The 65,860-nt window shown below is 46.5% G+C and overlaps 2 protein-coding genes across 3 annotated transcripts; one reads left to right on the top strand and one right to left on the bottom strand.

Moving 5' to 3' along the window:
• Positions 1-5,323: 5,323 nt before the first annotated feature.
• Positions 5,324-42,937, top strand: FGD1 (FYVE, RhoGEF and PH domain containing 1). The gene is made up of 18 exons (XM_040266052.1): positions 5,324-5,791; positions 22,839-23,012; positions 23,319-23,496; positions 23,622-24,060; positions 25,338-25,427; positions 26,097-26,245; positions 28,154-28,310; positions 28,416-28,554; positions 33,756-33,814; positions 33,948-34,094; positions 34,495-34,587; positions 34,762-34,841; positions 38,761-38,791; positions 39,294-39,395; positions 39,755-39,880; positions 40,058-40,219; positions 41,346-41,489; positions 42,001-42,937. Exons 1-18 carry the CDS (start codon positions 5,485-5,487, stop codon positions 42,304-42,306), a joined length of 2,883 nt encoding a protein of 960 aa, XP_040121986.1. The 5' UTR covers positions 5,324-5,484; the 3' UTR covers positions 42,307-42,937.
• Positions 42,892-48,180, bottom strand: TSR2 (TSR2 ribosome maturation factor). 2 transcript variants are annotated; one of them, XM_040266053.1, is made up of 5 exons: positions 48,052-48,180; positions 47,799-47,889; positions 44,852-44,943; positions 44,122-44,295; positions 42,892-43,893 (listed from the first exon to the last, which is right to left on the bottom strand). In XM_040266053.1, the coding sequence occupies exons 1-5, from the start codon at positions 48,133-48,135 to the stop codon at positions 43,741-43,743; spliced, it is 594 nt and encodes a 197-aa protein (XP_040121987.1). In that variant the 5' UTR covers positions 48,136-48,180; the 3' UTR covers positions 42,892-43,740. The 2 variants fall into 2 exon arrangements, with proteins under 2 accessions (XP_040121987.1, XP_040121988.1); XM_040266054.1 differs by having other exon boundaries at positions 42,897-43,873; positions 44,120-44,295; positions 48,052-48,170.
• Between the last annotated feature and the right edge of the window lie 17,680 nt (positions 48,181-65,860).

Genomic DNA, 65,860 nt, shown 5'->3' with positions numbered 1-65,860 from the left:
TCTGGACTTCCCTGGTGGCTCAGCAGTAAAGAATCTGCCTGCAAATGCAGGAGTCACAGGTTCAATCCCTGGTCCAGGAAGATCCCACATGCCATTGAGCAACTAAGCCTGTGTATCACAGCTACTGAGCCTGTGCTCTAGAGCCCAGGAACCACAACTACTGAGCCCACATGCTGAAACTTCTGAAGCCCACATGCCGTAGAGCCTGTGTTCTGCAACGAGAAGCCACCACAATGAGCAGCCTGCACACTGCAACGAAGAGTAGCCCCCACTCACCACAACTAGGGGAAAATCCCGAACAGCAACAAAGGCCCAGCACAGCCAAAGATAAATACATAAACATTTTAAAAAATCATTTCTGAATGACAAAACCCACCGTGTAGCCCTCCCCAATCACATCTCCTTCCCCTCCCTGAGACAACCACTGTCATTTTTCATGCCTTGCTTTTCCGTATGGTTTGACAACATATGACTGCATCCATATATTGTATAATTTTGCATGTTGTTCAAATTTATAAAAACATTCTTCCATAACTTTTTGGAATGAGTATTAGGTTTCCTGAGTTTCACCCATGTTGATACATGTGGCTGGAGTTCATTCATTTATTTCATTGTGGTCTTCCACTGTATAAACGTGTCTCAATTCATTAATCTTATGCTCTTGTTTCTGCTTCATATTGTCAAACAGGCTTTGGTGAACACTTGTAGTGTCTCCCAGTACACACGTGCAAGGATTTCTCTAGGGGAGAAATTCTCAAACTTTCTGGTCTCAAGACTTCCTTTGCATTCTTAAAAACTATTGCATACCCCAAAGAGCTTTGATGTATTGGCTTATACCAATTGATACTTGCTGTATTAGAAATTAAAACTGAGAAAACATAAATATATTAATTTTAAATAAGCCCATTATGTTTAACAAAAGTAACATTTTTAAGAAAAATAACTATATTTTCCAAACGAAAAAGAATGTAGTGAGAAGAGTGGCATTGTTTTACATTTTTGCAAATCTCTTTACTGTATGGCTTAATAGAAGACAGCTGGATTCTCATATCTGCTTCTGCATTCAATCTGTTATGATATCACATTCACATGTTTGCCTCTGGAAAACTCCATGCTTGAGAGAATGAGAGTAAAGAAGCAAATAACATCTTTCTAGAGTTATGGTTTTGGCCCCCCCCACTCCCCATCCCTGCCCTCAGGATCCCCAGACCACACTATGGGAACTACTGCTCTGGGATAGAAACCTAAAAGTGCTAGTCCTAGAGTTTGTGCATCATTCAGCTTTACTAGAAAACACCCAACATTTTCTAGAGTGATAGTATCAGTTTACACTCCCACCAATGGTGTATCCATTCTTTATCCATCCTGGTTTTCCTAACCCTAGTTATGTCCCTCTTTACCTGTTTTCAGTCTCTTTGCCGCCTCCTACTTCATCAAACCTCTAAAGCTGAAATTCCTCAGAGCTTGGTCATGAGTCCTCTTCCTTTCTCTTTGTTCTGTCCCAGACTGACTTCTCTCATGGCTCTTAATGCTGTCTCTATACTGCCAACTCTCATTTATATCTGAAACCATACTTCTCCTCTGTACACTATATACCACTATCTGCCTGACTTCTTCATTTGGCTATCTCAAGGGCAGGTAAAACTGAACTCTTGATCATCCCCTGAAAACCTGTTCCTCTTTTCATCTTCCTCATCTCAATGAATGACCTGGCTTCACATCACTAGATCCCTGGGAGGCATCCTTGATTCCTCCCTCTCCCTCCCACCCCCAAGCCACCACACCAAGCCCTTTCAGTTCTAAGTATCTTTCAAATCTATCTACCTCTCTTCATCTCACAGTCTACCACCTTAGTCACACTCACCATCATCTCTGATTGCAGTAGACTCCTAATCTTGTCTATCTCCAATTCAATTCACAGCAGCCAAAGTAATCTTTTTAAATATTAACTATACCATGTAAATCCCAAGCTTAAAACCCTTCAATATAGTGTATTTCAGCATTTGGGGGGTGTGAAGTATCTACAAAAGAGATACTACTTTATGACGATTATAAATGATACAAACTGAAACAAAAGTTTCATGAGACATGCTTACCCTTCCTTCATGATCCTATAATACATCCTGATATTTTCTTTTATCAAATTGATTTCAATACCTTCTTCAGTGTGACCAACATTTAAAAGCACTGCTTCAGTACCTTTTCATGGCCTATAAAGCTCAACATAAGCTGGTTTCTGCCAGCCTACTTCTTCAACCTCACATCCCATCTTCTTGCCCTCAGCTCTCTATGCTCCAGCCACTGGTCTTCCTACATTTCCTGAGTATATCCTTTCCCTTTCTTCCCAGGGCTTTCTTACTTGCCATGGCGTCTGCCTAGGACACTTTTGCCTCCACTCTTCATAAGCTAACTCCCACTTCACTCAGCTTAAATATCAGGATCTGCCTGACTCTCAGGCTAAATTGCCCCCATATTCTCTTTCCTATCACCCTGTCCTGGCTCTTTATAGCCTTATCAAAATTCATAATTTTGTGTGTTTGTAAGTTGTCATTATGTATTTGTTTACTTCAAGTCCTCTTTAGCACCAGACTGAAATTCTGAGGGCCAAGTTTGTTCACCACGATCTTGTTTATATCTGTATTATTCACCACTACATAAATAGTGCCTCACAGCGCGCCTGGCCCTAAGTGTGTGCCCAAAAGGCATTCATCAAATGAGCAGAGATCTGAAGAACAGATGAAATGGAATTGGGGAGATGTGGAGAAAATTTCTTGCAGATGCAATAGCATATGCAAAGCCTTCAAAGCTAGTCAGACTAAGGAGCAGTCTAAGAATTTCAGCTTTGACTCAAGCATGGAGTCTGGAAAGGTTGGTGGGAGTCAAATCATGAAGGGCCCAGTTTAATTTTGCCTGTTGAGGAAGGCAGCTTTCCTTTTGAGCCAGTAGGGACTCACTAAAGGGTTCTAAACATGAGAGTAATATAATTTGGTTTACCTTTTCAAAAGTCACATTGCCTACAGTGAAGAGACTAGATGCCAGGGAACAAGAATGAAACAAGCTATGACAGTATTCAGGTTAGAAGTAGTGCTGGCCTAGATTAGAGTAGTGGCAGCAGAAATAAAGAGACTACATAAATTTGGGAGATATTCAGGAGATAACAATGACAGGACTTGGTGGTTGCATTGGGGGTGGAGGAGAGAAAAGAGTCAGGGTATAGCTCAGGTTTCTGTCTTAACTAGAGTCATTCACTAAGGTAAGGTACAAAGATGGACAAAAAGGCGGCAGGGAGGATGCCATGAGTTGGAGAGAAGCTGAAGCTTTAGGTGTCTCCAGGGTTTCAGGTAGAGCTGTTTATTAACCTATTGAATGCATAGGTCAGAAGAAATATCTGAACTTGAGGTATTAATTTGGGGGTCTCAGCAAATAAATGATAGTTGAAACTATGGGAATGACTGTAATAATTGTAGGAAAGAGCAGAGAGAGAGAAGAGAGCTCAGGGCAAACTCTAAAGAGCACCAGCTTTAAGAGTCGGACAAGAAGACTGGAAAGTAAAAAGGAGTTACCAAGGAAGTAGGAGAAAACAAGAGTGTGGTGTCACAGAAGTGGTTTAAAGAGGAGGGAATGTTCACTAGTGCCAAATGCTACCAAGAAGTCAAGTAGGAAAAAAAAGGATAACCTTTGGAAAGATTCTACTGGATTTAGTGACATGGGCCATGGTAGACCTTCATAAGAGAGCAGTATCAGGCAAATAGAGATAGATTGGAGTGGGTTTTAAATTAAGTGGGAAGTGGGAAAATTAAGACAGTGAAGTGCAGGTGACTCTTTTGAGACATTTATAGAGAGAAGAGAGGGAGGTGATCAGAGAGGAAGATGTTTTGGTAATTATTTTTAGAAGGAAGAGACCTGAGTATGTTTAAATGCTAAAAGAAAGGAGCAAAGGACAGACTGTAGGTTTGGTAGCAAGAAGTCCAGAACTTCCTTTTTTGGTGACTTCTGTTTACTTTATGAAGTAGGAGGTGGGGTCATCTGCTGAGGGTCAGGGATTAGATGAAGAAGGGGGATTGAGGAGAAGGGACGTTAGAAATGGCTGTTGTGGAGCATGGGAGAGGGGGCTGTCGGGAAGGCATACAAGGGTTGTGGATCAGAACGGAAGGCCTGGTGGAAGCTGGGAACCATGAGTTTTTAGTGGCACAAATCTGTGAGGTTGAACAGTTTTCTCCCACAGTGTTTAGTTGCCTGGGCACAGGCATAGAAAAGATGGACAGTTGGGCTGATTCAAAGTTGGGATGTTGCCAGGCAGATGCGACAATCCTGGGAATTGAGGCTATTGGTCAAAGGTGGCAAAATGACCATGAGATCTGATCTGAGCTGAGTGAAGAGTATGAAAGGCAAGTCCCCTATGAGCCAAGCTCTAGAGAAACTCTGGAACATTTGGAAAGGTTGATAGAAAAGAGACTGAGGATGAGCAGAGAGAGACAGACCTGAGACCGGACAGAAAGGCAGATTTGGGAAGGTTGAGCCCTTTGACTTGCCTATGCTGGACCAGGGGTGATGCGGTTGGCAGGCTGAGGAGGAATTTTTAAGGAGGAGGGCCTGGAGGGCGGTCGTAGCGAGAATAGAGGCCGGCCCTAGTTAGGGGGCGTGGCCAGGCGCAAATTCTGAGCGAGGGGGCGGGACCCAGGCAACTGGGTCCCTGCGCCGCTGTGGCTGTGGCTGCTTCAGCGACGACTCCCGCCTCTCCACCCCCCTTCTCCAGGCTCCTTCCCGCCCGCCACCGCGGAGACCCAGGCCGAGGCTGGGGAGGACGGTGAAGCCGGGCCTAGACTGTTCCCCTGCCCCCGCTGCTGGAGCATCGTCTGGAGGCATTGGCTAAGGGAGAGCCCCGCAGCCCGAGCGCGCGGCACACAGGCGCGCCCCCCGCCACCGCCATCCTCTCCTCCCTCCCTCCCCTTCCCTCTCCTTTCCTCCCCTCCGCCCCCTAGCCTCCGCTGCGGCGGGAGGAAGAACCCTTTCCGAACAGCCAGGAGAGCCTAGATCGATTCCCATTTGGGGAGAGAGAAGAGACCCTGAACTCGGAACAGACCGGCCACTCGCCCCTGGGCCACGGAAGTGGCTCACTGCTCGCGAGAGGGCCCACGCCAAGCGCAACCCCCCGACCCTCACTCAGCCGCTGCCGCATAGACAGCGCTCCCCAGAGGGCCCCCGGCCCCGCCGAACCCACTCCCTGCGCGGGGCCGGCGCCGGCGATGCCTGGCACCGCCGCGGCGGTGGCCGCGGCTACTGCTGGTACTGCCACCGCTGCCACGGCTGCTGGCCCGGGCCCGGGCTGGGGGCTAGAGTCTCCGCAGTGGGGCTGAGCCCGCAGCCCCGCCCCCCGAGCCTGAGGCCGCTGCTCCGCCGGGCGCCGGGCCTCCTCCGCCCGTGCCTCCGCCCCAGGAGCTGGAGCCGAGCGGGGAGCCCGGGACCCGCGCCCAGGCCCGGACTATGCACGGCCACCGAGCCCCGGGGGGCGCCGGGCCTTCAGAGCCCGAACACCCAACCGCGAACTCCCCCGGCGCCGCGTCACCGGCCTATGCTGACTCGGACCCTGGAGCCTCGGAACCCGGACTGCCGGTGCCCAGGGGCTCAGGCTCGGCTCTCGGCAGCCTCTTGGATCCCCAGTTTGCCGGACCCTCGGACACCAGCCTGGGCGTCGCTCCAGGCCCCCGGGTCTTGCCCTGCGGCCCCAGTCCACAACACCACCGGGCCCTACGCTTCTCCTACCACCTGGAGGGCTCGCAGCCCCGGCCTGGTGAGTGATTGAGAGAGAATGGGAGCCCAAGCCGTGGGCCTGGGAGCGAGTTCTTGTTCTCAGGGCCGGCTCGCTCACCACAGCCCTTTGACTCTTCTCAACCTCCAACCCCTTCCCTTGCTCCTCGGCCTTCTTTCAACCCCAGTCCCACCCCCACCCTCAACTCCCGCCTCCTGTCTGTCCGCTGTGCCCTCTCAACCATTGCGACCCGCTTCTCTTCTATCTGCTGAGGCTAATGGGAGAGGGAGCACTCTAAGAGAAGGGGGTAGGATTGCAAGGCAGGAAGGGGGATTTGGTTGGAGGAACTGGGGCTTGTTTGGGGGAATGGGAGAAAAGGAGTCTTCCAGTTGCCAAGCACCTACGTTGTGGCAGGCACCGGGCTGGGTGCTTTACATGGGTTTTTATTTCATCTTCAGGAGCCTCCTGTGAAGTAGATATCCATTTTGTAGGTGAGGGAACTGAGGCTCAGAGAAGTTAAGTAACCTGTCCAAGCTCACACAGCTAGTATGGAGACAGGATTCCAAAACAGATCTGTTTGAGTCCAAAGTCTATGGTCTTTCTGCTTCCCCAAACTGAGCTTGGAGACCATGAAAGTAATGCCAAGCTTTCTGCTTATGTGATTTTCTCCTGTACTATTCAGCAGCTCTGGAGTATGAGTGGAAAAAAAAAAAAAAAGAGGGATGCTGGATTGATCCAAGGTTGGGGTTTTGCCAGTGTGTGTGGCAGGAGGACAAGGGAAGGAGGGAGTGAAAGGTGCTGATGAGAGAGAAAGGTGGTCTTAAGAGGTGGACCTTGGAGATTAAGTTGGAGGGAAGGGCTGGAGGTGGTGATAGGTAGGAAGATAGCAGAAAGCTGGTGATGGTTGGAGGGGGTGGTGCAAAAGCCAGTTGTAGCAGAGCTGGAGAGGTACAGGACTACAAGGTTGGTTATGAGAAGTCAGGATGCTTGAACTTGGATTTGCAGAGTGGAGTGGCTCTAGGTCAGGCTGGGACCACTGACCACTGCCTGGAGAGGCCTTCGTGCTGCAAAGACCTGAGTGTCTGAGGAGTCCAGCAGGGCCTCCTCTATCTGGGAACATCCCATGTGGACCTGAGCCCATAGAGGAAGAACAGTGCCTTCCACTAGGCAACAGTGAAGGAGCTGTTGAGCCTCTGGGACCTCCCAGGGCCCACATCCCAGGCTCCTCAGATTTAGGGGACTGTGGACCAGCACCAGGTAGCATTAGCAAAGCATATAAGTATGAGCAACTTGTGTCCCTTGCTCTTCTTGTGACCTTGAGCTAGTCATGGAACCTCAGGGGCTCTCTCCAAATGGGCTGGAGATAAATCAGCTAACAATAGGCCTTTTAACACCCTGCCTGCATGTTGCTCCTGCTGACTTTCCAAACTCCCCTTGACAGACACTGTGTGGAGCAAGTTACTCACCCACTTCATTGCAGCACCTTCTTTCAGATCCCAAAACATGCCACGAGCACTCCCACCTCGGGGCTTTTGCATCTGCTTTTCCCTCTGCCTGGCAGCTCTTCCCCCAGCTCTCCACCTGGCTTGTTTCTTACCCTTCAGGTCTCAGCTCAAATGTCATCTCCTCTGAGAGACCTTCCTTGATCACTTTAGGTAGGGGCCCTTGTGGGTGTCCATCGAAGTTGCCAGTGCACTTCCATCCTTGCGCTTAGTACATATGCAGTTATCTTATTCTATGTGTCTACTTATTTATTGCCTGTCTTCCTCAACTAGAATGTGAGCTCCATGAGGGCAAGGGGATTGTATCTGTTTTGTTAATCATCGGATCCCCAGCAACTAGCATAGTGGCTAGCATACAATAGATGCTTAATAAATCCTTGTTGAACAGATGCAAAGGGGCCACATAGTAGGACCTCAGTAACTATTTGTCTAAGAGAAGGACAACTGAACTCTTGCCCTCCAGATACTCTTGGTATGGGAGTCAGTAGCTGGGCAGCATCTGGGCCCCTGGTCTCTGATCAATACACAGCAGTGATTCTTCCCACTCCACCAGTACTTCCAAATTACAATCACAATACCCATCATGAATCACTCCCCTCCTCCCCGCAAAAAGCGGCACAAATTTCCGACACTCAATTTTCTCAATGAAGTCCCTGCCTTAGTAGTTTAGTTCAGTTCAGTTCAGTTGCTCAGTCATGTCCAACTCTTTGCAACCCCATGGACTGCAGCATGTCAGGCTTCCCTGTTCATCACCAACTCCTGGAGCTTGCTCAAACTCATGTCCGTCGAGTCTGTGATGCCATCCAACCATCTCATCCTCTCATCCCCTTCTCCTCCTGCCTTCAGTCTTTCCCAGCATTAGGGTCTTTTCTAATGATTCAGTTCTTTGCATTAGGTGGCCAATAATTGGAGCTTCAGCATCAGTCCTTCCAATGAATATTCAGGGCTGATTTCTTTTAGGACTGACAAACAGTCAGGGTGTCTTTTTCTATTTTTTCACTTCAAGATGAGAAGTGGGAATAAGAAAGGTGTCAGGGAAGGACCTGACCTCTCATTCAACCATTCCTCACTAACTCACTGTAGGACCCTGGGTGAGTGACTTTCCTTCTTTGAGCCTCAAATTTCCTCATCTATAGAATGCCATGAGGAATCTATGAGATAGTGGTTGCAAAGCCTGCAGAATGAAATAAAATTTAAAAAAAGAAAAACCTTCTGAAGTGGAGGCGGAGGAATTACTCAGGCCCTGGCAAGACGAGCACTGAGCCATGTGATTCACAGCAGCATGGGGCGTGAGAGCCCGCCTCCCCCACTGCCTGGCCAACCCAGGAGTAGGCACAAGTGACTTGCTTCTTTCTCTACAGGACTCGCCTATAATTGGCCCAAAGAGGGCAGGGTTGGTGATTGTAGGGTGTATATGTGTGTGTGTGTGTGTGTGTGTGTGTGTGTGTGAGAGAGAGAGAGAGAGAGAGTCTTAAGTTTCAATTAAAGGGTTGAAACATTTTTAGTCCATATGTTAACATTTCTGTGTGCCTCCTGGCTTCCTCCCTCAGACTGCTGAAGCCTTTATAGAATCACTATCCTTAGGAGCCAGCGGTCCATCCTGGTGGTATATGTGTGGGGCAGTGCTTTTTAAAATAATATATTAATATCTTATCTATGGGAAAGCTTTGAATTGCTTCAAAGTGCTTTGTCTTTTAGTTACCCTGATTCCTATCCAGGGGTTGGATGATTGTTTTATGCCCATTTCCCAGGTTAATAAAATGTGAGGCCGTATTGGGTTACTGAGATAACTCAACCTCTCTGAGATACAAGAGAGTGCTTTGAGAGAGTCGGAAAGGAGTTCCCAGGTATAGGTTTGTTCATAGAGATTTGGGAAGAACCCTACCCTCTTCCTCAGCTTTGGGAATATCTTTCTAGATGCTGGTTGGGAGATAGCTTGGGACTTGACCTTAGCTCAGTTGAAAGAGTTGTAAAGCCTTAAAGCCTGGTGTTAAAGTGGGTAGTGGAAGGACTGAGTTGAGGGAGGCAGCAAGAGGGGCTGGCTTCTCCTGATTTGGAGCCTAGGGCATCATCTGTCAAGCTAAGAGTTAGAATTGGAGCTGGAAAGGTCCCTTGTCACCATCTGGTCCCGGATTTCCTAAACTAGATGAAAATTAGAATCCCTTGTTGACTTTGAAAAAGTAAATGTGATTCCCAGACTCTACCTTAGAGCTCCAGAATCTTGGGGTTGCAACCCGGGAATCAATTATGAAAACTCCCCAGGTGATTCTGATATATAGCCTAGAATGGGCACCATTCTTGAGCTGGGACCATGGAGACTCTGAGAGGCAGTTTAGCTGTGATCCTACAGTAAGTCAGTATCATTAGGATACCACATCAGCCTCTACTCTGATGTTGTTTTCCCAGGGCCCTTTTTTGGCCACCTCACCATAACTTCCAACCCTGAAGGGAGGCATGGGATCTAAGCTAAAGGGAATGAGTCAACCTCTCACCCATGTAAGCACAGACACTGGGAGCCTCAGTTTACCCTTTATGCCCAGGTCTTATGAATGGCTGCCACTTGGCCATTCAAGTTGGAAGGCAGTTACAGTTCTGGGACTCTGGGACAGAGGAAACCTTGGTATCAGCAGCATCTAGCACAAGGCCTGGCCCAAAGGAAGGGCTCTAGAAGGGTGTCAGCAAGGTTTTCGGAGCTAGGAGGAACATGGAGGCAGTTCAGGTAGGACGTTCAGTATGAGCAAAGGCACTGAGACATGAGGCATCCTGGGACAGGGGCTGACATTGGGAGAAGCAGAAAGATAAGGCTGGTGAAGGACCTTTATCCTGAGGGCAAAGGGAAATTTTGACAGGGAATGATGTGCTCAGATATGGCTGTTTGAGAATTCCCCATGGCTGTATGTGGAAGAGTGGATGGTAGGGGCACAAGAGTGGGGTTGGAGACAAGCAGGTAGGGATTGCAGTCATCCAAGCAAGAGGTGATGGTAGTTTGGATTATAGAAATGGTAGGTGCAGAAGGTAAGATTTGAGAGGTATTTTGGTGCTAACATGGACAGATCTTGGATGTAGAGGCTGAGGAAGAGCAAAAAGTCCAGGATGTTTCTGAGTTGTTTTTTGAAATCAACTACAGTGACCTGGTGGATAGTGGTGGGGCCACCTACTTGCAAGAGAAGGAACAGGTTTGAGGGAAGATACTGAGGTACATTTGAAAGCTGTTGCATTTGAGAGTCCTGGAGGGACACCTGGGTTGGAAAGCTCTGAAGAGAGGTCTAGGCCAGAGATGTTTGGGCATTTTTCCACTGTCAGTGAGTACCACCAGCCACACAGCAGCTCATGGGGAAAGTGTACATGGTTCTGGGGGCCAGTCCCATCCTTGAAGACATAGATAGTCAGGTCAGCAGAGTCACCTTCAGGTGAATCATTCATTACTTGCCCAAAATTTGCCTTAGAAATGCCATTTGGGATGGGGGGAGGAGCAGTTTTTAAAGAATATTTGCATAAAGCTGAGATCCATTTCACATATACCCAGGGTATTGGCTGTTGCACAGAATGAAGGGAGTACTCCTGAAAAGCAAACCAAACATTAGTAAATTCCTGTGACTCCCTCCATGTTTTCCCTGCTGAGGGCATCCTGAGAGGCCTTAAAGGAAGGTTGCTCATGGAAAGGAGAAGAGAGAACTCCTGAAAGGAGGGGGCGGTAGGCTCTGCTGGTGGTTTTTGGAGAGCAGCAGTTTGAGATTCCAGAGGAGTGTCTGAGAAAGGACCCAGATTTGGTTCCTAGTCACCTGGGACCTCCCAAACAAATACAACAAAGGTAGCTACAAAAAAGACTAAAAGAATTGAAGTCTCCAATTGCAGATGGTTGGCGCCCCCATTCCTCCACCCTTTCAGGTTCCTCTGCCTCTAGGGGATGGCCTCGCTGGGGCTACTTGGTCCTTCAAGGGTGAGTGGTAGCTAACAGTGCCCCAGACAGATGCCAGCCATGGCTTTCTAGAGGCCAGTTAGCTAAATGCCTTAGGCAGATGTGGAGCTGGCCAGACACTGTCTGAGTGTGGCTAGGACCTGTCTGGAAAGAGGACAGGAAGTGTAGTCTCCTGATGCCCAGCCCGGAAGAATTAACTGCCCTCAACTGTAGAGAGCAGTCTTCCCTGGAGCAGTGAGTTCAGCCTTTTCAGGGTCCAATACCCAGTTCCTTGGACCTGGAAGGCATGACGTCTCCAAAAGATACCTCAACACAGAAGACTGGAGACAGGGATGAGGCTAGCAGCAGAAGGAACTCAGCACTCCTGATTCACTGTGCCCTCAGGCTTCCCTTCCCACCACAACACCTTCATTTCCCCATTTGTAACGTCGAGGACCTGTTCATCACATTTGTCTGGTATATAATAGGGCATCAATAAGTTATTGCTGAGCAGATGGGGCAGAGTGAAAGAGAGGAGGGAGGAGGACATTTCTTTATTTAACAAACATGTATTGAGTACCTACTTTTTGCTTGGCCCTCTGAGTTGCTGGCTGGACAACAAGGCAGGCTCAGTCCCTGTCCTCGTGGAGCTCCTTTCTAGCAGGGAAGATATGACAGGTAATTCCAAGCACAGATGCTGCAGGAACAGATGAAGAGGGGCCAGGCAGGTAAAAGAGAGGACACTTGATCTGAGATATGAAGGATAAATAGGAATCCAGAGGTAAGGAGAAGCAGAAAAGCTGTTCAGGCCCACGAGAATGACATGTGCCAAAGCCCCAGGCAGAGGAGAGCACTTTCGAGGAACAGACAAGAGGCCTTTGTGCCTGGAGGGTGGGGGTGGGGAAGTATTCTCTAGCTGGGCCTTACTTGTCCCTGCACTCAGGAGTTTTGGAGTTCACTCCAGAGGCAATGGGAGACCATCACCAGGCTGCAAAAATTGAAGGGGATTGTGTTTTCATAAGCTGGTTGTGGTGTGGAGAATACCTCAGGAGGACCCTGAGGACGGGAGGGAAACCAGTTAGGAGGCTGGCCTGGGAAAAATAGCCTATGGATTCCTACCCTCCGAAGAAGTTGAGTCTACAGGACTTGGGGGCTGGCTGGACTCAAGTGAGTTGAAGGAGCAGGAGGAGTCTCAAAGAAAGCTTAGGGACTGGCTTAGGGAACTGGGTGGCTGGAGGTGCAGTTCCTGGGGTGGGGAAGCAGGAGGAGGAGCCACTAGGAGCTGGGGTAGAGCTGGGGTTTAGAATGCACTGAGTCTGAGGAGCCTGGAAAAGGGGCATCTGTGTGGCAGTGCCCAGTCAGTGTCAACTGTGTCCATCTGGGCCCCAGACTAAGGATGGGAGGGTGAAGGGCACAGGTGTGTGGCTGAGGCCCAGAGAGGGAACTGAAGGCTTTTCCCATTGCTGTTGCTGGCAGCTTTCAGCCCTCAGCGGCACTTCCACTGAGAAGGGGTTAAGTCAGGGAGGGAGGGCTCCTGGAGAAAGCAGGAAGGGTGGGACTGGCAGTACGGCCCCAAGAAGCTCAAGCTGGCATAGAAGCTCTTCTGCCTGGGCCTTCTACGCCCTTGCCACCTCCCACGCTGCTGCCTTCAACTTCACCTTCACCTTCCCTTGCCCCCCCTTCTGCAGCTTCCCTACTCGCCTAGACTGGGCCTCCCTGCCTAATGCGTTCCAGGTGTAGCCACGGCCCCTCCCCCACCGGGACACAGGGGAGGGGGGCAGGGAAGGTGCTGGGCTCTTTCACACTGCATCTCTTCAGGACTTCAGGACTTTGAGTCTCCAGACAGCTTCTGTCTCCGGAGAACCCCTTTCTCTCGTGTCCCTGGCAGGGGCAGGCAGTGGTGAGAGCCCCCCCCACCAGCTCTGCCACTTTCTACTTTCATGTGATCCTGAGCAAATCACCTCATCCCTCTGAACTTCGGCTTTCTCATCTACAAAATGGAGTTAGCATCCTCACCTCCTAGGGTTGTTAGGATTAAATGCCACAAGTAGAGCACATTGTAGCCATGTTCAACAAGTGGCCCTGGTCTGCCCTTTTTGTCCCCTTTGCCTCTCCGGGCCTGCATCTCTCAGTGTCACTGTCTCTCTTCTGACTCGCCCCACCCCTTTTTTCCTGACTCCCTCTCTAGCTGTCCAGATTTCTGGGTCTCTGTAGTCTTCCTGTCTTTGTCCCGGTCTCTCTCTGTCTTTTTCCCCTCATGATTTCTCTGTGTCACCAAATCTCAATTTTGACCAGGCCTCAGGGAAGTAGGGAGGAGGGATGGGTAAGTGTTGGGGGCTCTGGGGTCACACACAGCAGGGGTCAGAAGGGCCATTCCCCAGTGGCTTTGTCCTCAAGGGGAGGGAAATCCCAGCCAGCGTGGCAGCCCCAGCACTGGGTAATTACTGCCCCCAGTGCTCCCAGCTGCAGCTCCACTCCCTTCCCTTCCTGTCCTCTTAAGTCCCCAGCCCCTCCCTGGGGGTGGAGCTACCACTCCCAGCCTTCTCTGGCCTCAGGTCCAGAGACTCTGGGAGGAGTGGTTAGGCCTTCACAGTAATCCAGAAACTGGAAGAGGGATAGGCTGTCTGTGCTCCCTTGCGGCTGTTGTGTGTGTGTGTGTGTGTGTGTGTGTGTGTGTGTGTATGTATGTATGCACATGAGGGCACATGTGCCTGGCTGCCTGTTTTTGTCTCCATGGGTCTGTTTTGTGTATATCCTAATGTTCTTATTATTATGTATTTCCACGTGTATGTTATTATATATCCATGTGTTTCTGTGTGTGTCTCTAGGTCTGCATATGTTAAGTGTTCCTGTATTCCTGTTTTGTGTCACCTTGGCTCTGTCTGAGCCCTTGAGCCTTTTCCAGTTGTTTCTGTATGTGGGTCTCTGTATGTAGACTGTGTATATGTGTTTCTGTGCTAGTGCCTATCTCTGCGTGGCCCCTATGGGTCTGTATCTTGGTGGCAGTGGTTGGTGGAGGACGAGAGTGCCTGCCTGTCTTTTGGCCTTTTTGGCCCCTTCCTTCTATTCTTTCCTATTCTTACAAACCCAGGATTCTATTCACTGTGCCCTTCAAACACATGCTTCACCGCCCCACCTCTAGTATCCAAACCTTTACTCAGTTTTCTTCCCTTGCCTGCAGGACTGTACCCAGTCCATCTATATGTGAAAAAACACTTCCTGGACGACTGAACTCAAAACCTGTTTCCTTTAGAAAGTTCTCTTCCCTCCCCCTCTCTTCAATGTGATTTCTTTCCCAATTCAGCAGACATTGAGTGAGGATGTGCTCTGTGACTCTGGACACAAACACACTTGGGATCCAATCTCAGTTCAACCACTTCCTCAGGCAAGTTATTTTGTTTCTCTGTGCCTCAGTTTCCTCATCTATAAAATGGAGCTAATAGCATACAGAGTTGTTAGGATGGTGCCATATAGGAAACAATGCCTGGAACAGAGTAGGAGCTCAACAAACAGTTGAATCCTCATACCTTATATCCTCCACAAAAAAAGTAAGCACCTTGAGTTCCAGAGAGTTCTAAAAGTTCTTGCAATCTCCTGCTTTTTTTCACCAGGCATCCTAAATAGGGCAGAAGACAAGACAGAACAAAAGGCAGATTCCAGTTCAGGGAACTGCTGACAAGTATTGCATGAGCCAGCACTCTGAAACTGCTCAGGTCCCTAGGAGACTGGGCCCTTCCAGAGGGTGGAGGAGAGACTCCAAAGCTCCCACCCCAGGGCCATAGCATGTCAGATAGAGCAGGAAGTAAACAGCAGACGTGGAAGGGGCCTTAAGGACCATCCAACTCAGGTATTGCAAAGTGGTGGCCCACAAGTTGAATCTGACTCACAAATTTCATTTGACCTACTCAGTGTTTTTAAAATTAGGAAATTTCACGCAAAAATCTGGATTTCTGATTTTCTTGAAATATTGGAAGACCTGAAAATGCAGGGGCCCTGTTACTGCAAGGTGACAATTAGAAAAAGGGGAGAAGCTGCTGTCCCTGCTTTAAGTGAGGCATGGTGCTGCTGCTAAGTCGCTTTAGTCGTGTCCGACTCTGTGCGACCCCATAGACGGCAGCCCACCAGGCTCCCCCGTCCCTGGGATTCTCCAGGCAAGAACACTGGAGTGGGTTGCCATTTCCTTCTCCAATGCATGAAGGTGAAAAGAGAAAGTGAAGTCGTTCAGTCGTGTCTGACTCTTAGCGACCCCATGGACTGTAGCCTACCAGGCTCCTCTGTCCATGGGATTTTCCAGGCAAGAGTACTGGAGTGGGGTGCCATTGCCTTCTCCGTGAGGCATATGCTCTCTAGTTTACCCCCACCCTCACCATCCTCTATTGTTGTCCCGTTTTACAGAAAGGTTCTCACTTTACACAAGGGTCCACACTTTACAGAAATGTTTTTCACTTTACAAAAGGAACCTTATTTTACAAAAGAGTTCCTCCATTTTACAGAACAGTATTGTATTTCATCAGATTCCATTTACAGATGTCATGCATTTCACAAAAGGGTCTTTATAGAATGCTCCTCACTTTATAGAAAGTCACTCCACTTTGAGGAAACCTTCTCCACATTGCAGAAATTGAATATTGCAAAGAAATTGAAGAAATTTTTTCCATTTTTATCAGAGACCTCTGTTTTACAGAATGTTTCTCCAGTTTTCAAAAGGGAACACTCTAGGAAGCTCCTTACTTTCCAGAATGGCTCCCACTTTCCTAAAATGCCTTCACTCTGCAGAAGATGCCTCCATTTTTCTGCAGAGTCCTTATGTTCACAAGACCAGTCCACTTCAAGGAAGGACTCTGAGCTAGCCAGAGGGTTCCTATAGACAGCTCCCCCTGCACTTCTCATACTTGACAGAGCTTTGTGTTGAAACTTTCAGAGAGAACATCTGCCAGGCCAAACAAGTTTGGCTGCAAAAGCAGAGCAGTGCAGCTGGGCTGGACCTCACATTCAAGGGGCTGGTGGAAAGAGGTGGGGCAGCTACCCCACCTTTATCCTCTGCTTTTTTCTCAAGCTGAGGGGCTCCCCTTCCCCACCCCCAACAGAGCTGGCTTCCCAAAGGACACTTTCTTATTTGCTGTTCTTTTCCACTCCCTCTTCTTTCCCCTCCCCACCCCACCCCCAGGAATTCAGCTGTCTCAGGGGCCTATCTCACACCCTGGAGAGGCAGGAATCTGGGGGTTGCTGAGAGAAGCATGCACTGGGGGTCAAGAGGCCTGAGTGCCAGGGCTGGCTTCTGCCCACAGTAGCATCTCACCAGTTCCTACAATGAGAAGCACACAATACTCTCCCCATTTTTCAGATGGGGAAATTGGGGTCCAGAGTTGTGAAGCAATCCCCCAGGTCACCAGGGAGTTAATGGCTGAGTTCCAGTCTGCGGCCCTATTAGCTGTCTTGAGATTAAGCCAAGGCTACAGCTGGGAGAAGGGAGAGGGGGTGCTGCTGGCCAGGGAAGGGGAGAACTGGGAGCTGAAATTCCCAGAAAGAGGTGAGGGTCCAGTTCCAGTGGAAAAGTCCTTGTCCTCAAACTCAGCTATGGGGTAGACCTACTCTGCCAGTAAGCCCAGAAGCACATGCTCAGAGCACCTGCCAATCAGTGCCATGAAGGTACCAAAACAATTTCTGGAATGATTTTGCTATTTCAGTACCAATAAGTTGTCATGAGAAAATTCCAAACTCTGTTATACTTCTTGAAACTTATGATTGCATTTGGTTTCTATATTTTAATTGAATTTGAATGGAGGATGAGGTACCATTGTCTTTTCTCTGCCATTCTGTCTCTAGTAGAAATCCCGCCCTGATCTGAGGAACTGTCAGAGAGTGGGGCTGGATTCTGTGTTCATCTGTGACTGGGTTTGCATGTGTTTCTCGGTATGTTGATAGCTTTGTGTTGGGTTGCAGCCTGTGGCACGTGGGTTTATATATCTGTGTGCATAGTTTTGTTTCTTTGTGGATGTGCAGTTGTATTGGCTTTCAAGTTCAAGCCACATTGCTGGGGGGCTGGGGGCACTATGTGCTGTCCCTTCTTTGTTTCATGGACTCCTCAAAACCAGGGGGCTGTGATTGTTATCCTATTTTCCACACAAGGAAACTGAGGCTCAGATAGATGGAGAGACTTGCCCAGGGTCACACAGTTAGTAAGTGAGGGTGTTGGGATTTAACTGAGGTCTGTGTTACTCCTGAGCCAGATAGTCCTAGTGAAGGCTTCACAACATCTTAATCCATGCAGTTTGGTCAGCAAGTGTGATCAAGCCACCCTTCTTTGGAATAGTCAAGTACCACAGGTTTTTAAATTGTTGACTTTTTTTTTTTTTTTTAGTAAATAAGACCAGATTCAAGCTTATACCTGAAATAATGTCACTGTCGTGAGCACTCAGGCACCCACTGAAGGGAAGTTGGGTAGAACCCACAGCTTGCCTCGTGCCACCTCAGAGACCTGGCTCCACTTCATTTATTAGAATCCCTTCTCAACTAGAGCTTTTGGAATTCACCCCAAAAAAGTAGATTTGAATTTCAAATGTACAACAAAAAATTTTTAGTATAGCATAATACATTTGGGGGCTTCCTTGGTGGCTCAGTGGTAAAGAACCCACCTGCCAATGCAGGAGATGCAAGTTCTATCCCTGGGTTGGGAAGATCCCCTGGAGAAGGAAATGAGAACCCACTCCAGTATTCTTGCCTGGAAAATCCCATGGACAGAGGACCCTGGTGGGCTACAGTCCATGGTGGTCACTAAAAGTCAGACACGACTTAGCGACTAAAACAATAAACAACAGCAACAAATACGTTTTTACTTTAAGTATGCATGACATATGCTTATACTAAGACATTATTCATTGCTTATCTGAAAGTCAGACGTAACTAAGCATCCTGTATTTTATCTGGCCATCCTGTCCCTGGCCTCTCCCTCCCTTGAGCTTCCCCAGTCCCGACAGGCTGACCCCTTTGCACTTCCTGAGCCGCACTTAGATTTTCCTGAATGAGAGTCTCTTGTCTTTGAGATTGGGAGCTCCCTGAGGGTCAGGATCAAGATTGCCCTTCGGCCTGCTGAGGGCCTGTTGGAGGGTTTGCCCCACCTCACAGCAGAGCAGGGGCTGTACCTAGGCATCCTAGTGTGCCCAGGGTGTGTTTCCCATTAGCAACAAGAGATATCTGAGTGTTAGTATGTGTGTACACCCTGTGCTGCACACGTTGCATGTGGACCTGTGAGCAGCTCTGTGGTTCTCACTGGGTCTTTGCAGTTTTCCTCACTGCCCCCCCAACTCAGACCATGGACCAAACCTGTGCCCCCTGCAGTGAAAGCCTTTGGTCAAGTGACTTTCTATGGGGGAGGGTGCCCTTTGTGGCCTCTATTCTGATTGGTACTGGGGGCTCTGGTAAACCCAGTGGTCAAGGGACAGTGCTGGTGGAAGACCTTATCAGGTGTGTGGGTGTGGGTGCAAGTGTGAGAGAGAATATTATGGATTATCAACCATAAAAAATGGACTGGAAGATTTCCCTGGCAGTCCAGTGGTTAAAATTCCACTTCCACTGTAAAGTGTGCAGGTGTTTTTTTTTTTTATTAATTTAATTTTAATTGGAGGATAATTGCTTTACAATATTGTGTTGGTTTCTGCCACACATCAACATGAATCAGCCACAGGTATATATATGTCCCTTTCCTCTTAAACCTCCCTCCCACCTCCCACCCCATCCCACCCTTGGTTGTCACAGAGCACTGGGTTGAGTTTGCTGCATCATACAGCAAATTCCCACTGGTTATCTATTTTACATATGGTAATACATATGTTTCAATGCTACTCTCTCAATAAAGGGGTGCAGGTCTGAACCCTGGTCAGGGAAGTAAGATCCCATATGTCAAGCAGCTTGGCCCCAAAAAATTAATTTAAAAAATGGACTGGAGAAAATCAATGCAGGACTTAAGGAGGTGGAGATGGGGTGGGGCAGTGGGAAGAGCTCTGGTATCTAGGGCAGGGGAAGAACCCCCCTGGGAGCTCCCTAAAGGCAGACATAGAATTTTCACCTTCTCCAGCACCTAGTCTACTGGGCTCAGAGCAGGGCTCAGAAGTATTCAGGGGACTAAACTAAGCCAAGGAAAGCCAGAGAGTTCAGCATGGTCATGAGGGGCCATAGAGAACTAGCTGGGAAGCTTCTATTTTCCCCATGGGCAATGGGGAGTTCATGGCAGGTTCTTTTTTTTTTTTTTTTAATTTTTACTTTACAATTTTGTATTGGTTTTGCCATACATTGACATGAATCCACCACAGGTATACATGCATTCCCAAACATGAACCCCCCTCCCACCCCCCTCCCCACAACTCTCTGGGTCATCCCCGTGCATCAGCCCCAAGCGTGTCATATCCTGCATCAGACATAGACTGGCAATTCGATTCTTACATGATATTATACATGTTTCAATGACATGGCAGGTTCTTGTGCAGTAAGTGGTATGACTTGAGCTGGAGGTCCATTAGCCACTTAGAGGGAGCGACACATGGAGCCATGGGGGACACTAAGGGGAAACATAGGAGAAGACAGGAAAATGTAGGCAGAGGAACATGGAGTGAACACTGCAATAGGAAAGAGAGGGATCTTCTATCTTCTTCCCTCAGTGGAGCCCTCCCTGGTTCTCGGCCAGGCTCAGGCTCCTGAATTGAAGCCCTGTTGTCATAATCTGTGGGCAGGCTTGGGGGTGTTGTTCTCACCAGCTGCACTGGCTGCTGACTTTCTGAAGCACTGGGGCACACCTCTGCCCCTGTAGTTTCCCCTCTTTCCCAGCTTCCTCTTGGAAAGCAGAGTTAAGAAGTCTGGTCTCAGATCAGTCTGCTGCAAGTCTGTCACTGACTTGCTATGTGACCTTGGGCAAGTCACTGCCCCTCTCACTGCCTTCATCTCTTCGCTAGAATCTGCCCCTCTCACCTAGGAATCCACGGTGTCCCTGAATATATCAGTCCCATTCTCCAGGGCTGCCTGCAAGGAGGCAGAGAGAAAGGAGAGGCAAGCCCACCTGTGAGCTCCCAGGTGAAGTGGGTGGGAAGGGAGCAGAGAGTGAACCAGAGCAGGGCCACAGAGTGTGGCATGGTTACCCTATCCCCAGGACAAACAATGGAGAAAGAGAGAGGGGTCCTAACTAGAGAGGGGCTTGACCGCCCTGGATGGACTGGGTAGGGAGGGCTTACCCAGGGAGGCCTACCTGCTTTGAGGTATGGAGACAGGGCCAGGTGCGTGCCTCCAGGCTCAAGGAGGCAGACAAAAGGTACCTGCTGGGACTCTGGCACCCGTGTGTGTTACCCTGAGAGGGGTCTGCATGGTGGGTGTCTGGCTTTGCTCTGTGGATCTCTGGCCCTGTCAGCTGTTCCCTCTCTGTCTCTCACTTTCTCTGGCCATGTGGTCTCTGTATGTCTCTGTATGTGCCGCCCTCAAGGTGATTCATCCTCATCAACCCCACACCCAGGGGAAGGGCAGGGCACGACCAGGCCAGGATATGCTGAGCAGGGCAGGGTAAGCAGCCCAGCTGAGCTGAGAGGAGCACCTCCTCCCTCCCAACCAGGGCCCTGCCTGCTGTGGGAAAGGAAGTGAGGAAACTGCACCCAAAGCCAGGTACTGAGTTGGGGAGGGGGGCTCAGCCCAGGGCCTAGGGCACCTTGTTCCTTCAGGGCTGGGAGGGGACCATGGCCTGAGACCCCGGGGCCTTTGTGACTGGACTGTGGCCTGATGGAGTCAGAGACCCTGGGAAGCTGTTGGAACCCTATGGGTTGGGCTACTCCCTCCCTCCAGGACTAGAAGACCTGAAATTTCCTGCTGCTCTTTTTGCCTGTGACCCAGTGGAGTATTTCTGTGTTGTAGCTGTATGTTTTTGCAACAGAGGCTGCATGTGACACCATGACTATGTAGACCAGGAGGCAAATGTCGTGTGTATACCTGAGCCCCTAAGACCCAGGGGCTCCACGGACATGTTTGTTTCATGAGTATGACATAGTAAGTTACGCCATGTGTGATTGTATGTCTGTGATTTGGGGTACATGGTGGCAGGTGACTTTGTATTGTTTAGTCATTGTGCAAGGTTGTATATGACATGGTATAATAACCCCCGATGGCTATAGTCTTGTGACTGTGTGAACCATTTGCAGGTGTAAACCTGTAACACCATATCCTGGTGTGTATGACACTGTGGCCCTGAGATTGTGAGATACAGTGTAAATGGCACTGTATATCTTTATGACTCAGTGGAACCATATTTGAGGAGTATGTAAGTGGGTTTATGATGGTAAGTGGTTAGGTGATTGTTATATGAGGCTATGTGTGAAATTGTAGATTTGCCACTATGTGACTTGTGTCTTTGTGACTGTGCATGGCCATGTTTGCCAGTGCATGTAATACTGTGAGGCTGTATGATAATATGTAAAGCTGTGACTATGGGTCTTTGTGACTGTGTGTGACCAGGCTTTCAGAAGCGTGATAGCATGATTGGATGTTTGAATTTTGTGTCCCCAAAGTTAAGTGAAACAGTGTGAATAACACCTGTGTCTCTGTGACTGAGTGAACCCATTTGTGACTGGTCACATATGAAACTGTGACACAGGGTAACAGACTCTCGGTGGCTATGAGAGGTCATGTGACTGTGGCATAGCAAAATTGGCACCATGTGTGGGTGGGAGTTCTGGGGGCTCTTGGTTGCCACTCCCTCTCTTGTCCTGACACCTTTTTGCTGCATCCTTCCCTACACGATGGTCTTTCATAGCTCTCTTCTACCCACAGGCTGGTCACCCAGCTCGTCAAACTGCCATCCGGGGCTTGCCCTCTCTACTCTGCTCTGCTTCCTCCCTGACTTCTCTGTCATCTGAGACCTGCCACACACAGATCCCTGCCCAGGCAGGCCACACTCCTTCCCTTAGAATGTGTCGTCCCTGGGTGCAGAGGTCCCCTCACACCTCCCAGACTGAATCTTCTCACTTCAGGGTGACCATCATCTCCCCCAGGACCAAAGACAGAGGTGCGTTTAGGGACCCCAGGTGAAGGAAGAGGGACAATGCAGAAAGGCCTCACTTTCGTGAATTTTTTTGCCTGGTGTCTAAAGCTGTTCCTGTAACCTGAACTCTACATGCTGGCTGTGTGTGGGGTGTGTAGGTGTGGAAATAGAGGAGGATAGTACAGATTAGTGAGAAGCTGGGATTTTAAGAAGCAAAACTTTTATTCATGAAATATAATTTCATTATTTTCAGCTATATAAAACTGTAGAAAAGGAAGTCCAGATATCCTCAGGAACTGAAGAGAAAATGTGAAGAACAGTCTAGGCTCAGCATCTCATTATGGCTATATAAACAATGGTGCAACCATGTACACAAACCGTAGGCTTCTCGTGCCTGCCCCCAGCCTGGTTAAACTCCCTAGTAATGATGCCTGCTGACATACAAGAAATCAATGTACTAACCACAAAGAACTCTTGTCTGTTAATGAAAACAGCTAGCCACAACCCTGGGCCTGGCTCCCCATCTGACTGCTGGAGTAAAGGTTTCCCAGAAAGACAGTGTAGCCAGGAGAGGGGTTCAGGGGAACTCAATACCACAGGTACCTGCTAAGACATACAACTTTCCAGTCTCCTTTGGGATAATCAGTTGCTTAACACCCAGTTTCTCCCTTTCTGCAGGGATGCACCAGGGAAACCGGATCTTGGTTAAAAGTTTGTCCCTTGACCCTGGCCAGGGCCTTGAGCCTCATCCAGAAGGTCCCCAGCGACTTCGCTCAGACCCAGGCCCCCCCACTGAAACCCCCAGCCAGCGTCCTTCGCCACTGAAGCGGGCACCGGGTCCAAAGCCACAGGGTAAGTGGTTCCAGAGAGGGGATAAAGAAATGGCCCAGGAGAGGGGACAGAGGAGGGGAAAGGTTTGCCAGTGGCCGAGGAGAAGGCTTGTTAGAAGGACAGGAAGCACCACAGTCTAGGAGCAGAGGGCTGTGACCTGAAGCTAATGAGCACATAACTGGCATCTCACCTTGGGCCAGTTCTGTGCCTGTCTCAGGCAAAGGTGCAGACCGGGGGTTTGTGGAGGGGCTTGTGGCCTAGCTGCAACAGCCAACTTCAAACTCAGCCTACTGGGATCTCCCCTCTTTATCCCATCCATCTCTCTAGTCCCCCCGAAGCCCAGCTACCTGCAGATGCCCCGGATGCCCCCACCACCTGAGCCCATCCCACCCCCACCATCACGCCCACTACCTGCAGACCCCCGAGTAGCCAAGGGCCTGGCCTCCAGGGCAGAGGCCAGCCCCAGTTCTGCAGCAGTATCCTCACTGATTGAGAAATTTGAAAGGTGAGTCCAGCTCCTGGGGGACCCTGTGGCGGGAGGGTGGGCCTGGAATAGAAAGGACAGTTGTAAGACAGGCCTCTCAGTCAAGCTCATGCCCTGCCTCCATGTGTGTCTACCACCCACCTCAGAGAGCCTGTGATTGTTGCCTCGGATAGGCCAGCCCCTGGCCCCAGCCCAAGTCCCACAGAGCCAGCCATGTTGCCACAGCCACCCCCACAGCCACCAGTGCCCCAGCTCCCTGAGGGCGAGGCATCCCGCTGCCTGTTCCTGCTGGCTCCCGGGCCCCGGGATGGCGAAAAGGTACCCAATCGGGACAGCGGCATTGACAGCATCAGCTCACCATCCAACAGCGAGGAGACCTGCTTCATCAGTGATGACGGGCCCCCTAGCCACGGCCTCTGCCCTGGGCCCCCTGCCCTGGCCAGTGTCCCTGTTGCCTTGGCCGACCCCCACCGGCCGAGCTCCCAGGAGGTTGATAGTGACCTGGAGGAGGAGGACGACGAGGAGGAGGATGAGAAGGACAGAGAAGTCCCAGCACCCCTGATGGAGAGACAGGAGTCCGTGGAGGTACTGACCCACATTCACCGAGAGGCAGGACTGTGTGGAGAAACCAGAAGCCTGGCTTTTACACTTGGTTCTTTCCCCAGCTCAGTATTTCTCAAAACAGGGCATTTTTTCCACTTGGAATGTTTGGTTTCCCTGGTCCCCTGGTACTAAATATCAGTAGCAGACCTGTACCTTGTCCCTGCATCACTGTAACTACAAAAATGACCATTCATAGTTCCAAGTGCCCATGAGGAAAACTGTTATACCCTCATCTGAGAACCACCAGCTGGGCCTCAGTTTTTCCATCTTAAAGATGGGCATTCTGGTTGGGGATCTTTAGTGTCCTGCTCCAGCTGAAGAATCCCCAGATTCAGTAGCTATGTTAGGTTGGGCGAGTTTCTGCTGTCCCACCATAACCTTAGTTTCCTTATTTGTAAAATGGAAAGTCTCACATCCAGAGAGACTTTCAGACAGCCAGCCTCTGGAAGGGCACAAGAACTTAGAGCCCCCTAGGAGCCTGAGGCTGTGGGACAAAAGCTCTCTGCAGCAGGAATCCCTTTCTGTGCCCCAGCAGCCTAACACTGCTTCTGAGGCATCCTTGCACTTAATTAGGTCGTAGCCAGAATACCTGTGTCACCAGAACCCAGCTCAGATGTGGGGGCCAAGGTCTGGGACTCAGCAAATATGTGTCCAGTAAACAGGCAAGAAGGCCAACAGGCAATGAGTTTTATACATTTTTATTCTTTTGGGTTTTCCTCACGCCCCAGGTACTCAGCAAGCCTTCACTGACAATGAACTGAGTGGGTGAATAATTTATTAATCCATAGTCTGCTATGTTTCACTTACATTAAATCATTTAGTTGACTAAATTACAAATGGACTTAGGTCCTGTTATTACCTGTATATGTAGATGAAAGAGACTTAAATACAGAGCATTTATACAACTTATTCAAGCTAGTAAATGGCAGAGCTACAATTTGAACCTAGCTAGGAAGTCTGACTTTCTAGCCCACACCTTACCCACTACACTATGCAGAATGAATAGAGGGAGCAGGTGGCCTGGTGAATGAGTGGCTGAATGAGAAGTACACAGTATCAGAATTGAGGGGTGGCCTTTATGACACGCAGGGGAGTTGGAGTGAAACTGTGGAGCTTATGGCTTCAGGGATGGGAGGTATAGTTATCTTTAAGTGGCATTAGGTATAGAGCAGCATTTATGGTATTCTGAGAATTCTAGGGGTTTGGGTGAAGGTTAGGGTACAGGATGATAGACCAGCAGTTGCCTCTTCTCTCTTCAGTTGACTGTGCAGCAGAAGGTGTTCCACATTGCCAATGAACTCCTGCAAACTGAGAAGGCTTACGTTTCCAGGCTCCATCTCCTGGATCAGGTGATTGGTCCTGCAGGGGCACCAGGGCACCAGGATCTGGTAGGTGGGTGCCAAAGAGGAAGTGAGAGGGCCTGAGCCTAACTCTATCAGTGAGGCCAGAATCTAGAGGTGGTAAGGCTCCTCTCTGACCTTGACCCCCATCCTGTCCCCCTGAAGCCAACTCTGATTCATTACCCCAAGCTTGATCTTTGTATCAACCCTCATTCCTAAGCCCTAACTACAACTCTAATCCAGAGCCTGAATTAACCTGGATCTGACTCTGACCCTCATTCTAAACCTGGCCCTATTCCTGACCCCCAAATCCACTAGAATCCCTAGTGGTAGGAATTTTTGTCTGTTCACTGCCTGACATACAGTAGGCACTCAAAAATATTTGTTAAATGAATGGATCTAATTCCAACCTTGTCTCTGACCCTGAGTCTAATTCTGACCTTGACCTTGATCCTGACTTTTTGTTCCAATGTCTACCTCCAGATCCTAACCTTGACAACCTGAAATCAACCCCACACACGAGCCTCACTCCATTCCCTCACTCCTCAGTATCAAGATCAGTGCTGATCCCAAAGCTCCATAGAGCTGCCCACAAACACTGCCCTCATCTGCAAGCTGCTCCTTTCCCAGCCAAGCCCCAGGCCCCACTGGGCTGAGCACACATGCCCTGCCCCACAGGTGTTCTGCGCTCGGCTGCTAGAAGAAGCTCGGAACCGCAGTTCCTTCCCAGCTGACGTCGTCCACGGCATCTTCTCTAACATCTGCTCCATCTATTGCTTCCACCAGCAGTTCCTGCTGCCTGAGCTAGAGAAGCGCATGGAGGAATGGTGAGGGCCCCCAGATCTAGACTGCCCACCTTCCTGTCCACTTGCCTGCTGAGCCCAGGCCTGGTGTGTGCACTAGAGTTTGTTCCTACCTGCCCTCTCCCCTCATCGCCTTTCACAAAAAGAATCAGGCCTGAACTCTGCTTTCCAGGCCCTCTCAATCTAGAATGAAACAAGATCAGGACTCAGAAAATTACAACAGAATAGCAAAGCCCTAAAAAGTATAAGGTTAGGAGCCAAATTGGTTGGGATCAAATTCCAATTCTGCCACTTGCTAAATTTGTAATGTTAAGCAAGTTTCTTAAGTTACTGTGCTTTAGTTTCCTCAGTTGTGAAATGAGGGTAATAATAATGGCCTACCTTGTAGGGTTATTTTAAGGACTGAATGAGTTGATACATGTAGAGAGCTTAAAATAGTACCCAGTATATAGTTAAGTGCTAAGTTTTGAACTGTAGTGTTAGAGAAGACTCTTGAGAGTCCCTTGGACTGCAAGGAGATCCGACCAGTCCATCCTAAAGGAGATCAGTCCTGAGTGTTCATTGGAGGGACTGATGTTGAAGGTGAAACTCCAATACTTTGGCTACCTGATGCAAAGAACTGACTCATTTGAAAAGACCCTGATGCTGGGAAAGATTGAAGGCAGAGGAGAAGGGGATGACAAAGGATAAGATGGTTGGATGGCATCACCAACTCAATGGACATGAGTTTGGGTAAACTCCGGGAGTTGGTGATGGACAGGGAGGCCTGGCGTGCTGCGATTCATGGGGTCGCAAAGAGTCAGACACGACTGAGCGACTGGACTGAACTGAAGTGAATGTGAGCCATTTTTAAATCAGTGCTATGATTGTTGTTGTTGTTATTCCCTGGTGGCTCAGATGGTAAAGAATCTGCCTGCAATTCAGGATACCTGGGTTCGATCCCTGTGTCAGGAAGATCCCCTGGAGAAGGGAATGGCTACCCACTCCAGTATTCTTGCCTGAACAATTCAATGGACAGAGGACTGATGGGCTATAGTTCATGGGGTCACAAACATTTGGACACAACTGAGCAGCCAATACTTTCACTTTCACATCAGTACTATGACAGAGCTGAGGATGGGAGGCTGTGGGAATCAAAGGGACCAAAACTAGCCTAGGGGTTAACAAAGGATTCAGGGAAGAGATGAGATCTGAGCTGAGTCCTGGGGTAGAAAGGCAAGGTTCATAGGCAGTCTCCTGGCTTCCAGGCTCTCCTCTTCCAGTTCATCCTTTAATGTCTATATCACCTTCCACAATGGTCTTTCTGAACAACAGTCAGACCAGACCATTTTACTTTCTGATTAAATCATCTCCATGCTCCCCACACCCACAGGATAAAGTGCGTCTTCACGCTACATGAAGTCACTTCCTACATCTCCCCAACTACTATGACCACTGATGGCTGAACCAAGGCCACTTCTTGTTGTCTCCCCCAGCAGACTGTGACCAATGAAGGTTTGGTCCTATGTGTCCTCCAATAGACTGTGACTCTTGAGGAGTGCAACCAGGTCTGGTTACTTTGACTCCCCTACCAGACCATGACCCTCTCGGGGATCAGTTAAGTGTGGCTTATTTGTGTCACCAGAATAACTCAGTACAAGTCTGGGCACAGAATCAATAGGCAGTGTATGAAGTGGCCCTTTCAGGTATCCCAGGACATGTCATCCCTTGTGCTCAGGGCAGGGCAGAGTTGGGGTGGGTGGGCCCAGGCTGTGGTCTTAGGTCACACTGAGCCTTTCAGCCTACTTATTCTATAATATAAGCAGCATTTCCAAAGGAACAGACTGGTTGAGAAGTAGATTTCCAGGACTGGGATAAGAATAGTCTGTAGAGTGGGGGCACTGTGTGGGACAAGGATCAGCAGGACCAGGTCAGCCCCTGTTTCCACCCCAGGGACCGCTACCCACGCATCGGAGACATCCTGCAGAAGCTGGCACCCTTCCTCAAAATGTATGGCGAGTATGTGAAGAACTTTGACCGGGCTGTGGAGCTAGTCAACACCTGGACAGAGCGTTCCACCCAGTTTAAAGTGATCATCCATGAGGTGCAGGTAAGCAGTGAAGCTGGATGGGACCAGCTGAGATGGACAGGTCTGTGGGGACCTGGTCAGGGGTTTTTGGCCAGACCTGAACCTTCCTGCTTCTGCCTGTCACAGAAGGAGGAAGCCTGTGGCAACCTGACATTGCAGCACCACATGCTGGAGCCCGTGCAGCGCATCCCCCGTTATGAGCTGCTTCTCAAGGACTATCTGTTAAAGCTGCCCCATGGCTCCCCGGACAGCAAGGACGCCCAAAGTGAGTGCATACAACTGGGCCCTCCTCCCCCCCAACCCCTGCCAAAGACAACTAACAGGGTCAGCCTTCCATTGCCATGTAATTGAGATCTCAAGAGTAGGACCTCCAAACTGAAAGGCCCACCTTGAGTGTCTGGAATGAGACCCCAGGATGAACCTCCAGGTTGAGGTCTCTGCCTGAGCACCTAGACAGGACATTCACAAGTCCCCCAGCCTGAAGTTTCCAACTGGAACTCCAGAGTTTGATGGGTGTACTCAGAAAGATCCCCTAAAGAGATCTCTTCCCTAAGTTAAGACCCCAAGGCTGACCCCTTGACTGGTTCTCAAATGAAGTTGTCCCCAGTGCAAAATGAAGCTGAGCTTAAACCCTTAGGGACTGAGCCAACAGGCTAAGAGCCCAGACTGACCCTCTCAGGCCAAGTTTTCTTTACTGAATCTCCACTGCTGAGCTCCCCAGAAAAAGACTTGTCTCATCAAGCCCCTGACTTTCCATTCTCCACATTTAGAGCTTCATTCCATACCCACCAGTCACTACCCAGAATGACCCTCCCAAAAGAGCCTCCAAGTCTGATCAGAACCCCATAAAATCACCTCCCTAGAACTGAGTACCCAAGACTGGACTCTGTATTTTCTGCCTCCCAGATTTGGATCTCTAGGCTAAAATACCACCTCCCTAGACAAGTACTCACACACTGAACCACTAGCAAGGGTTTCATTCTGATTCTTTCAATATGAGACCCACTTCTCAGGGTTACACCCCAAGAGTGCTCCCCAGAGTCTCCCCAGCTTTCTCTCCCCAGACTGTTATTTCCATTTATTCCTTCATTAACATAATAGATCATTCCTTCGTCTATTTACTGAGTACCTTGGTGCTCTGTGCATTGTCCTAAGCACAGTGGATACGGAAGGTGAACAAGACAGACAAGGCCCTTGATCTCAACGAGTGTGTATTCTAGTCGGGGAGAGAGACAGTAGACAAAAGTCATAAATACACAGGAGATCATTAGATAGGTGCTATGTGTGATTTGGAGAATGAGAGGGTGATGTGACAGTGACTGGGGGGGCCAACTTTAGACTGGGTGACCTCTCAGAAGAGAGGATATTTGAATCAAATATGAATAATAAGAAAAGGAGAGCCATGTGCTGAGTAGGGAGGAGCATGTCGCAGGCAGAAGCAATAGCAGGTACCTAAAATCAGCCCTCAGATTGAGTTCACCTAACTTAGTTTCCTGTTTTATACCAATCTCAGCCCTATATGAGTCCCTAGAATAAACTTCAGAGCTTGAGTTTGGCCAGCTGAACTCCCCACACTGAGCCCAAAGATGAGCCTCTCAGAAAGAACTTCCCAGTCCAGTATTCTGAGCTGCTCAGAATGAGAATCTCTGAAGGACAGCCAGCCTGAGATGTGCTCATTAGGCTCCCCAGCCCAAGATCTTAAGTTGACCTCCCTATTTTTTTTTAACCCCTCAAACTAAAATCCCCAGGTTCAGTTCAGTTTAGTTCAGTCGCTCAGTCGTATCCGACTCTTTGCGACCCCATGAATCACAGCACGCCAGGCCTCCCTGTCCATCACCAACTCCCGGAGTTCACTCAGACTCACGCCCGAGTCAGTGATGCCATCCAGCCATCTCATCTTCTGTCGTCCCCTTCTCCTCCTGCCCCCAATCCCTCCCAGCATCAGAGTCTTTTCCAGTGAGTCAACTCTTCGCATGAGGTGGCCAAAGTACTGGAGTTTCAGCTTTAGCATCATTCCTTCCAAAGAAATCCCAGGGCTGATCTCCTTCAGAATGGACTGGTTGGATCTCCTTGCAGTCCAAGGGACTCTCAAGAGTCTCCTCCTACACCACAGTTCAAAAGCATCAATTCTTTGGCGCTCAGCCTTCTTCACAGTCCAACTCTCACATCCATACATGACCACTGGAAGAACCATAGCCTTGACTAGATGGACCTTAGTCGGCAAAGTAATGTCTCTGCTTTTGAATATGCTATCTAGGTTGCTCATAACTTTTCTTCCAAGGAGTAAGTGGCTTTTAATTTCATGGCTGCAGTCACCATCTGCAGTGATTTTGGAGCCCCCAAAAATAAAGTCTGACACTGTTTCCACTGTTTCCCCATCTATTTCCCATGAAGTGATGGGACTGGATGCCATGATCTTTGTTTTCTGAATGTTGAGCTTTAAGCCAACTTTTTCACTCTCCTCTTTTACTTTCATCAAGAGGCTTTTTAGTTGCTCTTCACTTTCTGCCATAAGGTAGAGCCCCAGAAAGTACCTCCAGATCTGAGCCCCACTGAGTCGTATCTCTGGTTCCACAGTAACTCTCCTACTTTATATTTCCCAGACTGAACTCTGGAGCCTGGACCCTAGACTGAGTTCCCCAAACCAGGCCAGCTGGAACTCCTGGCCTGAGCAGCACCCCCTGAGCCCAAGACTGAACTCTAACCAAGATCTTAGACTGCCCAGCCCAGACCAGGCCCCATCAGAGCTTCCAGATCAAACTACCAAGCTCCTAGACAAAGCTCCCCAAACCACACTCCCTAGCCTGAACCCCCAAAAGAAATCCTGGACTGAAATCCCCACACTGAATCACCAGACAGAGCCTGTACCCACTGGACCCCTGGAAAAGTCCATCTATACCCCTACACAGGACACCTCCAGATGGAGATCCTGATAGCAAAGTAGTCTGAGCCCAGTGGCCTCTACAGGCCTGAGCTTATATGACCACAGTTTGCTAGAGTCTTCTTCCTGCCCCCTTTCCTGGGCACTGCCCACCTCCATGACCCAGCATACACCATGCAGAATTTGTGGAAGAAAGGGCAGTCTGATGTCAGCTCTGCTGCCTCCTGGGGCACACAGCCTAGGGTTGCACCTCTTCTTTCTGATTCAGTTTCCTCATTGGACAAACAAGGCACATAAGGTTGTTATGAGGGTTGAAGAATGCTAGGCAAAGCATCTATTCTGGAGCCAGGGAAAGGTGGTAGAACCTTTTCCCCATCCTAGGGAGCTCCTAGTCTGCTGAGGGATGCAGATAGGTAAATACACGATGAATACATAGTGTGACTAGTGGGACAGAAGGGAGCAAAGGGGAAGGTGGGAACCCAGACAGTGTCCTAACCCAGCCTGGGTACTCAGGGAAGGCTTTTTGGAGGAGATGAACTGAATCCAGAAGACTGAGTTGGCCAGATGAAGCAAGACAGGACATGTTTAGCAAGGTGCAAGTGGAGAAGGCTGGAGAGGTCAACAGATGACCCTGTTGACCAAGGGCTTAAAATGCCAGGCTAAAGGACTGGGTCTTTACCCTGCAGGCATAGGAGAACAACTGACAGATTTGAACAGAGGAGTGACAGCAAGCTGTGTGTAAAAACGCGCCCTCTGACAGCTAGGGTGGAAAAGGGCTGGGAGCTTGGAGACTGGCATCTGAAAGGCCTGAACTGGGTTAGGGATCACAGATCTTGAGCACCAAGACTTGGTCATTGAGAGATAGCCTCCTGGGAAAATAACACTTGCTTGGCCAACCATGTGGACTCTCTTCAGAAGCACCTGTGCATATTTTCTGAATGGGAAAATCCAGCACCATGCAAACAAGAGTGGGGTACAGTGCAGCTGGGCCTCAAGCATGGACAAGATTCATTAGTGTGTGGAGATGCATAGGGATTTATTTCATATTTTTTCTGATACCTAGTCACGATAGGAAGTATGGAAATACAGGAAAGCTGAAAGAGGCAAGGAAGAAAATCATCTATGATACAAAACTCCAGAGAATAAGAGTGAGGAACACTTTGACATAATTTCTTACTGGTATTTTTTATACACATATATTTGTGGCATTGAAATCATGTGGTATACACAAGTTTGTATCCTTTCCTTTTCCTAAAATATCCTGAGAATTTCACAGATCATGAAAAATCCTACAAAAGCATCATTTGCAAAGGTTGTTTAGTATTGTGTTATATGAATGCACATTACTCTGTTTAACTGAACCCCTACAGTTGTATTATTTCTGGTTTGACATTGTAAACACCACTGCAACAAAAGTGTATTTGTACACAGAACACATATTTTCTTAGTATAGATTCTTATCATCAGAATTATTGAGACAAAGAATAGAACTGTCTCTGTTTCTTTATATGACTTGTTTTCTGATTATAAAAGGTAATACGTATTCTTTGTCAAAAAATTGGAAAAAGAAGACAGTGGAATCACCCATAGTCCCATCATCCAGAGACAACTTTTTTAAAATTTATTTATTTTAATTGGAGGCTAATTACAATATTGTAGTGGTTTGTGCCATACATTGACATGAATCAGCCATGGGTGTATATGTGTTCCCTATCCTGAACCCCCCTCCCACCTCCCTCCCCATCCCATCCCTCTGGGTCATCCCAGTGCACCAGCCCTGAGCAGCCCGTCTCATGCATCGAACCTGGACTGGAGATCTGTTTCACATATGATAATATACATGTTTCAATGTTATTCTCTCAAATCATCCCACCCTCGCCTTCTCCCACAGAGTCCAAAAGACTGTTCTATACATCTGTGTCTCTTTTGCTGCAGAGACAACTTTTTTTAAAAAATTATTTATTTTTGGCTGCACTGCGTCTTCCTTGCTGCAGGAGGACTTTATCTAGTGGTGAACAGGAGCTACTCTCTAGCTGCAGTGCTCAGGCTTCTAGTTACAGTGGTTTTTCTTGTTGCATAGCATGGGCTCTAGGTGCTTGGGCTTTAGTAGTTGCAGCTAACCACTCTAGAGCACAAGCTCTATAGCTATGGCACACGGACTTAGTTGTCCTGTGACATGAGATCTTCTCGGAACAGGGATCAAACCCATAAAACCCTGCATTGGCAGGCAGATTCTTTACCATTGAGCCACCAGAGAAGCTCCTGAGACAATTTGTTAAACATGGGTATATGTCCTTCCAGTTACAGGTGTAACTATTACTGTTATTTTCTTAGTGGTAATAATAATCTTAAGCTTGCATTTTATTGGCTGCCAGCTATTTCATGTCCTGTGGTTCTGCTACTACTGTGGCATTAATCGAGTCATTTTCTGATTTTAAGTGATGTTGCTATGGACATCTTTGAGGCTGGCACTTTCTGGAATGGGGAGGGTGTGGCCAGACCAGGAGGAGGTATTCAGGGAGTAGAGAAGCTCCCAAAGCCTTTTTTCTGCTAGCCCCTATCTGACCTCCCCACTCTGTCTGCAGAGTCTCTGGAGCTGATAGCCACAGCAGCAGAGCACTCTAATGCTGCCATCCGCAAAATGGTGAGTGGCCCCTCTAGCCCCTGCCTTTCCTTGGCCAGCCACCTATCTCCATCCTGGGGAGTGGGAGGCTTGCAACCTGTGGACATCTGAGGGGAGGCCGGAACCTCAAACCTTGCCTTTTACTCACTACCAGGAGCGAATGCACAAGCTGCTGAAGGTATACGAGTTGCTAGGAGGTGAGGAAGACATTGTCAGCCCCACCAAAGAGCTCATAAAAGAAGGCCACATCCTTAAGCTGTCAGCAAAGAATGGGACCACTCAAGACCGATACCTCATACTAGTAAGTGCCAGGGGTAGGGGTGCAAGTGGGCCACACCACCCCCACCCCGCCATGCCACATTGACCCGGTACTTACTCAAGGCTGTACTTCCTGCTCTCCATTCCTTCCTCTACTAATGCATTACACTTTTACTACCTATACTGGACTTTTTTTTCTCAACTTTACAGATTATGTAACTAAGACTTAGAGAGAACTGACTTGCCCAAGGCCACCCAACTAGGAAGTGACTCCCATGCCTAGGCTCTTTCCTTGCAACCTTTGTACCCAATCTGGTCTGTTTTTTCTATCTATTGCTTTGAGTCCCCAGCAGTAAAGCTTCAGGAGTCCTATAAGGGAAGGGAGCTGAGCCATAGCCCTTGTGGGGCCTCCACACATACATCCAAAACCTTTTCCTTCCTAGTTCAACGACCGCCTCCTTTACTGTGTGCCCAGGCTGCGGCTCCTTGGCCAGAAGTTTAGCGTGCGGGCACGCATTGATGTAGACGGCATGGAGGTGAGCACCAGGAGGTGGGAAGGGGGCACCTGGAGTGGGACCTTGGTGCTGAGAGGAACAAAGATGTTCTGACTCTGACCCCCAAGTGTGTGCATGTGTGCAGAGGGCAAGGGCCCTGTGGAGCTCAGTAGGTGAGCTCAGTAGTTCACCAAGCCCTTTTCTCTCTCCATTCAGCTGAAGGAAAGTTCCAACCTCAATCTGCCTCGGACCTTCCTGGTGTCAGGAAAGCAGCGCTCCCTGGAGCTCCAGGCCAGGTACTTGCCCTTGCCTGTATCTTCTCTCCATCCTCCTGTTGCCCTCAGATATGCTGAGGCATTCTAGACCTTGTGCCAGGGGACTGGCTACTCCCTAGAGGAGAGAGTATTCCAGAGAAAGGATGGGTCCCTTTCCCCAAAGACGCTTGCTCTTCTGATGGGTTTTGTTAGAGGAGAGGGAAGAATGAGATAGTAATCCAAACATGAGTAACAGTAGCACAAATAGTTTATTGTGGATTCAGAGATTTAAGAGAAATAACAACCAAATGCAGTGCCTGGTCCATGACAGGAGTCTTGTTTGAGAAAAACAGCCCTAAGAGAGATTTTCAAGACAGTAGGGAAAATCCTAAACATGAACTGGGCATTAGCTACCAGGGCATTATTGCTAACTTTCTCAAGTATGATAATGGTATATGAGGATATAGGGGAATGGCCTTTTTTTTGGTGATGCATGATGATGATTTAGTATCATGATATCTGTAACTTACTTTTAAATGATTTATATCAGCTAAGATATAGCAAAATATTTTTTAAATTTGCATCTATGTAGTGAATATATATTTAATGTACTTGTGTTATCCTATCTACTTTTCTGTATGCTTGAAATTTTTCATAATAAATAATCTTTACAGAACAGATTTTAAAATAATGTCCAGCCATTTAACAAAGGGGCCTTCATATCCATTCTCTACTTGAATGATTATAATAATAGTTCACATTTAATGAAGACTTGCTCTTGTGCCAGAGGCACAGTTAATTTTAACTTAAGTTTAAATTTAATAGTTGAACTCTCAAAACCCTTGAAGTAGCCTCTGTTACTATCAACCCCATTTTACAGATGAGGAAACTGAGGCACAGAAGAGTTATACACCTTTCCCAAGATCCCACAGCTAGAAAGAAGCAGAGCTGGAATTGGTGATAGGGTATCGAGGCCATGGTCAGGGCCAGAGAGTGAATGCATGTGGGTAGATGATCTACTTCTGAGAGGCTGCAAAGAATTAAGAAATCAGAGTCAGAACTCTCTTTGCTGGGACTGCATGGAGGCAGGATAGAGAGATGAATGTGGGCTAGAGGGTGTCCTGAAGATGAGAGAAGGGAGTTGGGTTTGATGCTCTGAGAGACTAAGCATCTCAGAGGCCTGAAGCCAGGATAGTGAGAACAAAAGTGACAACAGGCACAGCCGGAGAGGGTAGATGTGGGGCCCAGTCAGGGTTCAGCAGAGCCTAAGTGACTGGGACAGGTCATCAGCTAGGATGGGAAGGAGGGGGCTGCAGAGGGATGCTGGGCCCAGAAGGGGTCACCGAGCAGTGTAGGGTTTTCTCCTAGTAGCAGAGGGAAGGCATGGAAAGTTTGCTTTGCAGTTGCTTTTTTGCCCTTTAAAAAGTTGTTTTTAATGAAAATTTTCAAATAACTAGAAAAGTAGAAATGCAAACACTCATATGCCCACCACTTAGCTGATTCTCAACTTTGGTGACATTGGAATCAACTGAGGAGCTTTAAAAAATACTGATGTCTGGGACCCACCCCTGGAAACTGGTTTAATTTGTCTGGGGTATAGCCTGAAGATGGGGAGTTTCAAAAGCTCCCCAAGTGATTTTAATATTATGTGCACCAGGGCCTGGAAAATTCATGGACTACAGTCCATGGGGTTGCAAAGAGTTAGATACCACTGAGAGACTTTCACTTTCACTTTGCTCTGCCAGCAGAAACAAAAAAGGTAATGTTGCTTGTATGATTCAACCTGGCACCAGGGTTTAGAACCACTGACTTAGGAATCAGTATATATTTTTGCCATATAAATATTTTGCTGAACCATTTTAAAGTAAATTACAGACATGACTCTTCACCCCTATATACTTAAGTATGCACTGCCAAAAACACTACTGTGGCTCTTAAACATCAAAAGCAATATTGTTTAGTGCAAAGAAGTTAGAAAATATAGAAAATTAAAAAGAATTTGTAAAAAAAGAGTACAATCAGAATAAAGTAAAATCCCTTAGAACCGTACCACCCAGAGACAGTCAGTGCTGATGTGTTGGCAGAAACTCTTTCTGACTTCTCTATTTGCATATGTATACACACACAGAAACACACAATGTTTCCTTTCCATATTTTATTATGAGTATTTTCCAAAATACAGGAAAGCTTAAATACAGTGAACACCCAAGCTCACCATGTAGATTCAAGTGTTAATATTGTGCTATATTTACTTTATCATAAATCTATCATTTCATCCACCTACCAATCCATCTGATTTTTTTCATGCATTTCACCAAGTAAGTTGCAGATATCATACACCTCACCCCTAAAGACTTTGGCATTCATATCATTAACTAGCATTCAATATTTGTTTAAGGTCTCCTCCTTTTTCTTGAGGCAGATTTTCAGAATGAAATGCACAGGTCTTAAGTGTACCACTGATGAGTTCTGACAAATGTAAGCACTCATGGCACATGTGTTTTTAAACAAAAAGGTTTATTTTGTATATGTTGTTTTGAGTTAACATATTATAAACAGCTTTATCACTTATGTTGTGTGGAAGTAGTGATATATACCATCATTTCTTTTTTAAAACCTGAGCCCCTGTTGTTGGACACATAGATTGCTTCTAATTTTTCATGACAATAAAACAGCATTGCAGTGGATATTCTTGTAGCTAAATATTGACTCACATCCTTGATTTTTCATGAAATGATCCTAAGGATACAGTCGTATTTTCACATTAGAAAAATACTTTTGATGTCTGGAGTCATCAACAAAGGCTTCCTTTGTGGCTCAACAGGTAAAGAATCCGTCTGCAATGCGGGAGACCTGGGTTCAATCCCTGGGTTGGGAAGATCCCCTGGAGAAGGGAAAGGCTACCCATTCTAGTATTCTGGCCTGGAGAATTCCATGGACTGTATAGTCCATGAGGTCACAAAGAGTCTGACATGATTGAGTGGCTTTCACTGGAGTGTAACTGTGGAAGGAGATTAGAGGAGGCCAGGCGGGAGTCAGCCAAGAGGCTGGCTCCTACTCCTAGTGAGCTGTTGATGGGCCTGCACCAGGGCAGACAGGAGAGTTGAGGAAGGAAGGCAAAGGGAAGGGACAACAAACTGATTGGGCACCTAGTGTATCAGGGATTGTGCTGGGCACTTTACACATCACCTCAGTTACTGCTTTGATAGCTCAGTTGGTAAAGAATCTGCCTGCAATGCAGCAGACCCCAGTTCAATTCCTGGGTCAGGAAGATCCCCTAGAGAAGGGAAATTCTCCAGTATTCTGGCCTGGAGAATTCCATGGACTGTATAGTCCATGGGGGTCACAAAGAGTCGGACACGACTGAGCAACTTTCACTTTCCAGTTACTGCTCAGAACAACCCAGGCCGATAATTATCATCCATTCTTACAAGTGAAGAAAAATAAACTGCCCTCCTTTCTCAAACTTGACATTCTAGCACAAACAGGGAACTATTCATGGTTTCCTGTACATTCTATATGCTAATTCACACACTTCAACCTAACCCCCTCCAGGGGTTAGCACCTGCTTGAGGAAACCATCTTTAGCAGCCCCCACCCAAACTCCAGGATAGGACAGGTTTCCTGGGCTCCTCAGCCCCATTTTCCCTCTGTCACAGCACTGATTCCCCTGTATTGTCCATGTCTGCCCCCGTGAGCTCCTTCCTTGATGGTAGGGTCTGCTCTGAGGCCCAGGCTCCTAGCACAGGGTCTGGAAAGTATTAATAACTGTTCAATAAGTAAACTCAGGTTATATGACTTGCCTAAGGTCACATAAGTGGTAAGTGAAGGAGCAAGAAGGTCAAACTCAGATCTTTCCAACTCCAAAACATCTGCTCTTTACCACTCCAATTGCTTTTGGTTGGCCTGCCTAACCCAACATCTTTCTTTCCCCCTGCCCCCACCACCTTCCCTACCCAAGGACTGAGGAAGAGAAGAAAGACTGGGTCCAGGTAACATCTAAGAAGGCTTTGTGGTAGGGGGCTGGAAGAGTATTAACAGGTCTTCTGGGGGTGGGGGGCTCAACCCTAATATTCACATCTGACCATAATTGGCCTGGACATCTGCCTTCCAATAAATTTTACCATCCCCATTTTACAAATAAACAAACTGAGGTCCAGAGGTTAAGCAGAAACTACCCAGTTCTTTAGAAAGCTGGCTCCTCTGAAGGTGTAACCTCAGTGAGTTAAGCCCTGTAAAACATTTAATCCCAGACATTTGTCAGGAAGGCCTTCTGTGGTTTTTCAGCCACTGATCCCCTTTCCCCATTTCACAAATATAAGAACTGAGACCTAGATTTTGGGAAGGGACTTACCCAAGATCATACATCTAGCAAGGTATAGAGCTGAGTCTAGAATCCAACTTTTCTGACTCCGAGCTAGTTTATAGGAAAGTGAGGTAAGGATGGAAACAGATAGTTGGGTTTTGACCTCTTATTTCTTACACCTCTCCCAGGCCATCAACTCTACCCTCCTGAAGCATGAACAGACGCTGGAGACCTTCAAGCTGTTAAACTCCACAAACAGGGAAGATGAAGACACACCCCCCAACTCTCCGGTAAGAGTCCACATCCCCTCCTTCTGCACCAGGATCCCCTCCAGGCCTCCAGGTGCCCACCTTACCTTGAGACACTCCTCTCCTCTTCCCAGAGAGGCAGTAGATGACTACAGAAGCACAGGCTTCTGTTGGTAGGGTCATAGAGAAATTACTGGGGAAACCAATACCCAGAAAGTATTGGTACAAGTGACAGGTCTTCAATAGCACAGTGAAGTAGAGCAGAGCCAGGACTCAAAGGCAGGTCTTCTGAATCTGTCTGCTGCCTACCAATGATGATCCAAGCCTGGGCAAGGGCTGGATGGACTGGGCTGGGGAGTCTGAGTTTGACTCTCTGACTGGAGACCTGGCCCTCTCTCCAGAATGTGGATCTTGGAAAGCGGGCACCTACGCCCATCCGAGAAAAGGAAGTCACCATGTGCATGCGCTGCCAGGAGCCCTTCAATTCCATCACGAAACGCAGGCACCACTGCAAGGCCTGTGGACATGTAAGTGTTGAGAGGCAGGGGCAGAGCTATGGAGCAGACAGGCTGGCAACCCAAAGGCCCGCTTCTAAGAGGGCACCCTCTAAGTGGGGGGAGGCTGTGAAGTCCACTGTGGGAGTTAGTACACTGAAGGGGAAGACCCACTGGAATCAGGTTGTTCTTACCCACTTGCCACCCCAGGTGGTTTGTGGGAAGTGCTCCGAGTTCCGGGCTCGCCTTGTCTATGACAACAACCGTTCCAACCGTGTGTGCACTGACTGCTACGTGGCCTTGCATGGGGTACCCGGGAGCAGCCCAGCCTGCAGCCAGCATACACCCCAGCGCCGGAGGTCTATCCTGGAGGTAAGAGCCAGGCCCCTCAACTAACCCTCAACTGACCACAGGGGCCCCAGCCACTCACACAGTGGTGACTAAGGCCTGGGCATCTCTGAAATTGTAATACCATGTACATGCGCTGAACAAGTGACCCAGGCTTCGAGTGAGTAAAATGAATACAAAGGTGAATCAAAGAGTAATTTTTATTTAAGTTCTTTAGACGTTTAATCTTCACAGTAACTTATCTATCAATGCTTTTCCTATTCTTGTTTTACAAAGGAGGTATATTTGCCCAAGTTACACAGTGAGTGGCAGAGCTGGGATTTTCTTTTAACTAACAAAATACCTTTTCTTATTACAATGGATATGTGCATTGAAGAAAGTTAGACACCATAAACCAAAAATAATAAAAATACCATATTCCTTTAACCCAGGGCTTCCCTGGTAACTCAGTGGTAAAGAATCCTCCTGCCAATGCAGGAGACACGGGTTCAATCCCTGAGTTGGGAAGATTCCCTGGAGAAGGAAATGGCAAACCACTCCAGTATTTTCACCTGGGAAATCCCATGGACAGAGGAGCATGGTGGGCTATAGTCCATGGGGTCGCAAGAGTCGGACATCACTTAGTGACTAAACTACTACTACAAATTCCTTCAACCCAGAGATTACCACCATTAATGCTTATGCTTCCTATCTTTCTAGATATATGCACATATATAAACTTATGCTTTGTAACTAAATTGAGGTATTTATTCAGTCATGTCCGACTCTGTGAGACCCCATAGACAGCAGCCCACCAGGCTCCCCCATCCCAGGGATTCTCCAGGCAAGAACACTAGAGTGGGTTGCCATTTCCTTCTCCAATGCATGAAAGGAAAAGTGAAAGTGAAGTCGCTCAGTCATGTCCGACCCTTAGTGACCCCATGGACTGTAGCCTACCAGGCTCCTCCGTCCATGGGATTTTCCAGGTGAGTACTGGAGTGGGTTGCCATTGCCTTCTCCCTCACTGGGTTGACAGTGGGCAAATCACTCCTGCCACCTGAGCTTCAATATTCTCCTGGGACATATGAATAGCAATCCCTATGCTGAGGGGGTGCTGGAGCCAAGGTAGGCCTCCTATCAATATTGATGCCCTTCATGTCTCTGGTCACAGAAACAGGCCTCAGTGGCTGCGGAGAACAGTGTCATCTGCAGCTTCCTACACTACATGGAGAAGGGTGGAAAAGGCTGGCACAAGGCATGGTTTGTGGTCCCTGAGAACGAACCCTTGGTGCTGTACATCTACGGAGCCCCTCAGGTATGCATCCTACTCCTGGTCAAAGGAGGCTAGCAAAGCCAGGCTACTCTCCTTTCCTCTCAGTCCTTCACCTCTCCTTGGCCTTGGAGGATAGTGTGAACCTAGGGGGAAATCAGAAGCCCCCACCCTTATGAGACAAAGACAGGCTCGAGACAAGGAGTGATTATGGATCAACATATGTAAGGATAAGTGGGGTGAGTTGGGGGGAGGAAGCTGAAGTGGAGACGAGATACTGCTTAATCCAATTTGGAGCGGGCAAGATGGAGAAGAGGGCAACAGCGCAAAGGCCTGAAAACATTATATGCTCTAAACTAGCCTAGCTGGCTTGGGGTGTGGAAGCAAAGAGGTATTTGAATCAGCCTGCAGTTCTAGCCCCAGTTCAGACATTTTCCTGTTGCTCAGTTAAACCATGTAAGGTTCTTGAGCAGGGAAAGAAAAAGAGGGGTTTAGAAGATGCAAAACCAGTGAGAACCCCAACCCCAAGGTGACCCTAGCTCTGTCTGTTCCCCAGGATGTGAAAGCGCAGCGCAGCCTGCCCCTCATTGGCTTTGAGGTGGGGCCTCCTGAGGCTGGGGAGCGGCCTGACAGACGGCATGTCTTCAAGATCACCCAGAGCCATCTGAGCTGGTACTTCAGTCCTGAGACAGAGGAGCTACAGCGGCGCTGGATGGCTGTGCTTGGTCGGGCAGGCCGTGGGGACACGTTCTGCCCAGGGCCCACACTGTCTGAGGACAGGGAGATGGAAGAGGTGCCAGTGGCAGCTTCAGGAGCCACTGCTGAACCCTCCGAAGCCCCCCAGACCCGAGATAAAACCTAGAGGGTTTGTGGGTAACTGGGACCCCCTGCCCCACACTCTAGCTGCCCATGTCCAATTCAGGGCCCCAGCCCTCACCCTCCCAGCTCAGTCAATACTTGAACTCCCATCATGGGCACTTTCAATCCTGAATGCTGGGTCTCGGGTTTTTTTAATTCATCTTTTCACAAAACCTGGGCTTTTAAAAAAATATTCGTACAGTGTGGTTAATTTTTTTTAAACCCTGTTCCCCCAGGGAGGGTGGGGGCTATTGCTAGACCTGCCTGAATTAGGCCATTTTCCCCCAACCCCTCAATACCCTACAGATCCTGCCTCCACCCAAATCCCTCCAAAGCACCAGAGGCAGGAGATCTGGATTCAAGTGCCAGCTCTGCCACAGACCCCATGGCCCTGGCCCACCCCTGCCCCTTCAACTAGTGTCTTCATATGTATGATGCTATGTGGGGTGGTGACCAGACCCCTCCTGCCTCTCTCATGGCTTACAGCTTCTACCTGGCCCCCAGGGCTACCCAGTATTTTATCGTCTAGACCCATGGCAGGGCCACTGGGCAGGACAGGGGAACACGGGGGAGGACAAAGAAAACTCTGTTTTGTTTTTTAAAGAAAAATACAGTTTATTTCAAGCTTACGGAAACTTTCAGAGCGCGGCTGTGCTCCATTTGTCCATCTGTTTGTTTGTCCAAAGTAGCAGGTTGTTGGGGTAGGCCCAGAAACTGCTCCCTTGTTGAGCTCTGAAGCTCAGCTCCCAGAAGGATGCTTCCAAGACTACTTACAGGTCAAGCCACAAATTAAACAATAAGGTATTATTTATTGAGGTGACTTTGATGGGATGAGGTGTTTGGAAAAAGGTTGGAGGAGACAGAAAACAAAGCCCAGGTCCCCTGAGCTCACTGTCTAGACAAGGTCTTAGACAACCTGAAGGAACCTAGGGCCGGACCCTGGGCTGCAGGAAGGAAACATCCCTGGGAGGTTCAGGAGCACAGAGCTGCTCTGTGTGGGGGTGGGGAAGGGGCAGGTACCATAGCTACTTTCATATCTTCAACTAATCTCCCTTCTATTTGCAAGCTCATTTCACCACTCCTTACCCAGCAGGAATATTGCTTCTCCTTCTGGCTCTCTCCCTTCACACATTCACCTGCCTACTATCAACCAGCATTTGGCTTCTCCTGCAGTCATTCCCACACCCACTCATCCCTCCCTCTTCACACTGGTTGCACCCAAGAGGCACTTTGCTGGGAAATCAGGCCTCATCACTCAGGCCACCCCAAGTCCAAGGACCCTTGGGCTCTTCTTCCCCTGGAAGAAGCTGGACAAGGGAATGGGGGAGAAGGTGGATATGGGGTAACTAGTCCACAGGTCTGCAACCCTCCAACAAAAACCCTACAAACAAATCCCAAACAACTAGCACACAAGGACACAGACCATTTCCAGCCCCATTCACTTCTTTCTCCGGACAATGGTCCAGCCATCCTCCACTATATCCTCCTCCTTAATAGTCTGGGAGTCTGGACCAGAGGGTTCAGGCTGGGGGCAGACCCCATCTGTAGCTGCCCCATCATTCGTAGCTGCCCCATCATTCGTAGCTGCAACCTAGAGGAGAAATACAAGAGAGAGCTAAATAAACCCCCAGCTATGGCCAATGGAGACCCAGGCTCTCCTAACTTTGCCAGGACTGGCCATGTGACCTTGGGAAAATTTCCTGCCCTTTATGGATAATACAACAACCACCACCCCCATCACTTCCCTGTGAAATTAGCTGATCTCCCATAAGACTGAAAATATCTACATCTCCACACCCAAGAGTTGCACCCCTTTCACCTCCATCTCTTCCACGCTGTTTGCATCATCATCCTCATCGGTCTCTCTGGCTGTTGGCTGTGCAGTGGCTCTGACCTTGCACTTTCTTTGGGTGATGAGAGAGGCCATCTCCTTCAGAGCAGCCCTATCACCCCTCTGGAAGTGATGGAACATGGTCTGCAGCTGCTGGCTCACCTACCAAGAAAACATTCAACCAGCTTCGATTTTCTAGAGAACCTACAATACAACCAGCTTGTGTCTGCAACAAGAGTGGGGAGGGGTCTGGAATTTTCCAGAAGAGAATGGGGGTCTTTCCTCCCCCAAGGAGTTCACTAATGAAGCAACCACATCTGAAGGGCTCATTAAGGGCCTGAAGTGTTGAAGGAGGCCCTTCTAGCACAGAAGGCACTAGAACTGGGTTTGAAAGACAGAAGACGTAAAAAGGGAAGGCAATCCTAGCAGGAGTAGTGACGTTAACCAGAACATTTAGAAATGTACCTGCCTGGTGTGCCCCTGAGATGGAGGTGACAAACAGACCTGACGGAGAATGATACATGGAGAGAAATAATACAGGAAGGATTTGAAAGGCCCGGGAAGACTAGACTTTCCTTTAGGCAACAGGGGGTCATAGCAAGTTCTTGCACAGGACTCAAGAAAATGGTTACAGCCAAAAGTGTTAATCTAAAACAGACAGCTAGCGAGAAGAAGGCTACAGGCAGGAAGATGGTAGTTGTATCCATGACATGCTCACCTGGGGCAGACTCCCATCCTCCACAACCGTATCAAACTCGTTCATCATTAGCTCCCCGAGGAAGTCCTCCACCTCATCTAGCTCCAAGTCAGCTGAGTATGAAAGGATAAAGTCCTCTGGTCAAAGACCAGCCAACTTCATCACCCTTGCCCACTACTCTTAAGTACCTACTTGGTAGATCCACATCTGATTGGTGGGTAAAGATTTAATGAGACTTTTATTTGCTAAAGTGTTCTATATTCCAGGTTTTAACATGATTAAAAAAAAACATTAAATACCTAATTTCCAACCTTCTGCATTCTACCAAGTGCTCTATTCCTACAGCATTCCATCCACACTCACCCTCTTGTTAGCTGGCCTATTTTAACCAGCCTCCTCTCCACGTGACCTTGAACATGTGAGTTACTCATCTCCAAGACTGTTTTCTCTTCTGCAAAGTGAGGTTAATGGTAACCTTGAAGGTCTGTTATGAAAAGTCACCCAAACAATGCTTAGCACAGGCATTGTTTGTTTGGAACAATGGAAATCCATGTTCATTTCCATTACTCGAGGGCTGAAGTTATTGAAATGTAAAGACTTCACAACTGTGGTTCCACTGACACAAGAGGCCACAGACCAATGGGATAGGTAAAAAGAAACAGATGTTCAGTACTTGCCATGATGCAATCATCACAGCCTTGACCTCAATGTCCTATTGTATGACTTTAGCTGAGACTTCCTCTCTCAGCTTCAGTTACCTTATGGGCCCATGCTCTACTTTTTCTGAATTAGAAAAAACTCAAGAAAGTCTTCCACAAAGCTCCTTGCTCTCTATTGCCTCTGGGAGAGCTCATTCACCCTCTTCACTTTCCCTACCATTCTGCTGCTGCTGCTGCTGCTACTAAGTCACTTCAGTGTGTCCAACTCTGTGCGACCCCATAGACGGCAGCCCATCAGGCTCCCCCGGGATCCTCCAGGCAAGAACACTGGACTGGGTTGCCATTTCTTTCTCCAATGCATGAAAGTGAAAAGTGAAAGTGAAGTCACTCAGTCGTGTCCAACTCCTAGCGACCCCATGGACTGCAGCCTCCCAGGCTCCTCCATCCATGGGATTTTCCAGGCAAGAGTACTGGAGTGGGGTGCCATTGCCTTCTCCCCCTACCATTCTAATACCCCCCAAATCAGTCTCCAACCCAGGCTACGCTCCACCTGTTCCACAGGTGCTTCAGACCCTCCATACCCAAAGCCAGATTCATCATCTTACCCTCCAAACCTAATTTTCATTCTCCAGTGTTCTTCTAGTCCGTGAAAGGTACCTAAGCCACCCAGTGACTCAAACTAGAAACCTGCCCCATTTTTCCTCCCCCTCTACAGTCAAACAATTTCCTTTGAGCCATCCCTTCTTTCCCATGACTAATGCCCTAATTCAGGCCTCATCATTTTCTAGACAGACACAGCCCTCTCCTTACTCTTTCCCTCTAAACTCCATGCTCCACACTGACTACTTTCTGAAATTTCTAGCCAGAAAACCCCATCCTATTAGATCCTGCTCATGAATTTTTAATCACCTAACTGCAGTGTTTCATATTCTGCTTTTGAAAAATAACTGGCCTCCTGGATTTTAAGAGAAGTTATTCAAAGAAAACTAAAGGGAAACAAAGGTAAACAGGTTTTTTTCGGTGGTTCTTGTCCTTATCCAAGCCTTTAATATGTTAATAATTACTGTGACTCTTAAGAGCTGAAGAAAAGAGCTTTCCTTATATAATTTGACTGGAGAAGCTTTTTCTTCACCGAACATCTAATAGAACTAGTCTTCCAAAGCATGCATTCTGGTAAACGCTGGCCTAAAGGACAAAAGTCAAAGGCACATAAGTCCTTCCATGTCTCACTCATTTTCCAGTGGCTTCCCCATCTCCCATCTTCATTCTCCACCACTCCTCCCTTCCACATACCCACAAGCACACACACACATCCCTACTCTAACACTGAACTCTCTGCCACTTTCCAAACATAACACATAATCTCCTCATACCACAGGACTTATTTCCGAATGTTGCTCTCTCTGCCTCCCCTCCTTGTTAACTCCTTCTCATCCCTTAAGATTCAGCCCAATCACCACCACTCCCTAAAGATCTCCGAAAGACGCCTTCTCCCCCAGCTCACATTACCCAAGCATCCTGAGCTCCTCATTATTGGAACACCTATCACCCTGTCTGCAAATGCCTATTTACTTATCTGGATCTCTCACTAGATGGTAAATTTCCTTGAGAGAAAGGACTCCGCCTAATGTCACCTCCAAGACTAAAAAACTAAATGAAGAATTCTGTAAAAAACCTTATTTCATGAAAGACTCCCTGTAGGACCCTTTGTTCTTATATGACTCTCAAGACGCATCAAAGATGTAGATCTCTGCTGTCCAAATAGTCAAATGTGGTTACTGAGCACTTAAAATGTGGCTAGGCAAAAAAACAATGAGACGTGCTAAAAGTGCAAAATACCCACCAGATTTTGAAAATTTAATACTAAAAAAGGTTGTAAAACATCTCATTAACAGCGTTTTATACTGACTACATGTTGAAATATTTTGGATCTATTGGGGTGAGCAGTTCATTTCATCTGCTTCTTTTTACTTTATTAACGTGGCAGCTGAAAATTTTTAAATTACATGATGCGACTAACATGTTTCTATAGGATCACGCTGGTGGATACTTTTACATCCATTTTACAAATTAGTAAACTGAGTATTGAGGCGGGGCGATAATACTTGTCCAGCATGATACCCGGAGTCAATGGCAAGGCCCACGAGGCATTCGAACTCAGGATTCTGACTTCAAAGCCTGCGTTCATTCCACCTCGCCCTCAGGTACCAACCGACAATTGCTCAAGAAGTGCGGATTCACTAGAATCGGCGGCCTCCTCCTCCTCACGCCCCCACAGAGACAAGTCCCAGAGCCTTACATTCACTCACCATTGCGGAAGAAATACTCCTCCACTGCACCCCCCAGCCACTCAGCCTTCTCTTGGCTGTGCACACCTCCGAAGCCGTTGTCCACAGCGATCTGCGAATACAGACCCAAGCCCATCACGTCAATCCGGGAGCCCGCCTGCAGTGGTGCAGAATTCCGCTGTTTATCCGTCCAACCAAGCTTCAGGAGGCTCGCTAAACCAACTCCTGTTCTCTCCCGGTCGCTAACCTTTATCCCAACCGCGGCTCTGCTCACCTGCAAGGCGGGCCAGGCCTCCAGCGCCTCGCGGACAGCAGTCCCGAAGAGCGCTCGCAAATCTTCAGCAGCGCCCGCCATCATCCGGCTACGAACCACGTGACGCCTAGGCGGGCCAATACCTGCGCAGTATCGCCCAGACAGAAGGAGTCGAAAGCCGAGCCTGAGAATGCAGATTCGCCTTTCCGCTGACCTGGTAGCAAGACAAGAGCAATAGAAAAGCCTGTTGAGGAATCGATGACACCAACACTGTTCAGTTCAGTTCAGTTCAGTCGCTCAGTCGTGTCCAACTCTTTGCGACCCCATGAATCACAGCACGCCAGGCCTCCCTGTCCATCACCAACTCCCGGAGTTCACTCAGACTCACGTCCATCGAGTCAGTGATGCCATCCAGCCATCTCATCCTCTGTCGTCCCCTTCTCCCTGCCTGCAATCCCTCCCAGCATCAAAGTCTTTTCCAATGAGTCAACTCTTCGCATGACGTGGCCAAAGTACTGGAGTTTCAGCTTTAGCATCATTCCTTCCAAAGAAATTCCAGGGCTGATCTCCTTCAGAATGGACTGGCTGGATCTCCTTGCAGTCCAAGGGACTCTCAAGAGTCTTCTCCAACACCACAGTTCAAAAGCATCAATTCTTCGGCGCTCAGCCTTCTTCACAGTCCAACTCTCACATCCATACATGACTACTGGAAAAACCATAGCGTTGACTAGACGAACCTTAGTCTGCGAAGTAATGTCTCTGCTTTTGAATATGCTATCTAGGTTGGTCATAACTTTTCTTCAAGGAGTAAGCGTCTTTTAATTTCATGGCTGCAGTCACCATCTGCAGTGATTTTGGAGCCCCCAAAAATAAAGTCTGACACTGTTTCCACTGTTTCCCCATCTATTTCCCATGAAGTGATGGGACCAGATGCCTCCCCTATAATTAAATCTAAGGAAGCCAGGAGTGGAGGACACCTATGTCCATGAATTCGGGACACAGGGTACTGCGCAGAGAAGATGTGGGGAACTTATTAAGGATGCAGATTTCAGGCCCTTGGACAGCAACCTTAGATAGCAATGCCTACAAATCTGCATTTAATAATGTATCCAGAACACTCCACCCAACAGCAGCAGAATACACATTTTTCTGAAGTGCAAGTGGAACATGTTCCAGGATATGTTATGTCCTAAAGCAGCCCTCAATAAGTTTAAAAGGATTAAAACCATACAAAGATTGTTCTTCAACCACAGTGGGGTGAAATTAGAATTCAATAACAGAAAGACGTTTGTGGAATTCACAAATATGTGTATTTTAACACACTTCTAAATAACAAATGAGTAAAAGAAAAAAAAATCACAAGGGAAAACAAGACATCTTGAAATAGCTTGAAAACTAAGGCACAGCACACCAAAATTTATGAGGTGCAGCTAAAGCAATGCTTAAATGGAATCTTATAGATATAAACGTCCCTATTAAAAAAGAAAAATCTTAAATGAATAGCCTGATCTGCCACCTTCAGAAACTAGAAAAAGAATAGAGTAATCCCAAAGCAAGCAGAAGGAAGGAAGGAAATAATAAAATTGGAGAGGAAATAAATGTAACAGAAAGTAGAAAAACAATAGAGAAAATCAGTAAAACCAAAAGTACTGTTTTTAAGAAAGATCAACAAAATTGACAAAGTTTTAGCTAGATTGACTAAGTAAAAAAAGAGAAGATTTAAATTATTGAAATCAGGAATGAAAAGTGACATCACTCCTAACTAGTCAAAAAAAGCCCATATATTTTATGGTATCATTTATCTGAAATGTACAGAATAAGCCAATCTATAGAGACAGAAAATAGATTAATTGTTGCCTAGGAATAGGGGACAGAGAAGGCGATGGCACCCACTCCAGTACTCTTGCCTGCAAAATCCCATGGACGGAGGAGCCTGGTGGGCTGCAGTCCATGGGGTCGCTAGGATTCGGACAGGACTGAGCGACTTCACTTTCAATTTTCACTTTCATGCATTGGAGAAGGAAATGGCAACCCACTCCAGTGTTTTTGCCTGGAGAATCCCAGGGAAAGGGGAGCCTGGTGGGCTGCCATCTATGGGGTCACACAGAGTCGGACATGACTGAAGCGACTCAGCAGCAGCAGCAGGAATAAGAGAAGGGGAAAATGGGGCCTGATTCCTAAGGAGTATAGGGTTTCTTTTAGTGGAAATGAAAATGTTTTTAAATTAGGTGTGGTGACAGCTGCTGTTAGGGCCTAAGTCCTGTCCTCCCCGCCCTCCGCCCCCCCATTCATATGTTCAAGCCCTACCTCCGAGAATGTGACTGTATCTGGAGGCAGAGTCTTTAAAGAGATGATTAAGGTAAAATGAGGCCATACAGTGAACCCTAGTCCAATATGATTGATAACCTTAGAAGAAGAGAAGATTATGGCCCAGCAGTTAGGATTCCAAGCTTCCACTGTAGGGGACACAGGGGGTTTTGATCCCTGGTTGGGGAACTAAGATCCCGCAAGAAGTGTGGTGAGGCCAAAAAAAAAAAAAAAAAGAAAAGAAAAGAGGCGATTTGGAGAGAGATACCAGATGCATGCACAGAGAGATGACCATGTGAACACACATCTGCAAGCCAAGGAAAATGGCCTCATAAGAAACCAAACCTAGCAACACCTTGATCTTGAACTTTGAGCTTCTAGAACTTTGAGAAAATAAACTTTTGTTGTTAAAACCACCAGTCTGGAGTATTTTCTTATGGCAGCCCTAGCAAATAAATATAGTTGCACAACTCTGAAAATATACTAAAAACCATTTAATTGTACTTTTTAAATGGGTGAAGTTTATATTATATAAATAATATCTCAATAAAATTGTTTTTAGAAAAGTGCTATAGGTGATCCCCTCTCATAGCAAAGGATGCAAACTTTGGGCTAGACTAGGTTAACAAACAGTACTGATGCTTCTGTGTCTGGTCCTGTGCTGAGTGCTGCTGTGTCACAGGGTTTGGTCAGATGCTCAAGGAGCTTACAGTCTGGCATGCAAGATTGTCAGGACCATAGACTATGATCAGTGCTCAGGGTGAATGCAGATTTTGAAAGGCCTGAGGTTGACAGAATTTTGAAAGCTGTCTTTAAGAAAAATAGTACAAATTTAGAGTGAAAGCAATTTAGATTTATCAAAGAAATTTTAAAATTTACAAAAAACATGGACATTATTTTTGGGGCTCCAAAATCACTGCAGATGGTGAGTGCAGCCATGAAATTAAAAGACGCTTACTCCTTGGAAGAATTTATGACCAACCTAGATAGCATATTCAAAAGCAGAGACATTACTTTGCCGACTAAGGTCCATCTAGTCAAGGCTATGGTTTTTCCTGTGGTCATGTATGGATGTGAGAGTTGGACTGTGAAGAAGGCTGAGCACCGAAGAATTGATGCTTTTGAACTGTGGTGTTGGAGAAGACTCTTGAGAGTCCATTGGACTGCAAGGAGATCCAACCAGTCCATTCTGAAGGAGATCAGCCCTGGGATTTCTTTGGAAGAAATGATGCTAAAGCTGAAACTCCAGTACTTTGGCCACCTCATGCAAAGAATTGACTCATTGGAAAAGACTTTGATGCTGGGAGGGATTGCAGGCAGGAGGAGAAGGGGACGACAGAGGATGAGATGGCTGGATGGCATCACTGACTCGATGGATGTGAGTCTGAGTGAACTCCGGGAGTTGGTGATGGACAGGGAGGCCTGGCATGCTGCGATTCATGGGGTCGCAAAGAGTTGGACACGACTGAGCGACTGAACTGAACTGAACTGAATAATGAGAAATGTTGAGCATATTTTCAAGTGGCCCTTAGAAAGCATCACTACAAACAAAGCTAGTGGAGGTGATAGAATTCCAACTGAGGCATTCAAATCCTAAAAGATGATGCTGTGAAAGTGCTTCACTCAATATGCCAGCAAATTTGGAAAACTCATCAGTGGCCACAGGACTGGAAAAGTTCAGTTTTCATTCCAACCCCAAAGACGGGCAATTTCAAAGAATGTTCAAACTACTGGACAATTTTGCTCATTTCACATGCTAGCAAGATTATGCTCAAAATCCTTCAAGCTAGGCTTCAACAGTACATGAACTGAGAACTTCCAGATATACAAGCTGGATTTAGAAAGGACAGAAGAACCAGAGAACAAATTTCCAACATCCATTGAATTATAGAAAAAGCAAAGGAATTTCCAAAAAAAATCTGCTTCTGCTTCATTGACTACACTAAAGCCTTTGACTGTGTGGACCACAACAAACTGTGGAAAATTCTTAAAGATATGGGAATACCATATCACTTTACCTGCCTCCTGAGAAACCTATATGTAGGACAAGAGGCAACAGTTAGAACCGGAAATGGAACAGTGAACTCTTTCCAAATTGGGAAAGGAGTATGTCAAAGCTGTATATTGTCACCCTGCTTATTTAACTTATATGAAGAGTACATGCGAAATTCTGGGCTGGATGAATCACAGGCTGGAATCAAGATTGCAGGGAGAAATATCAACAACCTCAGAAAGGCAGATGACACTACCCTCATGACAGATAGCAAAGAGGAACTAAAGAGCCTCTTGATGAAGTTGAAAGAGGAGAGTGAAAAAGCTGGCTTAAAACTCAGCATTTAAAAAATTAAGATCATGGCATCTGGTCCCACCACTTCATGGCAAATAGATGGGGAAACAATGGAAACAGTGACAGACTTTATTTTCTTGGGCTCCAAAATCACTGTAGATGGTGACTGCAGCCTTGAAACTAAAAGACACTTGCTCCTTGGAAGAAAAGCAATGACAAACTGAGACAGTGTATTGAAAAGCAGAGACATCACTTTGCTGACAAAGATTCATCCAGTCAAAGCTATGGTTTTTCCAGTAGTCATGTATGGATGTGAGTTGGACCATCAAGAAGGCTGAGCACTGAAAAATTGATGATTTTGAATTGTGGTTCTGAAGAAGACTCTTGAGAGTCCCTTGGATGACAAGGAGATCAGATCAGTCAATACTAAAGGAAATCAACCCTGAATATTCATTGGAAGGACTGATGCTGAAGCTAAAGCTCCAATACTTTGGCCACCTGATGCAAAAAGCCAACTCACTGGAAAAGACACCAATGCTGGGAGAGATTGAGGGCATGGAAAAACGGGTGGCAGAGGATGAGATTATTGGATGGCATCATCAACTCAATGGACGTGAGTTTGAACAAACTCTGAGAGATGGTGAAGGAAGGGAAGCCTGGCATGCTGCAGTCCATGGGGTTGTAAAGAGTTGGACATGGCTAAGCGACTGAAAAACAACAACATAAGTTTGTTATACCTTTTCTTCGAAAGAGTAAACATCTTTTAATTTTGTGGCTGTATTAATCATCCATAGTGATTGTGGAGCCCAACAAAATAAAGTCTGTCACTGTTTCCAATTTTTCTCCATCTATTTGTCATGAAGCTATGGGACCAGATGCCATGATCTTAGTTTTTTGAATGTTGAGTTTTAAGCCAGCTTTTCCACTCTCCTCTTTCATCTTCATCAAGAGGCTCTTTAGTTCCTTTTTGTTTTCTGCCATTAGGGTGGTATCATCTCCATATCTGAGGTTGTTAATTCTTCTCCTGGCAATCTCCACCCACACACCCCACCAGCAATCTTGATTCCAGTTTAGGCTTCATCCAGCCCAGCATTTCACATGATGTACTCTGCATATATGTTAAATAAGCAAGGTGACAATATACAGCCTTGACGTACTCCTTTCCCAATTTGGAACCAGGTCACTGTTCCATGTCCGGTTCTAACTGTTGCTTCTTGACCTGCAAACAGGTTTCTCAGGAGGCAGGTAAGGTGGCCTGGTATTCCCATATCTTTAAGAATTTTCCACAGTTTGTTGTGGTCCACACAAAGGCTTTAATGTAATCAATGAGGCAGAGGTAGATGTTGGGTTTTTTTTAATTCCCTTGCTTTTTCCATGATCCAGTGGATGTTGGCAATTTGATCTCTTGTTGCTCTGCCTTTTCTAAATCCAGCTTGTATATCTGGAAGTTCTTGGTTCACATACTGTTGAAGCCTAGTTGAAGGATTTTGAGGATTGTCTTGCTAGCATATGAAATGAGTGCAACTGTATGGTAGTTTGAATGTCATTTGGTACTGCCTTTCTTTGGGATTGGAATGAAAACTGACATTTGCCAGTCCTGTGGCCACTGCTGAGTTTTCCAAATTTGCTGGCATATTGAGTGTGGCACTTTCACAGCATCATGTTTTAGGATTTGAAATGCCTCAGCTGGAATTACATCACCTCCAGTAGCTTTGTTTGTAGGAATGCTTCCTTAATGCCTACTTGACTTCACACTCCAGGATGTCTGTCTCTAGATGAGTGACCACATCATCGTTCTTATCTGGGTCATTAAAATCTTTGGGTTTATTTTGTATAATTCTTTTGTATATTCTTCCCATCTCTTCTTCAACTCTTCTGCTTCTGTTAGGTCCTTGCCAACCTGGGTTTTATTTGGTCAAGTCAGTATAAAGATGGAAGATGAAGACTGTATTAGTTTTCTATACTGCATATCACATTACCATAACTTAGAGGTTTAAAACCATATGCATTTATCACCTCACATATTCTATGCACCAGGAATCTGGGAACAAATAGCTGGGTCTTCTCTTTCAGGGTCTCATCAGGCTCCAATACAGATGTCAGCTAGGGCTGCAGTCACATCAGAGGCTTGACTAGGTAAAATATCCAATTCCAAGCTCCCTCAGCTTGTTGGAAGAATTCATCTCCTCGAAGCTCCAGGACTAAGGTCCACATTTTCTTTTTCTTTTTTGGGGGTTCTTTTTTTTAAATTTCTTTTTCTTATGTTTTTTTTTTGTCCTATTTTTATTATTTTTTGTTCATTTTTTTGTTTTTGAGGTCCTCATTTTCTTGCTAGCTTTCAGGCAGAGATGGCTCTCAGTTGCTAGAATCCAGATTCCTCACCATGTGGTCCTTTCCATCGGCCCTCTCACAACGTGGCAGCTTACTTCTGAAAGCTAGAAAAAAAGAGTCTTTTAAACTCTAGTCTGATAAGATGGAGTCTTAGGGGAGTGACATCTTATCATTCTTGTCATACTCTTTTGGCTAGAAGCAGCTCACAGGTTCTGCTCAGGGTAAGGGATTGCACAGGGCATGAACACCAGGTGGTGGGGATTACTGGGAGTTACTTTAGGGTCTGTCAGCCACAAGGGCTAGAATAGTAAGGATGTTTGCAAGGGAGTGATTATAATGATGGATAATGAAAACCTAAGCTGGGTATATTAGTTTTCTATTGCTACAGAACATATTGCCACAAACTTAGCAACTTAAAACAACACATGTTTATTACTCACAGTTTCCATGTGTTGGAAGTCCAGACACAACTTATCAGAATTCTTTGTTCAGGGTCTCACAAGTTGAAATCAAGATACTGGCCAGGGGTGTGGTCTCATATGAAGCCATGTATTATTCCATATTCTCTTCCAGGCTTACATGATTATTGGTAGAATTTAGGTTTTTTGTTTGTTTGTTTTTGGTTATAGAGCTGAGGCCTTCAGATCCTATGGTCTTCTTGAAATTTCCTGCCATGTAGCCCTATCAATAGGAAGTTCACAGCCTAGCAGCTTATCTCTTCAAGGCCTGCAGCTACATTCCTTACATGGTAACAAAATGGAACCATAATATATAAATTCCCATCATATTTGCTATATTCTGTTGGTTAGAAGGGCTTTCCTGGTGGCTCAGATGGTAAAGAATCTGCCTGCAATTCAGGAGACCCAGGTTTGAGTTAGAAGCAAGTCAGAAGTCCTGCTTATATTCTAGAGAAGGGGACTATACAGGGGTATTACCAGGGAGTAGAGATCATGGAGGTCATCTCAAAATTCTGCCTATCACACTAGTTAAGAAAGTAGGGGAGGACAAGAGATGAGTGAGTGGCAGTGAAAAGGTGACAGAGTGGAAGAATCAGAGGTTGAGATGTGATTGAAGAATTCTTATGCACGATAGTTACAAGAGTAGATCAACTAGAGGACAAGGAAATGATAATTAGAGTGGTATGTTTGAAATTGAGGTTCACTGAGGAATTTCCTTTTTTCACTGAGGACAAGGGCTAGGCTGTGACCATGGAAGAAGGAGGTTGAGATGGCTGAAGGATAAGGTAGAGATGAAAAGGTCAGAAAACTGAGAGGCCAGGATGGTGGATGGGTCATCTATGCCCTATGAACTGAGCCCTGTCCCCTCAAGTGGAGCCTTCAAACTGAGATCGTAAAGTAGAACACCACAGATTGCATGCCCCTCAGATCAAGCCCCAAGATTGTACTGAGAAGCTCACATAAGCCTGAATAAATTCCCAGGGAGAGGCAGTGCCCCTTGTTTGTCATTTTCCCTATGTAGAAGCTCCTGCCCTGAGTACCCCCTGGGTCTCATGCAATGTTTCATGTTTTCCTCCACTTCTGTCAAGCTAACAGCCACTCATCCTATGCTATCTCTTCCTTATCCAGCCACCCCTAACCACCCCCTCTGCACACTTACTTCAAAGAGATGCAACAGGTAAGACTTCTACTAGCCCTGTTCCCTGACTAGAGTGAAAAAGACACTCCCTTGGATGGACAAATTAGAAAAATGAGCCCCTTCTTCCAGATAGGCACAGGTTTACAAAGGGGCAGTAGGCTTTCACAGGTTAGATTTCAGCTTAGCCCCAGTCCTCTGAACTGGGAAAGTGAAAGTGAAAGTGAAAGCTGCTAGTGGGAAGATCTCCTGCTCCACTATTCTTGCCTTGAGAATCCCATGGACAGAGGAGAGGAGGCTGGTGGGATTCTCAGGCAAGCAGTGGGTTGCCATTCCCTCCTCCAGGGGGTCTTTCCAACCCAGGGATGGGACCCAGGTCTCTTTTTTTTAAATTTTATCTCTTATGTCTCCTGCATTAGCAGGTGGGTTCTTTACCACTAGCACCACCTGGGAAGCCCTCTGGACTGGGCACTTTGTACAATGCATAAACTGCACAACCATGTATGGCAGCCAAGGCAGCATGTGTAGGAGAAATGACCAGTGTAAGGTCAACCTCAGCTCTGCCACCTCATAGCTAGACAGTCTAGGGCTAGTCACTTCCATTGTCTGAGCATGTTCCTTTGTTGGACAAATGGGACATAATTATACTTATTCTACAGTGTTGCTATGAGGATTAAAGGAGCTGATATAAACAAAGCATCTGATGGGGAGTCCTTGAGACAGCTGTGAGCCCTGGGCCCAGGGCCCTGCCCTAGGGAGCACTCAGCTTGATAGTGTATGTGACCCCTTGTGGACAGGGATTATCTCTGTTCATATAGTCATTCCTCCACTGTACTTTCTGCAAATGGTCTGTTCATTGTTGTTCAGTAGTTCAGTCATGTCCGACTCTTTGCTACCCCATGGACTGCAGCATGCCAGGCTTCTCTGTCCTTCACTATCTCTCAGAGTTTGCACAAATTCATGTCGATTGAGTCAGTGATGCATCAAACTATCTCATCCTCTGTTGTTCCCCTCTCCTTCTGCTTTCAATTTTTCCCAGCATCAGGGTCTTTTCTAATGATTCAGCTCTTCGCATCAAGTGGCCAAAGTATTGGAGTTTCAGCTTCAGCATCAGTCCTTCCAATGAATATTCAGGGCTGATTTCCTTTAGAATGGACTGATCTGATCTCCTTGCTTTCCAAAGAATTCTCAAGAGTCTTCTCCAACACCACAGTTCGAAAGCATCAATTCTTCAGCACTTAAGGTCCACCTCTCACATCCATACATGACTACTGGAAAAACCATAGCTTTGACTAGATGAACCTTTGTCAGCAAAGTGATGTCTCTGCTTTTCAATACACTGTCTCAGTTTGTCATTGCTTTTCTTCCAAGGAGCAAGTGTCTTTTAGTTTCAAGGCTGCAGTCACCATCTACAGTGATTTTGGAGCCCAAGAAAATAAAGTCTGCCACTGTTTCCCCATCTATTTGCCATGAAGTGATGGGACCAGATGCCATGATCTTAATTTTTTAAATGTTGAGTTTTAAGCCAGCTTTTTCACTCTCCTCTTTCACCTTCATCAAGAGGCTCTTTAGTTCCTATTTGCTTTCTGCCATAAAAGTGATATCATCTGCATATCTGAGGTTGTTGGTATTTCTTCCAGCAAACCTGATTCCAGATTTTGCTTCATCCAGCCCAGCATTTCGCATGATATACTCTAAATATAAGTTAAATAAGCAGGGTGACAATATACAGCCTTGACGTACCCTTTTCCTGATTTGGAACAAGTCTGTTGTTCCACGTCTGGTTCTAACTGTTGCTTCTTGATCTGCATACAGGTTTTTCAGAAGGCAGGTAAGGTAATCTTGTATTCCCATCTCTTTAAGAATTTTCCATAGTTTGTTGTGATCCACACAGGCAAAAACTTTAGTGTAGTCAATGAAGCAAAAGTAGATTTTTTCTGGAATTCTCTTGCTTTTTCTGTGATCCAGAGGAAGTTGGCAATTTGATCTCTGGTTCTTCTGTCTTTTCTAAATCCAGCTTGTACATCTGGAAGTTCTCCGTTCACATACTGTTGAAGCCTAGCTTGAAGGATTTTGCACATTACCTTGTTAGCAGGTGAAATGAGTGCAGCTGTGTGGTAGTGTGAACATTCTTTGGTATTACCCTTCTTTGGGATTGGAATGAATGAAAACTGACCTTTTCCAGTCCTGTGGCCACTGCTGAGTTTTCCAAATTTGCTGGCATATTGAATGCAGCACTTTCACAGCATCATGTCTTAGGACTTGAAATAGCTCAGCTGGAATTCCATCACCTCCAGTAGCTTTGTTTGTAGGAATGCTTCCTAAGGCCCACTTGATTTTGTGCTTCAGGATGACTGGCTCTAGATGAGTGATCACAACATCATGGTTATCCAGGTCATTCAGATATTTTTGTATAGTTCTTCTGTGTATTCTTGCCACGTCTTTTTAATCTCTTCTGCTTCTGTTAGGTCCTTATCATTTCTGTCCTTTATTGTGCCCATCTTTGCATGAAAAGTTCCCTTGGTATCTCTGGTTTTCTTGAAGAGATCTCTAGTCTTTCCCATTCTATTGTTTTCCTCTATTTCTTTGCACTGATCACTGAGGAAGGCTTTCTTATCTCTCCTTGCTATTCTTTGGAACTCTGCATTCAGATGGGTATATCTTTCCTTTTCTCCTTTGCCTTTCACTTCTCTTCTTTTCCCAGCTATTTGTAAGGCCTCCTTAGACAGCCATTTTGCATTTTTGCATTTCTTTTTCTTGGGGATAGTTTTGATCACCACCTCCTGTATAATATTATGAACCTCCATCCATTGGTCTGTAGGCAGTCTATCAGATCTAATCCCTTGAATCTCTATGTCTCTTCCACTGTATCATAAAAATTTGATTTAAGTCATACCTGAATGGCCTGTTGATTTTCCCTACTTTATTCAATTTATGCCTGAATTTTGCAATAAGGAGTTCATAATCTGAGCCACAGTCAGATCCTGGTCTTGTTTTTGCTGACTGTATAGAGCTTCTCTATCTTCGGCTACAAAGAATATAATCCATCTGATTTTGGTTTGACCATCTTCCTTGCTTATTCTTCTATTGGAATGTCAGGGATTTGTATACAGTGATGCAAAGATAGAAAAAATGATTGGTGTTCATTCACTCTAGGAGTGGTATCTGGGGGAAACTGTTAATAAATTTTTTGCTATTCTGAAGTTCCCTTGGTAGCTAAATGGCTTCTGTCTACCTAGTCTTCCTTTCAATTCAGTGAGTTCTCAACCCCAGCCTTGAAATAATTCCCTTTTTGTTTAAGGTAGCCAGGGTCACTTTCTGTTACTTGCAAGCAAAGACTTATGATCAAAACTCCTCACAGTCGTGGACTTCCCTGGTGGTCCAGTGGTTAAGAATCTGCCTTGCAATGCCGGGGGTGCAGGTTCCAGCCCTGGTTGTGAACTAAGATCCCATAGGCCAGGGAGCAACTAAGCCTATGTGCTGAAATGAAGGATCCTGTGTGCTGAAACTAAGGCCCAGTACAGCCGAAAATACAAATAAATTAATAAACTTTTTAAAAACCCTCACAGTTATAAGAGAGGAGATGAGATTGGGCTGAACTGCCAACCTTACAAGAATGACTTTGAGAGGAGACCCTTAAATATACCATTCTGAATACTAATGAATGATGTCTTATAGATTCAAATTTTGCTACATATGAATGAACTCAAATTACTATGTGATATGGAATAATAAGCTTATTACAAACCAAACTTCAAATGAACATAATGCCTCATATTATTTGCTGTCAGAAAATTTCTGGAGCCTTGGAAACAGAGTCATATTGGCAAAATGTTGGGCAGGCAAGAACCACTGATTATGAAAACAGTGTGGACAAGCAAAACTCATCCATATTTTTGCTTTATCCATTACAGATTCTGCTCCATTCCAAATATGGTCCTAGATGGAAATGCTATGAGTGTTATATTACTTGCCTAGGAGAAACCAGAGCTGAACATTTCCTGGAATTCCCAGCTGCTGGGCTTCATCCACAATAATGCCAATGTCCTCAGGCATTCATTCCATCTCTGGGAACCAGGGCTTCATATGAGGGCTTTATTCAAAGATTAACCCTGGCTGAAATGTTAAGTCTGGTTTTATTTTTATTTTTAAGGAGGAGCTTTCTGAACTGTTCTTATCAGCTAGTAACAATCTCTCAGGTACACACTGAGAAACTCGTATTTTGTCTCACAGCTTTGTACCTGAGTTGTGAGAACAGTGAGTTTGGGACATCAAGCTCAGATCATCCCTTAACCATATATCCTTCCTGCCAGGAAGCCTTTAATAAGCTATAGCATTTATAATGCCAATTCCTTCAAATATGGCCTTCCAGAAATTTGATGAACCTGAACAATTATTAATGGAGACTCTGACATCAATGCAAAGAATCACAGTGATGTGCAGAATTGTTCCTTTATCAAAACACCAAAACAAGATGAATATTCAAGCATCTATGCACATAGTTTGCCAAAGTTTTCCTTCAGTTATTGCTAGATGAAGAAGCTTTCTACTGTTTTGAAGAAGCCCAAGATCCTTAATAGTCTCCCAAAGGGGTTCACAAAACAGAATGTCTTTGCTGAAATCAGCAGCACATAAAGGCTGAAAACTAGTTGCTAGCTGTATAGACAGACAATGGTACTTTGACCTAGTTACAAGCTGGAGGGAAATTGCTCTCTCTCTCCCTCCTTCCCACCTTCTTTCTTCTCCTTCCGCCCTCTGGTTGCAAATATCAGAAATAAGTTCTGTCATCTTGAATACGAAATATAATTTACTCTAAGGATATAGAGAGCTTGTAGAAATGGAAGGAAAGGCTGAACATTCAGGTCAGAGAGGACAGGATCCAGAGCAATTCTAGACTGATGAGCTACTTCTAGACTGAAGGCTACTCCATCTGAATGAAGGTATTCCATCCAGTTTTAGATGAAAGTACTGTTTGCTCACCCTACTTCCTTTCTACTCAAAAGGTGATCTGTGGGACAGCAGCACTGGCACCATCTGGGAGTTTTTTAGAAAAGCAGGATTTCAGGCCCCACTGGCTCAGAATCTGCATTGTCACAAGACTCTCGAGTGATTCATATGCACATTAGAGTTCAGTAACGTGCTGACCTCTTCAAGATCCAGCTGGTTTGGTTTGGGTCATGTGCCACTCCCTTGACTAGAGGAAAGCATGATAGTCATGCTTTCCCAGTCCTACCAGACTATATCCAATAGTTGGATATATCCAGACTATATCCAATAGTTAACAGTCCAACCAGATTATATCCAATAGGAGAATAATCATTCAAATCTCCCAAATCAGGGTGTTGTTACCAAAAGAGTGAGCAATGAATGCTGGGTAGGTGAGAACCAATTAAATACCCATTTCACTCTTGTACTTCTTTGGGAGAGTGAGGTTTGTAATGTTTTTCTCCTAGGAAGCGTTAACAAAATTGTGTGTCGATTAGATCTGGGCCCTCCTTGGAGGTAATGAGGTTATTTTGCCCAATAAAGGGAATTTCAGGGGCCTAAAAAGAAAAGTCTCTCAACTCCTGGGATGAATCCCTAAAGAATGGAAAGTAAGAGTGTCTGTGATGGGCAGATGCCTGATTCAATTGAAATCCAAGGCCTCTGAAGCAGTGAGGTCTCTGAAAAGAGCTGAAAGTATGCCCAGAAACATTGGTCACTTAGAGTTGCCACTTGGGAAGACTTTGAAGGACTTTGCTGACCTGCACTGGAAGCTTTGCTCAGAAGTGGACCAGCAGTGTCAGATGAAAGGAAGCAGACCTGTGTTCACTAGTCATACATTGTGGCAATGAGGTACAATGGCAGGCACGGCAGTAGAGGCTTTTCTCTGCTGAGGTATGGACAAACAGACCAACCTCCTTTGTAATCTAAGTAAGCTAATAGATAAACCAGAGGAAGAGAAGATCCAAAGATGATGGTATTGAGCTTCTTGCTCTTCTGGCTCCTGAAAGTTCAAGTCAGTTTTAATCTAATTTGGAGAAATATGAAAGATGTGACTCTTCTCGCTCTTCAAGAGTCGTAAAGCTATTCATACAGTCTGCATGTGTTCTTATGTAAATTGTTAGTTCAGTGCCTCTCTTCCCAACCAGAAGACACCAAGTAGGACAGGGAGATTGTCTGACTTTCTCATCCCTGGACCTCCAGAACCCAGCACACGGTAGATGTTCAACAAATGTTTGTTGAATGAATGACTGTAGTAGGGATGTCAATGTTGTAGGGGTCTCAAGACAAAAGCATTGATATTGGACAACTCCAAAAGTTATCTAAATGCCTTCTGCCTAAATGTATCTGAAAAGTACAGCCCAATGTGGTCTCTTACTTCAGCATTCTCAAAAAATGACTCAAATCCTAGCCACTTGAAAAACCCAGTATTTCTCTTAAAACTGCTGAAAATTCTTGGCAAAATTTCAGTTATTCTGGTCAGATTGCCTACTTATTCTGGGCTCTACCTCTGCTTTGCACTGCCTTGTTAGGTGGCATAGCCACTCTTGCCCTCTTCATGGGGGGCTTCCCTGAGCTACCAGCAACAGTGCTTGACACTGTTTTCACCCTGTTCTTGCTCCTCTTCATGGTCCCACCATTCAATCCTTTCTTCTTAGGCCCCCTTAACCTCTTCTAAGGCCACTGTCTCTACTCTTTCCTCCCCCTTACCAGATCAAGAGACTCTCAGGCAACATTTGGTAGGAGGAGAGCCCCACAAGGCAGTCTCTATCTTCCTCTCCTCTTTTTCTAATCTTTGTTATACTATGTTCTGTTCCAATTAAGGATTTTTCTTTTGCACAAAGTGCATTAACTTTGTACAATGGTCTAAGTTAGGAGCAAAACAAAACAAAACAAAAAGCTGAGTGTTATCTATTTCCTTCTCTTTATGTTCCTTCTCTAATGATCTTAATTCCAAATTTCCTTAGAGGCAACAATGTACTGCATTGAATAGCATTGTCTCCCCCAATTTACATCCACCCAGAATCTATGAATATGACCTTCTTTGGAAATATGGTCTTTGAAGATGTAACAAGGTTAAGATGCAGTCATACTGGACTGAGGTGGGCCATTAATCCAATGGCCAGTGTCCTTATAAGACACAGAAGACAGACACATAGGGAGAAAACTATATAACGACAGAGGCAAAGATTGGAGTGATGGATCTTAAGTCAAGGAACACCAAGGATTGCCAGCAATGACCAGAAACTAGGAGAGAGTCTTCGATCAAATTCTCCCTCAGAGCCTCCTAAAAGAACTAACCCTGCTGACGCTTTGGTTTTGGGTCTCTGGCCTCTAAAACTGTGAGAGGATAAATTCCTGCTGTTTGAAGCCATCCAGTTTGTGGTATTTTGTTACAACAGCCAATACAAATAATTGTATTGTAATTATACAGTAATTACTAATTATTACAAACTAATACAAACATGGATGCTCTTATTTCCCAGTGAAAGAGTTAGGAAGGGTAAGCCAAAAAAGTAAAACACAAAGATTAAGACTTCAAGACCTTATCCTGAGATTTTTAGTATGGCCTACTATCTTGCTAATCAAAGTGGGTCCAAGAAGCAGCAGAATTATGGTTTAAGAAGGGTTGATCCAAGAAAATACTGTCACACGCTACAACATGCATGAACCTTGAGGAAATTATGCTAGGTGAAATAAGCCTGTAACAAAAAGACAAATACTGTAAGATTCCAATTATATGAGATACATAGAATAGGCAAAATCCATAGAGACAGAAAGTAGAATGGTGGTTGCCGGGGGCTGGGGTATAGGATAATAGGGAGTGATTGTTTAATGTGTACAAGGTTTCAGTTTTGAAAGAGGTAAAGAGTTCTGGAAATAAATGGTGGTGATGGTTGCACAGCAATGTGAATGTACTTAATATTACTGAACTGTATACTTAAAAATGGTTAAGATGGTAGATTTTATGCTATGTGTGAAAGTCACTCAGTTGTGTCTGACTCTTTGCAACCCAGCCAGGCCCTTATGGAGTGGCTGCTTGGTTGAGCAGAGAACCAATACCAACAGAGATGGAGAGGTTTTTTGTTGTTGTTGTTTGTTTGTTGTTTTTTTTTTCAGTTGCACCACACGGCATGTGAGATCTTAGTTCCCTGACCAGGGATCAAACTCATACCCCCTACAGTGGATGTGCAGAGTTCTAACCACTGGACTGCCAGGAAATTTCCCCAGGGATGAAGAGCCTTGAGTTATATTTGTCTGATGAAACAAAGGAAATAGAGTGCACAACTTAGTAATTAGTATATTCCTATCTCTGATCCTGCTTCTCCATTAAGGTTGTTGGTTATGAACAACAAAAATCAACTCTGTGCTTCTAGAATCTATGCATGATTGGAGGACCAGGTTAAGAACAGGGCAGGAAATAAGAAAGAGATCTATAGGAATGCTCTGAGGACTGAAAAACTTCATGCTCTTCCCCTGCCCCCATTCTTGTATTCTTTGCTTATAATTCAAAAAGAGCATCTAGTTGACTAAGGTTAGTAATCAACTCCCTTCAAAACACTAGGGAGCAAAGAATTAATATCTAGCCTATTCAGGTTTTCACCCTACATGAGTTTTATTGTCTCATGAAGACTGCATACAGTGGGTATATCAATTAATTAATTAAGATGCAAATAGCTTCAAATCCTACCCAACTGGCTTTAAAAACAACAAAAAATGCATTATTTCACAAAAAAATGAAGCCCTCAGGTAGGAGTACTTTTACCTCCAGGACTCAGTTTATCCTACCCTGCCATTCTGTGAAACTCAGTGCATTGACTTTGTTCTTAGGCTACCTTGCCTGGCTGGCTGCTGATCTCAGCATCACTTCTAGACAGGACAGTATCAAAAGACAAACCAAGGGGACTTCCCTGGTAGTCCAATGGTTAAGAACCTGCCTGCCAACGCAGGGGGTACGGGTTTGATCCATGCTCTGGGAAGATCTCACATGCCACGGAGTAACTAAGCCTGCATTGCAACTACTGAGCCCTTTAGCCTAGAGCCCAAGCTCCACAACAAGAGAAGCCACCACAATCAGAAGACTGCAAACTTGCAACTATAGAGTAGCCCCCAGTCTCTGAAACTAAGAGAAGCCTGAACATAGCAAAAAAGACCCAGCACAGCCAAAAATTAATTAATTGATTAATTAAATTTAAAAACCCCACAAATCAAGGAATGGTTGCTCTTGACTTCCCTTGTGATACAGTGGATAGGAGTCCACCTGTCAATGCAGGGGACACAGGTTCAGTCCCTGGTCCAGGAAGCTTCCACTTGCCTTGGAGTAACTAA

Source organism: Oryx dammah, unplaced genomic scaffold, assembly GCF_014754425.2.
Source record: "Oryx dammah isolate SB20612 unplaced genomic scaffold, SCBI_Odam_1.1 HiC_scaffold_23, whole genome shotgun sequence".
In the NCBI taxonomy this organism is placed as follows: domain Eukaryota; kingdom Metazoa; phylum Chordata; class Mammalia; order Artiodactyla; family Bovidae; genus Oryx; species Oryx dammah.
The sequence above is the reverse complement of the archived record's forward strand: the minus strand, read 5'-3'. Positions and strand labels throughout refer to the sequence as shown.

Excerpts from the sequence above, each read along its gene's own strand:
- FGD1 (XM_040266052.1), top strand. The coding sequence starts at position 5,485 with ATGCACGGCCACCGAGCCCCGGGGGGCGCCGGGCCTTCAGAGCCCGAA. Across the intron at positions 23,497-23,621 it reads CTGATTGAGAAATTTGAAAG|AGAGCCTGTGATTGTTGCCT; the intron begins GTGAGTCCAGCT and ends CACCCACCTCAG. Across the intron at positions 25,428-26,096 it reads GGCTCCATCTCCTGGATCAG|GTGTTCTGCGCTCGGCTGCT; the intron begins GTGATTGGTCCT and ends CCTGCCCCACAG.
- TSR2 (XM_040266053.1), bottom strand. The coding sequence starts at position 48,135 with ATGATGGCGGGCGCTGCTGAAGATTTGCGAGCGCTCTTCGGGACTGCT. Across the intron at positions 44,944-47,798 it reads GGAGTATTTCTTCCGCAATG|CTGACTTGGAGCTAGATGAG; the intron begins GTGAGTGAATGT and ends TTTCATACTCAG. Across the intron at positions 43,894-44,121 it reads ACAGCGTGGAAGAGATGGAG|GTTGCAGCTACGAATGATGG; the intron begins GTGAAAGGGGTG and ends TTTCTCCTCTAG.